Consider the following 72,089-nt stretch of genomic DNA (forward strand, 5'->3'; position numbering starts at 1 on the left):
TCCAGAATCTACAATGAACTCAAACAAATTTACAAGAAGAAAACAAACAACCCCATCAAAAATGTGCAAAGGACGTGAACAGACACTTCTCAAAAGAAGACATTTATGCAGCCAAAAAACACATGAAGAAATGCTCATCATCACTGGCCATCAGAGAAATGCAAATCAAAACCACAGTGAGATACCATCTCACACCAGTTAGAATGGCCATCATTAAAAAATCAGGAAACAACAGGTGCTGGAGAGGATGTGAAGAAATAGGAACACTTTTACTCTGTTGGTGGGACTGTAAACTAATTCAACCATTGTGGAAGTCAGTGTGGCGATTCCTCAGGGATCTCGAACTAGAAATACCATTTGACCCCCCATCCCATTACTGGATATATACCCAAAGGACTATAAATCATGCTGCTATAAAGACACATGCACACGTATGTTTATTGCGGCACTATTCACAATAGCAAAGAGTTGGAACCAACCCAAATGTCCAACAACGATAGACTGGATTAAGAAAATGTGGCACATATACACCATGGAATACTATGCAGCCATAAAAAATCATGAGTTCATGTCCTTTGTAGGGACATGGATGAAATTGGAAAACATCATTCTCAGTAAACTATCGCAAGGACAAAAAACCAAACACTGCATGTTCTCACTCATAGGTGGGAATTGAACAATGAGAACTCATGGACACAGGAAGGGGAACATCACACTCCAGGGACTGTTGTGGGGCTGGGGGAGGGGGGAAGGATAGCATTAGGAGATATACCTAATGCTAAATGACGAGTTAATGGGTGCAGGAAATCAACATGGAACATGGATACATATGTAACAAACCTGCACATTGTGCACATGTACCCTAAAGCCTAAAGTATAATAATAATAAAAAAAAAGAAACAGAAGATGAAAATTATTATAATCATTATCTCAGCCATATTGAATTTACCCCCAGAACTAAATTATATTAAATATATAAGCCAAAACAAAACTGTTAATCTCCTCTTTCTCCAAAATTTGGCCTTACTTCTATCTTCCCCTTAGAAAACAGATCCACCACTTTTATTAAACCAGAAACCTGAGTTGTCCCTGAATCCTTTCATTCACAAAACACCCAAATTCATTTTGTTAGCAAGTTTCACCAGCTCCACTTCCAAAATGTATCCTAAATCAATTCAGTTTACATTCACTTTACTCTGTCTTATTTCTACCACTCTTGTCCAGGCCACCATCTTTTATCACATGGTTTACTCTAATAGCTCTCTCCACCTCTAAATGCCTTCTTTACTCAGGAGCCAAGGTAATCTGGCTAGATATTAATCAGATAACATAACTCTGCTATTTAAAGCTTCCTAGTGTCTTAGAATTAAATCCATACACACTTAAAAAGAATATCATGACCTGGTGTCTGCCTACCTCATAGGACTTCCCTTCCACCACATGCTCCAATCATATTGTTCTTTCTATTACCTACTATGTAGGGTTTGCCTTAAAGTCTTAGTTTCTAATAGATAGAACAGGTCTACTAATTGTTCTCTTTGATTAGAAACTTCTTCTATTTAACATGGGTATCGCTGAAATGTCACCTCCTCCAAGAAGTCTTTTTCTTATTCTCATCTCAAGTGGCCTCCGAATTACTCTCTATTACCCTATTTTAATTTTCTGTATAGTGCTTACAGTTGTGTAGTATTTTTCTTATTTATTTTTATTTTTTCTCTCTATGCATTACATGAGAATTTTGACCTTGACTGTCTTGATTGATGCTTTAACCCCAGAACATAAAACAATGCATGATAGAGTGGTACTCAATAAATATTTATAAAATAAAGGAATTACCATCTGCTCTTTAGAATGACAACATGGGATTCTTGACCTTACAAGATGGTCATCAAAATTCACCCTATAACTTTGTTTCTATAGCTGCTCTTAAGATTCCTGAGATCACTAAAAGAAATGAACAGGACCAATTGTGCATATCTATTTCTTTTTACTCTTCAGTCAATGCTTTGCAACAAAGACAATGACTATGATATCTGACCCTCAGGAGCTCTGATGAGAATCCACTCTTGCCCAATTCACTAACCTAGTCACTAATGACTTTTGGAAGCACAGGCAAGAGCTCTAAAAGAAAACAAAATCAGGAAATTACTCCCAGCACATTTTGAATATTTATGAACTGCTGCTTATGGAAGTAACTATTAGTGGCTCAATGTCATGAAAAAGAACTTTCTGTACAAAACATAGGTAAAAATCAATTCCAAAATGGCATAAAATGCTTTTGCTATCTTGGCTTCTTACAACCATATCTACTAGAAGTTTTTGACTACAGTATAATATTATATTAATAAGTTTGAGTTAGTGAGAGAGAAAAACTCATTGCCTTCTAATTCTATCAAATTCTGCACAGTTGCTTAGATTTACTCCTTTAGAGAATTGTAAGGAATCAACAGATTTTTTTTTTTTTACTTTCCCTGGGGATAAAGTACGACAAACTTCATCAATCTAAGAGAAAATAGTCACCATACCCTCTCCAGTAATCACCAGCTTCTTCTTGGGATATGGCAGAACATAAGGAACACTTTGAGAAGCAGGGAAAAATTGACTTTTAATGTATTTGGGCAACAAGATTTAAGGTCATCTGAATTAGCAGGATATATTGTTCGATGAAGAGCTGGTGGCTTTTAATTAGTGCTTAGTTTAGAAGTACAAAGTTGAATGTGCCTTGGTTTTGTTAGTCCTTTTCCAACTGATAAATCATTTCCTGTCTCCAGTGAGTTGGTTTGTCTTTGTCTTACTATAGGTATAATCATGCATTTTACTCCCAACTGAGCCATGAATCAATAAAAGTTTATAAAAATCTGTTTTTAGGCTTAAAATATGATCTTAAAGACTACACTGTAGACCACTCAGCTTTTATTCGCTGTCCTGCTGACATTTTTAGTAATGAATCCTCATCCATTTTTGGCTTTCCCTTTCTATTCCTTAGTCACATTCCATGTCTCCCTTAAAGTGTTATTTCTTTTTCTAATTCCCCATTCCCCTCACCCACAGTTACGGTCACAGATCTTTTACCAGAAAATGTATGAGCTGAGAAACATTCTGTATTTATCACACAGATGCCAAAAGAATAGATATTCCTTGATAAGAAAAAACATTAAAGTGTCATTTTCTAAGAAGTTCTTGGATTATAAAGCTTAATATATATGTAAGAAAAATAATTTGTCATTAATTATAGTTATTCATTAAAGCTTCCTTAGTCAAACAAGCATCATGAAATTTATAGACAATACTGAGTTATGTTGGTCAGTTATCCAGTTAGAAATTTGCTCCCCAAAGATGACTCTTCAGGTTGCAAATACTAATTGGCTTTCAGTGGGTAACAGTGAGTATGCATAGTTACACATTTAAGGAAAGAAGCCAGGCAGCTGGACTCCCCACTACTTAACAATGGGCTTGTGTCTAATTCAAAAGTACTGCTTGACAGGAAAATCCTTATTGTCACGATTGCTCATGGTTGACCATGTTTTTCTAACAAAGTTAGCTATTCACCTGAGAGCATCTTATTTCACACAAAGAGCAATGACTCACAGGAACTGGGAAGAAAAAGAAAACTGATGAATTCCCTGAATACCTCTGCTACTGCTATATAATTAGCATTTGGCTGTATGTATCATTTTATTTTTAGATGATATTTTAGGGAACACTATTAAATAATAACGGGTAGCTAAAAGGAGGTGGCCCGTAATCATGCTAAGAATAGAAGTGTAATGCAAAGTCAAAGAGTTGAACAATTTGATTTGAAACCTGGCCCTGACATGTATTAACTATATTTCATTTTGAAAACTGTATAATCTGAGTTTTAATTTCCTGATTAGTAGATAGTAAGTATGCTTACTTTACTGAGTTCTTAAAATGATAAATGAAATAAATAAGGAATATATGGCACGTTGCAGAGTTTGTTTCACATTATATAAATAAGAATTTTCTATCATTATCACGTATGTTAACTAACTTGACTAACAGTTCACCAAGCCATTTCATCCTATGAGAAATGAAACAGACATAGAGGATTAAATAATTTGTCCAGATTACAACTAGTTAGTAACAGCCAAAACTAAAAGCCATGTTTCTAAATTTCAGAGCTGTATTCTTTCCATAGCTATCACTCCTTCCTCTGACATTCCTGATATTGCTCCATGGATTTAATCAGACAATTTAACTTTAGAGTTAGAATCATCATTTAACTCACTGACAACCTCATGCATCTGGTGAAGTGGGGGGTCATTCTGAAGAAGAAAGTGTTTATGTATTGAAATAAGGAGACATGGATATACTGTTTTTATGATCAGAAGAACAGACTTCTTCCAGAAAATCAAGATGCTTTTAAATCAAGATGTTTTTAATGGATCCTATTCTTTTTATATTGTTGCCATTTCTAAGAGAGGGTCTGGAAATCAGAAATGGTTGCTGTTGGCAGCTATGAGGATTGGGTGTGTAGCTGCTACTGACATTATAGGAGACAGAATAAGCAGTTTTGTCAGGAAGAATGAATCCAGCTAGCTATCACTATAGCTAGCAATAATTATGTACATGTGGTGATAGTACACACATAACTGAAATGGATGTTTAATGATGTGCTAGCAAGTCAACTAAAGCTTTTAATGGATTTTGTTGTGGGTGAGTTGATATAAATGGGGATATCTTGAAGTAAAAGAAAGTAGAAGCAGCTCATAGAAAGGGATATTAATTATTCCCCTGTAGAGGGACATCTTTTTAATCTTTTTCTCTTACCTTCTCTCCCCCCTCCCCACCGCCCACACACACATAAAAAAAGTATTTCTAAAGGAAAGAAATAATACTTAGATTAGTATAAAAATAGCCCTGATATCACAGGTGAACAGGAAAAATAAATAAGTAAATGACACAAAAAGTAACCAGCAGAAAGCCATCACAAGCAGCACAAAGAAAAACAATGAGTTTAGTGGCACAGAAAGAAAGAAATCCGAGTAGAGAGAAAGAAAGAAAGCCAAAGAGGCACAATAGTATAGTGAAGAACAGAAAGTAAGGACACTGGAGGAAAAAAACAGGTGACAATTAATGCTAGAGAGAGGAGACCGAGTTGAAAGCAGCAGCAGAACACCCAGATGGAAGCCAATCCTGAGCTCATTTTAGAGCATCTTTCTCCTTTGGTCACAGTAACTCTCCTCCTTTATGCACCTTCTCTGCAAATACCTGAAATACGAGGAAGCTATGACCTGCCAGGTCCTCTTGTTAGGAGGTTATCAAAATAGAGATCTCATTTATGAGATAAGCAGATTTCATATAGATGCTGAAGTTCCTAATATCATCAAAATCCCATTATTTTTGGACATAGTTAAAAACAGAGAGGGAGCCCACCTATTTCTGTAATGGTCAGTGAAGCTATTCAGATCTCTCATGCCATGTCACAGAAATGTATAGCCAGACAACATTTTTAATTTTAAAATATTAAATCTTTCATAAAAGCATTATGGAAAGGCAGTAACGAAGAGCCAAGCCAAAAGTGAAGAGAAAACAAGGACCCAGACTGAGAGGCAAACACTGAAGCCACTTTTACCCTGAGAGCATTTGCTGATAATATAAAATTAGACTCCTAGTTTTGTCCATTTTGTGAGGTGAGAGCAATGTAACTTAGAATTCAGAACCAGCATAAAATATATTTTAGCAGATTTAGATTTGAACATCTCTACTCCAAGCTGGGATTCCCTAAAGGTTGTGCCATCAAGGTTAAGGAGAACAGAAAGTGAGGCAGTTATTACATGGGGAATTTGATCCCAGGCTTAACTTTCTTGGATCAGGGAATTTCAAAACCTAAACTTGGTTTAAGTAGTTACTGACTAGTAACGCGCTCTGGTGCTTGACAGAACCAAATGATATCTCCTTTGGAGGAAGCTGTCTACATAATCACAAATCAATCTTGCAATTTTTCACATGCAATATTGAACATATATGCAACGATAATAGGGAACACAGGAAACTGGATTCTGTAAGTTCAAACGAGAACCACAGTGAGATACCATCTCACACCAGTTAGAATGGCCATCATTAAAAAATCAGGAAACAACAGGTGCTGGAGAGGATGTGGAGAAATAGGAACACTTTTACACTGTTGGTGGGACTGTAAACTAGTTCAACCATTGTGGAAGTCAGTGTGGCGATTCCTCAGGGATCTAGAAGTAGAAATACCATTTGACCCAGCCATTCCATTACTGGGTATATACCCAAAGGACTATAAATCATGCTGCTATAAAGACACATGCACACGTATGTTTATTGCGGCACTATTCACAATAGCAAAGAGTTGGAACCAACCCAAATGTCCAACAACAATAGACTGGATTAAGAAAATGTGGCACATATACACCATGGAGTACTGTGCAGCCATAAAAAATGATGAGTTCATGTCCTTTGTAGGGACATGGATGAAACTGGAAAACATCATTCTCAGTAAACTATCACAAGGACAAAAACCCAAACACCGCATGTTCTCACTCATAGGTGGGAATTGAACAATGAGAACTCATGGACACAGGAAGGGGAACATCACACTCCGGGGACTGTTGTGGGGTGGGGAGAGGGGGGAGGGACAGCATTAGGAGATATACCTAATGCTAAATGATGAGTTAATGGGTGCAGGAAATCAACATGGCACATGGATACATATGTAACAAACCTGCACATTGTGTACATGTACCCTAAAACCTAAAGTATAATAAAAAAAAAAAGAAAAAAAAAAGAAAATAAAATAAGTTCTTCCTGGTCTACAAAAAGACTTAGACAACCATGCAATAATAGTGGGGAACTTTAACACCATACTGAAAGCATTAAACAGATCATCAAGGCAGGAAACTAACAAAGAAACTCTGGACTTATACTTGACACTTGACCAATTGGACCTAATAGACATCTACAGAACACTCTACCCAAAAACCACAGAATATATATTCTTATCATCTGGACATAGACCATATTCTAAGACTGACCACAGGCTGGAAATTGAACAACTTGTTTCTGAATAACTTCTGGGTGAACATCAAAATTAAGGCAGAAATTTAAAAAAAATGAAATTAGTGAAAATAGGGACACAAGTTACAAAAATTTCAGGACCAAATGTGTCTATTTCATTTTTATCTTCTGTTTTCTAATAAAAACCTAAGTTGTTTTTGAGCCAGATTATGGGATCAATAAACTAAGCACTTTAAAGTGTATATATTCAATCTGTAACTAATTGCCCATAAAACATCACTGGAAATTAAATGAGGGGAGAAGAATGTATTTATCAGAAATCATCTTGAGAGTGTCCTACATGTTACTGAATTGAATGCTCCTTTATTGCGATGTATGCTGGAAGAAAGGGGTTTTTCGTGAAGCACAACATCCCTCCCTGTACTCTCCCACAAGTACCTCCTCACAAAGGTGTATGAAATGGACCCTAAACTACCTTGTAAGGATGTCATCAAGGTGTCAGCAGTATTGTATTCCTTCTGGAGGCTTTAGGGCAGAATACATTTCCTTAACCTTCCCAGTTCCTAGAGGCCTCCTGCCTTCCTTGGCCTGTGGTCTCTTTCTCAAAACACTCTGACCTCTGCTTCATCATCATGTCTCCTTCTGTCATTCTGACCTTCCTTCCTCCATTTTCTAAGACTCCTTGTAATTATGTTGGACCTACTGAACAGGCCAGGATACTATTCTCATCTCATGATGCTTAACCTAACCATATCTGCAAAGTATCTTTTGCCACTTAAGGTAACACATGCACCAGTTGTAGGGATTAGGCGGCAGACACCCTTGGGGACCTATTATTCTTCTTAGTATACTGCATATATTATTCTGGAATAAAAAGGATGTGAATTTAAACCCTGAATCATTATTTGTTCTACAGGACTTTAAGCAGATTACTGAAGTAGTAACCTCTTTCCAAAGCTATAAATTGGTAATCTTAGTTATATCTGCCTCATAGAGTCATTGTGAGAGTCAAATAGGCCACAAAGCTAGTTGAATAATGCCAACACAGTGACTACATCTTATTCGCTAGACTAATATTTCTCAAATTTCAGTGACTAATGACCCTTTTCAAGAAAAAAGTTCTCTCCAGCATTGATAAAATATATAAATTATTTTGTTACTTAAATAAGTACAGCATAAAACCGAGTTAGCTTTTGTTTACAATTCTTAAACAAATATATGAAGCAAATTTACAAGGCAAATTAATAGACTTAAGCAATGCTTGTAACCTAAATTGCATACTTGCTACTATGCCATTGGACTTTTCCAGTTAGACTTTCTTACTTACTATGTGTGTGTGTGTGTGTGTGTGTGTGTGTGTGTGTGTATAAGTATGTTTTGAGATGAGATGGGGTCTCACTCTGTCACCCAGGCTGGACTGCAGTGGTGTGACCTCAGCTCACTGCAGCCTCCACCTCCTGGGCTCAAGCCATCCTCCCACATCAGCCTCCCAAGTAGCTACGTGCACCACCATGTCTGGGTAATTTTTTGTATTTTTGGTAAATATGGGGTTTTGCCATGTTGTCCAGGCTGGTCTCAAAATCCTGAGCTCAAGCGATCTGCCCACCTCAGCCTCCCAGAGTGCTGGGTTTACAGACATGAGCCACTGTACCAGGCCAGTGTTCATATTTGCTGTAGTTTTATGATACCCAAAAGCTCTCACCATCTTTCAATATTCAAATTATGCATTGGGAAACATTTATAAGTAGGATGGTCAGCCATGTTATCATTGGGCCTCCACACATCGCCAGCCTGGGTATAAACATAAAATCAAACACAAGTGGCTAGTTCACATTGCAGTATCAACTCTAAGAACATCTAGCACTGCATTTGCTAGTACAATAACCACTAGCCATTAAAGAGAAGTTAATATAAAAAATTAATATTTAAGTTAATATTTAATTAATTTACCAGCCTGGCCAATATGGTGAAACCCCTCTCCACTAAAAATACAAAAATCCAGGTGTGGTGGCACAGGCCTGTAGTCCCAGCTACTCAAGAGGCCGAGGCAAAAGAATTGATTAAACCCAGAAGGCAGAGGTTGCAGTGAGCCGAGATGGAGCCATTGCACTCCAGCCTGGGCAACAAAGCGAGACTCCCTCTCAAAAAAAAATTAATTAATTAATTTAATAAAAGTGTGTGTTCAACTACCCTAGTCTCATGTGGCTGTGGTTATCATATTAGACAGCATAAAATACATTTTAATTATTCTGGAAAGTTTTGTTTTAAAATTTTTATAGAGAATTATGTACCTTTAGACAGCGTCTAAAAAAACTGCTGCTTAGGAAACACTATAGTAGATGGTTGGCTATGAGAAAAGGAGTTATTTCTATTGTATTAACTGCTTTTTTCCCTAGTGCTTAGTGCTAAATAAACACTTGTTGAAAGATTGAAATTCCAGTTTCGGTGGCTCAAGCCTGTAATCCCAGCACTTTGGGAGGCCGAGGCGGGCGGATCACGAGGTCAGGAGATCGAGACCATCTTGGCTAACACAGTGAAACCCCGTCTCTACTAAAAATACAAAAAATTAGCCGGGCGTGTTGGCGGGCGCCTGTAGTCCCAGCTACTCGGAGAGGCTGAGGCAGGAGAATGGCGTGAACCCGGGAGGCGGAGCTTGCAGTGAGCCCAGATTGCGCCACTGCACTCCAGCCTGGGCGACAGAGCGAGACTCTGTCTCAAAAAAAAAAAGACAAACTGTGTATATAAATTATGTTTTCAAACTAAGAAGTTCTGTGATGGAATAAAGGTACTAGGGACAGAGATAAAACGTGTAGATCTTTTGTTTATCAAAAGATACATGAACCTATTTAAAATAAATGCTTTTCATATAGCTAATTATTTCACCATGTTTATCATAAATAAACAAATCAAATTTTAATTATTGTTGTTCTATAAATAATGACCATCAATTATTAGGTTAAAATATTTTGATTTATTAATCATGCTAAAGGAACACTGTCAAAATAACAGATTTTATGGAAACTAAGACAACATCAAAGGTACAATATTCATGTTGTTATTGGTACTAATTAATGTCTTTACATATCTACTAACTTCACTGTAGAGAATAAATATGTTTCTGCAAATTTATATACAAATTCTAATTTTAACAATCAAATCTTTCTTTTACTAAACTAGGGCATTTGCTGTGGAAAAGAACCCTTAATCTTTTTGGTGGTGTAGTTCTTGTTTTGTTTTCAAACAATGAAAACATTATGTAATTTGAAAAATTATCCCCATGCTGTTTGTGTTGTAAATCCATGTTTGTTTATTAAAGCTTTTACTCTTGAGACTATATTGATAACAATCTAAATATTTTACCTTTATCTTATATAAGCTTCACATGTTGGTATTAAAAAATCCTCTTGTAATAAACACAACTCTAAGAGATTAATGATTTACATGCTAGACAAATGAAATAAGCTTATCAATGATGAAATAGATGTATGTATCCTACTTTCTGGAAAATAATATATTTCATTACTTGGCTGTTTGATTTACAAAAACCATAGATTGCATTGGAAGTCCCATGAATGTGCCTGGTAAAATATAATGGAATATTTATATTTCTCTTGAGAATACTCTAATATATTTGTATTTCTCTGAATTTGAAGGGAACAGCCTAAAACTGTATGCTCTCAAAATGCAAATGTAACATAATTTTGCCAGGAACCTACTCTCTCCATCAGGAAATATAGACCACAATAATTTAATTCATGTTGGAAAACAATGCTTTCCATTAGCACAGTTTTATTTTCAAAACCAGAATAAAGTGTTGATTTAGAAGTAGTCTCAGTCCTCATCTTTGGAAAGATTCAGTTTTTCTTATTCAGGCTACAAGTACTTGTAAAAGAGTGGATAAAAATATTTCACCTGTGGGGGGAGGTGGGAAGGATAGCATTTGGAGATATACCTAATTTTAAATGACGAGTTACTGTGTGCAGCACACCAACATGGCACATGTATACATATGTAACAAACCTGCACATTGTGCACATGTACCCTAAAACTTAAAGTATAATAAAAAAAATTTCACCTAACCACATTCATTTTGGCTACCTAGTTTAATGTGAATTACCTTGAAAGAGGGGATTAATGGGCATGACTGTGGACCATAAAATATGTAATAGATAAATATTCTTGAAAAACAGTGACTCTTAAAGAGTTAGTATGTTTTTCACTCATCTTGGAACCTGCAGTAATATTGATGTCCTTGAACAAAGTGATGTATTTAGAACAGATGACTGGCTGCTATGGGGATTTAAATAACCTATGATTTTAAAATTGTCTATTTCTCTACTTTTTAATTTTCTTCTGAAAATAAATTTGAATGCACTTCTTCAAATCATTCACATTTTCATACCTCTTTACTTTTTCTTGTGATGATATCTCTACATTTAGATGCTCCCTCCTCCTACCCACATCTCCTTTTTTCTGACATCTAACTAAATTGTATTATTTTAAATTTTAAACCTGAGCATCTTTGTGAAGCTCTCTCTAACACTAGGGATAAAGCATCTGGTTTATGAGTATTTTTTCAGGTATATCAACTTTCTCAGAAATTTGTCAAATTTTTAAATTGTAAATGTTTAAATCTTCTATAGTTAATATATGAATCACCTATTTTATTGAATGACTATGTGTCAATAACAAAGATTCACATGGAGTTTTTTCTTTAATGAAATGCTATAAATTGACTTCCTATAGCAATAAAGTGAACAAAGTTTGGTCTCTCTTTTATATTTGTAGTAATTTATTAGTAAGTCAATATTGCAATGTATCAGAATATTCTTCACTAGCAGGTCAATATAAAATTCAGGAGATCATATAAAGGACCAAAATGTAGTCACAGAGTCCTCTTATACTAGTAGTAATTGGTGCAGTTTGGACTGACAAGTTATTTGGCCTTGGAACAATTGTAGAATCCAGAAAAATTTTCTAAGACACAAATAAAAGATGTGCTACAGTTTACTATTCTTCCAAAATTCCATGTGTCAAATAATTGAAATAGTACCTGCCTGCAATATTGAAAAAGATAAATGGTAGCAGTTCCAAGGAGACTGATTTTATAACAACTTTAACTCCTCTGGATATAAACTTCTGTATTAATTCAAATACCTGGTGAATTGAAATTGCTAAAAGAGAAAAGCAGAGGTATTAATGCCTATGCTATTAATGCTCTCATTTTCACGAGTCTGTTTCAGATTTATCCTTACACATTAATAATACTAAGATCTCCCAAAGCAGAGATTAAATTAAATTTTCCAAATAAGGCAATACATTTGTGAGCATATTTAGAACCATCATAAATAAAGCTAAAATGTATTCTTTAAATAAATGAACCAAGTAAATTTGTGTTGCTGTGACCTTGATTTAATAACATGGAATTTTTACATTACTCACGTGCTAATCAAAGAAACGTTATACTCTTTGATGAAGTATCCCTAGGTTCTGATTTATTTCTTTATTTTAATAAGTCAGGATATATTTTTTATGAAATGTTATTTTAAATGGCATTATGATCAACAGATATTTATTACATATTTACTAGGAGCATGTCAAGCAAAAGACTCATTACTCAAGCTCCACCAAACTGTTTTCTAGACTAAATTAATTACAGATTCTTAGGCAAACGACAATGCACAGGGTTGCGCTAATGGCTTCACGATGTTCCTAGTTTCCTAAGACCCAATCTATTCCCATCTCCTCAAGTAGCCCTCAATGACTTTAACTACTTTCCTTCTTCCCAAACTTAGGTGACATTATATCCTGGGACAGTTTTCAGTTCTTTTATTTATTCAAGTGTTATCAATGAGTAATGAATAGTTCAGTAGTTATTAAAGACTACTGAATCAAAATTCTGAATCAAAAATACTGTGTTAAGCACTGAGTATGTTACTTGCTATCAAGTGTCTACGTGGCAAATAATGTTAGCAATATAATAAATGCACTATATTAAGTGGCTTTACAGTAGCAACAACATCAAACATATATTTCTCATTCATAGTACTGTAGGCATCTGTGGGTTGGCTGCTATGATTCTGAATTTCCATCTCAGAACAAAGGCTAAAGATACAGTCCCTATTTAGTACCTGACATTCTTATGGCAGAGGAAAAAGTGCAGGAGTTAATTGTTTAATGGCTTTTTACATTTCTGCTTGAATGTAATACACAGTTGATTTCTACTGTTTGAGGTAGTAATGTTCCATAAAGAATATTATTTATTAATTGTGTATTAAAATATATTATTTGAAATATATTAATATAATTAATTATATATTATTTATATAGTGAAAGATAATTAATAGTGGTGTTATGAATAATCAAGTTAAAAAATGAATAGCCTTCCACAGAAATTCTTATATTTGCAGCTTTTTGCCTAGGTCGGTGGCATTGAACATAAGGTGATTACAAAGTGCATAAGCATTTGACCCAAATGCATTTGTGATAATTACTTATTTTCCATTAATGAAAGCATGTAATATTTTCAGTAAAGCTGTTATATTTTATATTACATTGAGAAATAAGAGGTTTATGAGTAGGTAAGTTGAATAAAAATATTTTGATTAGCCATTTAACACATTAATTAATTTGATTCAACTATTTGTATCTGGCTAGTTAGGATTTAAAGAAAATCTATCTGCAAGACTTTCACTTATACCCATGAGGGATTATGCATAGAACCATACACTTAAAACATGTGAATTTTACTGTGCATAAATTATATCTCAATAAAAATAATTTTCAAATTAAAAACCTGTATCTGTATAGACATTTTAAATTGTAGTAAATAATATATGTTTTATTAAACAAGTTTTTGATTGCCGGTATTACTGCTGTTTTTTTTTTTTTTTTTTTTTTTGAGATGGAGTCTTGCTTTGGCTTTGTCGCCCAGGCTGGAGTGCAGTGGCTCAATCTCGGCTCACTGCAAGCTCTGCCTCCAGGGTTCATGCCATTCTCCTGCCTCAGCCTCCGGAGTAGCTGGGACTACAGGCGCCCGCCACTGCGCCCGGCTAATTTTTTGTATTTTTTTAGTAGAGAGGGGGTTTCACCGTGTTGTCGATCTCCTGACCTCGTGATCCACCCGCCTCGGCCTCCCAAAGTGCTGGGATTACAGGCGTGAGCCACTGCACCCGGCCATTACTGCTGTTTAAGTTAAGGAAATAGTTGGGAATGGTATAACAGGATTCATGGCAGTAGAAAGCCAAAAGTATAGATTTAATTTCTCTCAACTTCAAACAAAAAAAAAAAGAGAGAGAGAGACAGAGAAATAAAAAAGTCTCAGTTCAAGAGCTGATTACAAGGTTTGCCATTTGTAGTGTAAGACTATCATCACATCTGCTTAGAAATGAAACATACGGCTGGGCGCGGTGGCTCACGCTTGTAATCCCAGCACTTTGGGAGGCCAAGGCGGGCGGATCACAAGGTCAGGAGATCGAGACCATGGTGAAACCCCGTCTCTACTAAAAAAATACAAAAAATTAGCCGGGCATGGTGGCGCGCGCCTGTAGTCCCAGCTACTCGGAGAGCCTGAGGCAGGAGAATGGCGTGAACCCGGGAGCCGGAGCTTGCAGTGAGCTGAGATTGAGCCACTGCACTCCAGCCTGGGTGACAGAGCAAGACTCCGTCTCAAAAAAAAAAAAAAAAGAAAGGGCTAAGTTTAGGTTGAGTGTTGAGCATTCTACTAAATGATGTTGGCCAAACAAAAACACTATGTTAAATATTTATTATATTAAATGTTTAAGTTACCGGTTCAAAAATATCACCTTACACATCTTCTGGACATAGTACAAAGTTGCTTATTTTATTTTACTTTTTAAGTTAAATTTTCATTTGTTACAAGGTAATAGAACATTTCTCAAACTACACAGGGTAAATAACTAGTTTTATTCTAAATTTCCAACCTATCGTGGATTAATAATTCTATGAAATATAACAAAAATGAATTGTTAGAAAAGTGATAGAAAAAACAGACATAAAAATATAAGCTCTTTTTAGTATTAATTCTACAAAAATAAAATTACTCTGCCACACTGCTATAAAAATTTCTAAAAGCTCATTCTTAATTTCTGTACTTATATGTTCAAAAATAGTAATACAGGGATCTGAACAGGCACCAGTCCACAAAACACACTTTTAAATGAACATCTGTGTTTCTTCCAAAGGTAAAGTAAGTGCAATAAGCTTATAATTGTTCTAAATAAAGGTCACTATCTTTGCCAAACTCTGATTTGTTTTCCCAAGATTTAACTATTTTCAATAGTTTGACAGTTACCTTGGTAAATTGAAATAACAAGCCTATGTTGCAATTTCTGTACTTTTTATTTTTATTTATTATTATTTTAACTTTTATTTTAGGTTTGGGAGTACATGTGAAGGTTTTTTACATAGGTAATCACATGTCATGGGGATTGGTTGTGATGGACTTCTTGATGAAAAACTGGACAATTGACTTGAATTAAACTTTTATAAATGAGAATATTCAAATGACCAATAAACATAAGAAAAAAGCTTATTTTCATTCGTCATTAGGTAAATACAAATTAAAACTACAATGAGATGCCATAACATATGCACCAGAATGGGTAACAAAAAACTAACAATACTAGGTGTTGATAAAGATATGAAAGAATAAAAACGCTCATATACTGCTTGAAGTATAAATTGGTACAACCACTTTGGAAGACCCACTGTTAATATTTAACCTAGAAAATGCACCGTTTCATGAGACACTCATTACAATCCTAAGTATATACTCTACAAAATGTGTGCTTAGGTAATATAATCAAGACACACACACACACACACACACACACACACACACACTTCAAATTCTAGTAGAGATCTGTTTTTATCTTGTGCTAAGTGCTGAGCCCTGAATGTCAAAAGTCTTCCTCTCAGTATTCCTGCTCCATCCTCAACTTTCAGCACTCTTTGCAAGCCTGCACCTCAGAGGGATTTTTCTCCCCACGCTTTGTCCTATTCCCCAACAGAGCAGTTGACTTCTTGTCACTCAGGGCCAGCCAGGTTCATAGCGGGAGGTGAGGAGGTAGGTTCAGTGCTCCTGGCCCCTCTTCAGTGGTAGACATATCCTGCTTGACGCCCTACCTGAGTGGGGGAATGGAGGGCTTTCAAGTTGTTCCTGTTCCTCCTCACTATAGGAGCCAAACTGTGCCTTGCATGTGTGGCAGTTTTACAGCCAGGGAGTGTTCACGGCCTCTCCAGTAGGAGCACCATACCTCTGCTTTGAATTACTGAAGGATGGAGGCCGGAGACCTTCCTGCCACTCCATTGAGGGCAAAACATTTTTACTTCTCTCCCTCCTCCAGGATCTTTGGCTGCTTCCTGGGGTGGAAGTATCTTACCTTCCTCAGAGAACTAAGGCTTTTTCTTCACATGATTGAAGGGCCCAGATAAGTGTACAGTGTGTTGTTCATTCCCCAGAGGCAGCCAATCACGCCATGTGTGCCTGTATCTCCATCAGAGTCTGGTTTCTCACCTGCTTCCAATATTTTTTTGCATGATGACATCACTATTGTAAGACACTTTCACTACCAAAAATAATAGTAATGAATTATTAATATTGTAAATAATGAACTTTAAAAAATTACATAGTCATCCTGAGTGGCAGTCGCATTGGGCAGATATTTGAGTGCTGATCAGTAAACAATACTGCAATCAGTAAACATAAACTAAAACATAACTGGAATCAGTAAACAAACTAAAACCTAACTGGTAGCAAAAGTAACAAATTGGTCCTGATTCTGTTGAAGTTGTCAGCACCCTCTAGTGGAAATATGTGTTTTTAAAAAGCACGTTTTTAAATGCAGAGACCTTTCTCACACATTTTTGCATTCATTGAAATTTGGCAGTTACAGAAACTAACATTTGGAGGCAGTAAAAAACAGTGTAGTGTTTCATTTATTATAGTAAATAAATGTAAATCATTTAATACAGTTTGTTGCTTCATTCAGAAAACCAACCCAAAATGAAGCAAGAACAAAAGGAAATCTAGAAAGAACAGGAACCACAGGAGATCAGAAACTACTGATTCAATGTTTCTGCTTTGTCTGGTGAAAATAAAATCTCTATGAGGGTTTCTGTATTTAAATTTAATTAATGAAAAATCATTTGATCTCCATTCTCACTAAATTGAGAACATGCACGTTTAAAGAGTAATATTTTGAATGTATGCCAAACTTTTAGCCAGTGCAGGGTACCTAATGCTCAGCCTAAGGGTGCCCACTTGTTTTACTCTGCTTCTAAAGCCAAAAGGGAATTAATCAGAAACCCTCCTCAATATTTCACAAAAACTCTCTTTTCATTAATAACAATTGTATCATAAATCTCACTCTAACGTCTGAAATTTTAAAATTAGTAAGATCATATTACTGTGTCTCTTAAACTGTAAAATTATTTAAGAATTAAAATTAATTCAATGTCTTCTAACTTTTTACTTTGGTTGATTTAATAGTACTGTAATTTCATCAGTATAATAGTGCAATTCATTTAATAATCCATTTATGATTCTCTTAAATTTAATGCAGTTTAAAGGAAAAGGAATTCAAGAAGTTTCTTTTCCTGGAATGTTTCTTATCTAACTGGCAGCAATAGCTGTAGGACTATGGTGTTTCAGCTACTTATTTTAGCAAAAAAGCACAGTTCCCCTTGACATAGTTTTTTGAAAGAAAAGACATCTGTCTCAATATAAATATGTGTAACTAAATTGTAAGTATTTAAGTTCCTCTTCTTCAGCTGCTGAGGAGGAACATGGCCTACATGTTCCTTGGCAATGAACTTTGTTTCTTGGTAGGGCAAAGCCTGGAGATGAAGAATCGGAGAAGCCAGCGGACAAAGCAGCATGAGTGATCAGAAAAGCAAGGGAAATGTAGAGGACAGCAGTATTCTCAAACTTTCATGTCCATCAGGTCCACCTGGGAATCTAAGGGAATCATAATTAACAAAATGAATGTTAAAACATGTATTACTTGGCTCCATCTGCTATCAGAATTTGTTTTCCGGTAGGTCTAAGGCAAGACTTAATTATTTGCACTTCTAACAGGTTCCCAGGTGATATTAATGCTGTGGTACAGGGATCACACTTTAAGAACCACTGTTACAAAAAAACATTTAGGAAGTTTTGCTTTGGGTTGTATGGTATATCTTTCTAAATGACCAAGTGTATCAGTCCTTTTTCACACTGCTATGAAGAACTGCTGAAGACTGGGTAATTTATAAAGGAAACAGTTTTAACTGACTCACAGTTCAGCATGGCTGCAGAGCCCTAGGAAACTTACAGCCATGGTGGAAGGCGAAAGGGAAGCCAGGCACCGTCTTTACAAGATGGTAGGAAGGAGAATGAATGCAGGAGGAACTATCAAACACTTATAATACCATCAGATGAGAACTCAATCACTATCATGAGAACAGCATAGGGGAAACTGCCCCAAGAATTCAATTTTCTCCATCTGGTCTCTCCGTTGACACGTGGGGATCATGGAGATTATGGGGATTATAATTCAAGGTGAGATTTCGGGTGGGGACACAGCCAAACCATATCACCAACCATCTCTCTTTGTCTGAGACTACAGAATTTACCTGGCCTGAGACTTTCAAGAGTAAAACTGGAAAGTCTGCCACAAACCAGAAAGATTTGTTCTATGAAAGTTATCAGAATCAAAATGGGGCCACTTGCATAAAAATCCTGAAAAATGGAGCTAAGGAAGACCAGAAAGGGGGGGGTTTATATGCATGTATGCCTGACAACAAAAGACTGAACAAACCACAACTTTGCACAAAGGCCACCACAATCTCACAAAAAATTACTTCTGTGAGGACATTTGCCCAGCAACTGCCTGTCCAACCTCAAACTGGTGCCACCCTTTTTACCAGTCCTTATAGCCAAGGATAATTGTCTCAAAGCAGTTTATGTAACCCTCTTCATTTTTCTTTTAAAATCCCTTGTCTTCTTTTACTTCCCTGACTATGTTCATTGTATTCTCACTGTAACACTCAATCCCAAATAAATATTATTGTTTTTTAGAAGAGTCTCTCCGTGTGTGTCTTACTTAGGTTTAACCAGTCCCCTGCACAATATCTTCAAGACATTTTCAGTAGAGCTAAAATACTTGCTAATGCTTTTGTAATAAAATGTTGTGTGTGTTTTTTGATTCATTAATTTTAAAATTTAGATTTTAAATCGATATGTTAAGATTGACCTCAAGGGTGGAGTTGCGTTTTAGAGGTTATCATCTGTGATTTTTGGCCCAGGGTGCAGTACTCTGCTGTAGCTAGAACGAATTGTCACCTAGAAATGAGTAAACCGTCACTATGATTAGCAAGTGGCCAATGTTTTCATTCAGCAACAAGTGAAAAGGGGTGCAATAAGAGGCAGGATGTTTCTTGGACTAATACTTCAAAGTTATTACAGTTACAGCCTTTGGAGAAATTCACTGTTCAGATATGGCTGTTTCAAACAGTTAAAGTATATGCAATGTTATCTGAGTTCATCAAATTAGGAATGTCTTAATTGATCAAAGTAAGCTAGGTTATACAGGAGAAATAAAGTCAAAATCTTAATGGCTTATAAACCAAAAAAGATTTATTTCTTGCTAAAACAACCTATCCTTAGAACCCCAACAGAAATTGCCCATTTTTCTGCCAAAACTTATTTATCATAATTCAAGTAGCACAAATAAATAGTTGATGTGCAATGATAATGGGATTGCTCATCCTAATGACTCTTTTTCACAAACATCTATGGAAAATGGCAGTTGGAATTCTGAATGGAAAATCTAAGTTGAAATTAATGCTGATCTAGTTTTAAATGAGAGGTCTAATAAAATGTAATCTATTTCATTAAAACCCCAGAGGTAGCTATTTTAATAGGTCTTGATTTAGGAGCAGAGCTTTGGAAAGCATTTCAAGATTATCAAAGATGTTGTAATCTAAGAGTAGAAAAGTGACAACAGCTTCACTGATTTGCAGATAGTAAAAGTAACTCACTAACAAATGAGTGAAGTACTCTATGAAGAACTCTACTGGGCCCATGGAGCTTCTTAGCATTCTTAGGTAATATGTTTTACATCAATCGTTTCCGAATATGAAGATTATTATTCAGTGATTTGAGATGGCTCTCTAGAATCTAGTTTTTCACAATGATCCCCCAGCAGATTTTGATGTAATTAGTCTGTAAGATGAACATTTATTTAAAAGATGAAACTTGTATTTCAAATTGGTGTATGGAAACAGAGAGTGGAATGTAAATATAAAGTTATTGGGACTAGTGAAACATTCAATTCAGTATACATTGTAGATTATTTTAACCTATAAAGCTATGAAGTTATTTTATTACTCTTTCCTACACTTGGTTCTGACACTAATTTTTAATGTAATTTTAGGTAAATTATTCATTTTTTAAAAACCAGCTTCTTTTATAAAATGAAGTAGATTATTAATAAAGATCCCTAGCCATTCTAAAACCCCATATTTCCTTGAAACTTTCCATTTTATGTAAAGGGATGTGTGCAGCATGTATAGGAGTCAAATGTTTAACATAAACTATTGGTGGCAATTGTTATGAAGAAAAATGGGTAGCATAAATGTCTACTCTTGTTCTACTCGCTTTAAAAACGACGCACTATTTCTAGGGTGGGTCAGTAAGCTGCAGAGTATATATAACACGATTTAGCAGGTCAATAGGTCAGGGGCTAATTACTCGTAGATCACATCAACCTCTTGAAGACTGAATCATCTGGAGACGTGTTACAAGTGACTTAAACAGATAAGTACAGCAGGGACTCAATAATAAAACGGGAGATAATGGTTAAAACAAAGCTAAGCATCACATCAGAGTAGGATCCTGACATGATTTTATTCCAGTAATGTAAATATTCCCATCCCAGCCGTCATTCACCACTACCTCCTCTTATCATTGAGGAAACAGGCAGAGACAGAATGGAAAGGCAGTCAGCTTGATTTAAGAAACTTTCTTAAGTTCAGAAATACTGAATTAGTTTAACCCAGAAAAAGAGCTCAATTGAGAACTCTGAGGTTTGCAACCTTAAATCCCGACTCAATTCTGATATATGCCTGCCAAAGGCAACCTGACTGAGGTTACCTGAGAGATACTTTTTCTAAAAAAACATGGCCAACCATGCTCAAGACAAAAAAATTACAACACATAATTTATCTTCGGCATTCTTCAAATTATTTACCTCATCTCCTGCCCCCAACACCTAATCCCAGAATATAGGAATTTGATGATGTCTACACAGCCTATAAAAGTCCACAAATTTAAGTGCCTACTGTGTGAAAGCCATTTGGGGGACTACAGACATAAAGGATGTATAATGCCACCCACTAAGATGTTCACGCTTATGATTTAGTAGGAAAAACAGGAGGCTGCCTTATAGATATTAACAATCACATTTACAGGCACACCTAAAACATCCCAAATTCTAAAATATATATTTTTTTCCAAATCCTACAGGGTAATATGGCTATGAGAGTGCACTAGGAGTGTCAATTTTACTAAATCCTCTGACAGCATCCACATTTTGAAACAGTTCTCTTTTAACCTAAACAAACAAACAAACGAACAAACACTCCTCTCACTGAAGTTCGTTGGGCATTGACGGGTCTCTGGTTCTTCAAGTTTTCATCAGAAAGTCTGTCTTTGCTATCACAACCAACGCCCCCTTCCTACACTCCAAAGTTGATGGAATGAAATGTCTTGGAATTGAGGGTTTAATTAATTCGGATCACCGGAGAGAAAGAACAGAAATAACGGCGGAAAAAAAATGTGTTAATTTTAGGGCTTGGCATTGGAAACGTGGGGAAACGTCGCCACCTTCTGGTAAGTGATGGAAATGAGCAGGAAAAAAAATCCAAGCTAAGAAGAGGCTTTTTTTTTTTTCCAAAGCAGCAAGCCACGCACCTCCCGCGCTGGCGAAATCCGAGACCCGCCCTTTCCGGAAGTTTTGACACTGTGCGCCCCGGGTAATGTGATGGAGAGGGTAGTCATCCGGTCCGTTATCTAAACCCGTCACTCCGGGAAACAGCGCCGATCTTTCCGGATCCGCGCTCTCCCAGCATCCTTTGCCTTCCGGTATGTGGCCCCCTCTGGCTAGTCCCGTCTAGCGCGCCCATTTCGAGCCCAAGGTTCCAGCTCAGGTTTCTGGGCTCAGAATTTTCCAGGAGTGGGTTCTTGGGCAGTGGCTGTGGGAGCAGGAATGGCGCAGCTAGAGGGTTACTATTTCTCGGCCGCCTTGAGCTGTACCTTTTTAGTGTCCTGCCTCCTCTTCTCCGCCTTCAGCCGGGCGCTGCGAGAGCCCTACATGGACGAGATCTTCCACTTGCCTCAGGCGCAGCGCTACTGTGAGGGCCATTTCTCCCTTTCCCAGGTGGGGTGCCCGACCTGTCCCCACCCCAGGAGGTGCCTGAGAGGTCCCAGCGTCCCCAGCTCCTTCTCCCATTCTTAGACTTAACTCGTACCGTTCCACCCCACCCCACCTCAGAACATGAAAGAAACTGGGTATGGTGTTTTGTTCCTGTCTCTGAGATCTGTGAAATATTTATTAAATGAATGAATAAACAGCAGATCTGTCCCCCAGGAAGGAGTGATCTGGGAGAATACTTAATGGGGAATTGAGCGCTCCTCTTGGCAGCTGAGGATATCGATCCCACTTTGTCTTTCCTTGTCTCAGGATTAAAGGCATTCGGGTGCTCCTTGGAAATACCAGAAAACTTCCCTTTAGCTCACCTGTCAAGCGCCTCACTGTGCATTTTAGGGGTGGGATAGGGTGGACTGGAGGGATCTTCAGCTACCAAAAATGACAATTTATAATCACAAATTTCTTCCCTGGGTATTTTTAGTGAACTATCTGTTAACTGGATAAACTGGCAACCAGTCAAGTCACATCATTTTTGAATATATATTTGACTGTGCAAGTATGTACATATAAATATCAAAATAAACATCCCCTGCTTTTCTGGTGAAACAATATAGGGTACTGGCTAGAAATATAAAGTCTGTTTTAGAGAAAGATCTGATCTTAAATCTTGGTGCTGTGATTTACTAGTTTTGTGATCCTGGAGATGTTCTGAGTTTCAGAAATTCAGGTTACTCATCTGCAAAATGACAATAATCTTTACTATAGGGCATATACAATACAGAGGGTTTGGCACAATTTCTGTCTCAGTTTATGTTAGCTGTCATCATGGAGCCTGTGGTCCAAATGTTTTCCTAAACTTAGAGTCCCGAACAATGTTTCCATGCTTTTACAAACTGGAACATTTGCAGTTTATTTATCAAAATAAAGGCTTTTAAAGAACATTTCTTGGAAAATAGAAATAGATTTTAAGTTGTTGTTGTTTATTGGTTGCTGCTACCTGAACCATCACTAAGCTGGTCCCGGGGGCAAAAAATAAGAAAAACTAATCCTGTTCTGCCAGGGACTTACTTAATCTTGTCATAGAATAACTTCTCAAAATTTCTGATTGTTGCTGGAGATGAGACTTGGGCTTGACATATTTGTGTCTGTCTTGTTCGTATTACCTCTTGCTTTTACTTCATTTTCTTTCTTTTTGAAGTGGGATCCCATGATTACTACATTACCTGGCTTGTACCTGGTGTCAGTTGGAGTGGTCAAACCTGCCATTTGGATCTTTGGATGGTCTGAACATGTTGTCTGCTCCATTGGGATGCTCAGATTTGTTAATCTTCTCTTCAGTGTTGGCAACTTCTATTTACTATATTTGCTTTTCTGCAAGGTACAACCCAGAAACAAGGTATGTTTCAAAATACTTAATTCCAAGTTTATGTGTGTAGTCAGGTCCACAATTACAATGAATTAGTTTTATGAGATTTGGTGAAAAATGTCTTTAACACTTTGTAACTTTGTATTTTCGTATATTATGTAAAGGTAAATTTAAATCCTCCATCCCTATTTTAGAATAAATTTGTATTTAAATACTTGAATAACTTATTTGTAAAATCTAAAGTAAATATTTGTTAAGTGAGTCAAACCAGTTCAATAAATACTTACTGAGCTTATTCCATGTGCTAGGGACTGGGACTACAGAGATAAATGAGGCAGTCTTTTTCTTGTAAAACGTATATATTCATTAGGGAAAACAGACTTCACCTGAGGACTTTTGAGGTGTTAACCGTGCAGGCTCCGGAGGTCAATTGCCTGGGTTAGAATTCTCTCCCTGCCACTTAACCAGTTTTGTTACCATGGGCAGGTTAACCCTTAGTGGCTCCATGTCTTCATCTATTAAATAAGAATAACAATAGAATCTGCCTTATAGAACTGTTGCAAAGGAACAAGGAAACAATAAATGGAAGATGCTTCGAATAGTGCCGGATATATAGTAAGGGCTCAGTAAATGTTAACTCTAATAATCATTTTTAACCTTAAGAGATGATTTCAGTAGTGTCAATTATGATAGAGTGGTAGACATAAGATGCTATGAGGATACAGAGAAGGAGCAGGGGAACACTTACTGCTTTTCTGGGAGGGAGGGGAGTATGTGGCATTCAGTAAGTCCTCACAGAGAAGATGGTACCAGAGCTGAGTCTTGATGAACAGATAGGGCTGTGTAGAGTGGGGAGTTAATCCTGGGGAGACAAACAGCATAAGCAAAGGAAGAAAGGCATTGAACAACGAGGTGCAGGGAATTGGTCTTGGAATTACAGGATTAGAAAGTAGAGGGATGTAAGGCTAGAGAAGTAGGTCATGAATGCCCTTATATGTCACAGAGAGGACTTTGAACTTTAGCATGTAATGGAGAGACCTTAATTTTAATCAAGGAAATGACATGGTCTGATTTAGTGCTTTAGATTAAGTGGAGTATACAATTCAAGAACATAAATAACACTTTCAAATTCTGAAATAGCATGTCAGAAAGGCCAAAAGAAGATATATAAGTTTAGACTGGCTCACTTTTCAGAAAAATACCGTTATTTCATCATGAAAATTTCATCTTGAAAAAGTAAGTCTGGATATGGTAACATAAATACCATATGCATGTTTACATTCTCCCTTGTGTAGTGTTATGAAGGATTTCCTTAAAAGAAAGTGGTGATTATGGCTAAGTGAATCCTTATTGAAGGCACTAAAACATAAGCTCAGGGAAATGGAGCCAGCATTGTGTCCTATTTGTCTCCATAGTCCCCACAGAACTTAGTCGGTATCTTGCACTCAGTAACTCCTTAACTAATCATAGCCTGATTCAAATTGTGTTAAGCTATATAGAAGCTTTGGCATACACATGGTCTCCAAACTGATAGGTATAAATAAAAAGTACCAGGAAGTGTTCTTATAAATGTATATTGTGTTTTTGCAAAGCCAGAGATGATTAATATTGATTAATTTTATTTAAATAAGGTTTGAGTAGTTGAGTAGTTTTTAAATAAATCTCTTCAGTAGGTAAGCAGAAATAGCAATTTTTATCATGAAAATAATTTTATCTGTTTTTTCTTCCTCCAAGGCTGCCTCAAGTATCCAGAGAGTCTTGTCAACATTAACACTAGCAGTATTTCCAACACTTTATTTTTTTAACTTCCTTTATTATACAGAAGCAGGATCTATGTTTTTTATTCTTTTTGCATATTTGATGTGTCTTTATGGAAATCATAAAACTTCAGGCTTCCTTGGATTTTGTGGCTTCATGTTTCGGCAAACAAATATCATCTGGGCTGTCTTCTGTGCAGGAAATGTCATTGCACAAAAGTTAACTGAGGCTTGGAAAACTGAGCTACAAAAGAAGGAAGACAGACTTCCACCTATTAAAGGACCATTTGCAGAATTCAGAAAAATTCTTCAGTTTCTTTTGGCTTATTCCATGTCCTTTAAAAACTGGAGTATGCTTTTCCGTTTGACTTGGCCCTACATCCTTCTGGGATTTCTGTTTTGTGCTTTTGTAGTAGTTAATGGTGGAATTGTTATTGGCGATCGGAGTAGTCATGAAGCCTGTCTTCATTTTCCTCAACTATTCTACTTTTTTTCATTTACTCTCTTTTTTTCCTTTCCTCATCTCCTGTCTCCTAGCAAAATTAAGACTTTTCTTTCCTTTGTTTGGAAACGTAGAATTCTGTTTTTGGTGGTTACCTTAGTCTCTGTGTTTTTAGTTTGGAAATTCACTTATGCTCATAAATACTTGCTAGCAGACAATAAACATTATACTTTCTATGTGTGGAAAAGAGTTCTTCAAAGATATGAAATTGTGAAATATTTGTTAGTTCCAGCCTATATATTTGCTGGTTGGAGTATAGCTAACTCATTGAAATCAAAGTCAATTTTTTGGAATTTACTGTTTTTCATATGCTTATTCATTGTTATAGTTCCTCAGAAACTGCTGGAATTTCGTTACTTCATTTTACCTTATGTCATTTATAGGCTTAACATAACTCTGCCTCCCACATCCAGACTTGTTTGTGAACTGAGTTGCTATGCAATTGTTAATTTCATAACTTTTTACATCTTTCTGAACAAGACTTTTCAGTGGCCAAATAGTCAGGACATTCAAAGGTTTATGTGGTAATATCAGTGATATTTTGAACTGTAAAAATGGACTTAATAATTAGACCATTTCTACAAAGAACAACTGAATAGGTGGAAAACATGGAATTTCTTTTAGGTGCAGTGGTGGTCCTCAAATTACATTAGTTTCTTTATATATATATTTTAAACATATGTAAAAAATTAAGTGGCAAAGAACTGAGAAAGCTAAAGACCTGCTTCAAAGGCCTGAATAAAGGGAAAATAAAATTGTTTTCAGATCTCTCATATCGCTGTCATAATGTTGGCCCCTCAAAAAGCTTGGGAATGTTTTGTATGTATAAGTTTATTAATACTGGGTATGCCTCGTATTACTGGAACTAATTTATTCTCTTCAGAGAGAACTATTAGGTTAGTGCAAAAGTAATTGTGGTTTTTGCCATTGAAAGTAATGGCAAAAACCACAATTATTTTTGTACCAACCTAATAACAATGTATTAGCAAATATTTACAAATGGTCAGGTGATATTCTTGACTGAAAAGTTGCTTAACATTTCAGTAAATATAATTTTAATTCTAAGTCAAAATAGAAATGCATAGATAGTAAATGATAAAGTAGAGACTCATATATGTCTGTCTAGGCATCAAGTTGTTGGTTATTGTTTACAATCCAGAAATGATGAAGCTCTTTCACTAATTCCTAATATGAAATGTATGATGGCCAAAGACAAATTGTGTTGATTATAATCCTTTAAAAGGGGGATTTCCTTTCTGAAATACATATTGTATTAGCTTCCTAGGGCTGCCATAACAAATGACCACAAACTTGGGTGCTTACAACAATTTTCCTCACAGTCTGGAGGCCAGAAGTCTAAAATCAAAGTGTCAACAGAGTTGGTTCCTTCTGTGGGCTCTAAGAAAGAATCCATTCTATGTCTGTTTCCTAGTATCTTGTGGCTGTCTGCAGTTCTTGGAGTTCTTTGGCTTACGGACAAATCTTGTCCAAGTATTGCAGACAGCAGTCTTCACTCCAGTCTCTGCCTCTGCGTTCACACCGCCTTTCCCTCTGTCTTCTCTTCATTACCTTTTAAGGACAGTGTCTTTGAATGTAGGGCCCTCCCTGATCTAGGGTGATTGTGTCTGGAGACCCTTAATTATGTTTACAAAGACCCAAGTTCCAAGTAAGTTTGAATACAAACTTATGTTCCAAGTAAGTTTGTATTCACATGTTCTGAGTAGACATTGTCTCTTCGTGGGATACTTTTCAGTCCATGACAGTTACTAAAGGACATTTTAGGATAATCCTCATATGATTGTTAGGAGACTACCTTTAAAATTTTTTTTATTATATATCAAATTATAGTTGTATATACTTATGAGGTAAAAAGTGGCATTATGATTTTTGAATATAATGTGGGATGATTAAATAAAGCTAATCTATCCATCACCTCAAATATTTGACATACTTTGTGATGAAAACATTTGAAATTTACTCTCAACAGTATTGAAATGTACAGTGCTTAATTATTAGCTGTATTCACCATGTTGTGTAGTAGATCTAAAAAAAGTCAAACATATTCCTTCTATCTAATTGAGGCTTTGTCTCTTTTGATTATCATCTCCCTATTCCCACATCCCCGGCTTCTAGCAACCATCATTCTTCTCTCTACTTCTGTGAGTTTAATTGTTTTAGATTACACAAATAAGTGAGATCATGTGGTATTTGTCTTTCTGTGCTTGGCTTATTTCACTTACCATAATGTCCTCCAGGTTCATCCATATTGTTGCAAATGACACAATTTCTACCTTTTTAAAGGCTGAATAGTATTTTATTGTGTATATATGCCACATTTTCTTTATCCATTCATCCATTGATGGACACTTAGGTTGATCGAATCACTTGGTTATTGTGACTTGTCTGCAATGAACATAGAGTGCAGACTTCTCCCTGACATACGGATTTCAAGTCTTCTGGATAAATGCCCAGAAGTGGGATTGTTGGATCAGGAGATAATATCTTAGCTGATACCTTTTAAATAACTCTCAGTATCTTTACTGAGAGGTTAAAAAATAAGTGACCTCTTAGGTAATATAAAGCTAAAGGTGACTAGTGTTTGATTCCATTATCTATAACAAAAAGTCAGAATTGAAAGAAAGTTGAGAAATCATTTGGTCTGACTTTGTTTTGTAGATTAGGGAACAACTGCTAGGGTAGGATTATTTTGTGTTACTTTTTGAATTTTGTGTTTATTATTTTGAGTGTATTTTTTGGGTTGTCATTCCATTACAGGAAAGTATTATTTGGGCATGTTAACTTTGACATGTAAACTTAGAATTGTGAATAGAACTCATCTTTTAACATAATTTTATGTTTCTAAACTTTAAAAGTAGCTATAAGTAAACAAATTACTTTCCCCTCAATGTCAAATTTTGCTTCTCTGAGTTTTAAGTGATGAGTCTACATTTACAAATATAAAATTGTGTGCAGGTGAAAATTACAAGTATAATTTGAGTAATAAATGCAGACCATTTTTTGGTTGTACTCTAGTACTCAGAAAATAGACTGGCATTAGTTATAACAGTGATTGTAGAAAAACGTGTTTTACCCAGACTTCTTAAAAATTAGATGAGAGAGGACACTCAAAGAAATTATACTTTTGTCCTTAATTTACTATAATGGAGAACTAAATCCGGGAAGTCAAAATTGAAAAAAGAATGTGTAATTTAGGGAAAATAACTTTTTGTCTGATAATATTAATGCAAGGAGTTTGTATTTAGGAATACTTCTGAGAGGAGAAGCTTCCACTCTGATCTAGTCTGGCAAAATTGAGGAAAATATTTTACTCTGTAATTAAAGAAGACTGCTCTTTGGAGGGATCCCTGTTCTATATCTTTTTTTTTTTTTTTTTTTTTTTTTTTTGAAGAGAAGTCTCACTCTTGTCCCTCAGGCTGGAATGCAATGGCACGATCTTGGCTCACTGAAACCTCCACCTCCTGGGTTCAAGCAGTTCTCCTGCCTCAGCCTCCCGAGTGGCTGGGATTATAGGTGCCCGCCACCACGCCCGGCTAATATTTTCTATTTTTAGTATAGCCGGGGTTTCACCATGTTGGCCAGGCTGGTCTTGAACTCCTGACCTCAGCCACCTGCCTCGGCCTCCCAAAGTGGTGGGATTACAGGTGTGAGCCACTGTGCCCAGCTCTTCTAGTTCATTTTTAAGTGTTGAGTCCCTGCTGTTTTAAGAGATGTTTTGGTGAAAATCTACATTCAGAGAGAAACAGATTAATCTTCCACATTTTTTATAAAATACATAAAATATAGTACTTGGCATTTTAAGAAAAGAATGCCATGTATTAAAAGGTGCTATTTTCAACTATTTATTATTTTAAAACAGGAATGCTTATCAATACTTCTGAATTTAAGATAAATGTCTTGGTTAAATTTTCTAGGCAATTCAAAGATAGCCATTTGCTGGTGAATTTTCCAAAATAGATAACAGATAAAATGATTATGTAAGAACTTGGCACAACAGATCATTTTGCCTTTAGTTGTTCAAGAAATGATACTAAACTCAAAGTCATTCACTTGAAACAACTGAGAAGACCATTCTTAGGTGTTTAGATCCTTGCTTTCAGAAACATTCTTAGTTATATTTGTGTTTTCGAAAGTTATTGAGTAGATATTTTTTCATGAATTTTTAAACATTAGACTTAGCTGAATTGATTAAAATAAGGTGATTATGAAAAAAAAATTGCCCTGCTTGAGGGCATGTGGAGCCCTACATTTACCATTACTAAAGTCTGTGAGTATGTCTATTTTGAAAAGTGTCATAAAACTATCTAGTCCATAAATCATTATAGGTTCAGTAATACATCATTTTGAACTGATTCTATCTTCTGTGAAATTCTAGAGATATGTTATCTTTAGGTAGCATGAGTAAGATTCAGGTATGCTGTGAATTTTGTTACATTTATGTTTTCCATTAATGGACAGTCAGGAATCTTTGGAACTGCGTCTGACTATGTATTTAAATGATTTGGAAAGATAGTATCTCTTAGTTTAAACATAGCATCTCATTTTGGCAAGATAAATTATTTTGGCTGTCTGGCCTTTTCTTTGTCTTCTTAGAGTTATTTCTGAAATGTGCATAGCCAGTCATAAAATAACTTGTATAAATAGCCTAATGTAATTTATTTCTAATAAATACATAGCTTAATGAAATGTATTTCTAGTTTGAACTTAATTGCCACTTGCCTTGGTATTGTTTTCCTTAGAATTGTTGGAAGAGAGGAGAGAGGAAGGGATCTACAATTTTTATTTATACCACCTAAATAGTGGACTGTTATTTTGGACTCACTTTTAAATAAAATATTTATTCATATGAAGAAATAAATTTTGTGTTTATTAGGTTAGCAAGCATTTATTATCTTTGAAGTAATTGGAATTTCATTAAAAAGTGAAGCAAGTAAGAATTGTGATATAAATTTGAAAATTTTTAAATGGAAATTGAAATATGACTTAGGAACCATGGGCTTGTAGAAAAAAACACTTAACATGGGAGTTAAGATTTTTATATTTGGTTGTGGCTCTGGGATCAATAAGGCAAGTGGTTTAGTCTTTAGTCCTCATTTCAGATGAGAATAGTATTTGTCCTAACTCTAGTCAGTGTCTGATTGGTATGTGTATAACCTTACTTTAAAAAGGATTCATTCCTGCCATATACTCATAATATTTATAAGTATGTCATATGATACATATTGAGTAAATATATACTGAATGAAGTTTTTAGTATAGAGTGAAGTGAATAGAAAAAATATCCTATATAACCGTGGCTAATTTTAGGAAGTAAATCGTGTTTCATAATAAGAGTCATCCTAAACATTTTTCTGTGTAATTTTCTGACCCAGTGTTAACAATTTTTATTTGCTTTAGTGCAAGCTTGTTCAACCCACAGGCCACATGCAGTCCAGGACAGCTTTGAATGCGGCCCCAACACAAATTTGTAAACTTTCTTAAAACATGAGATTTTTTGTGATTTTATTTTATTTTGTTTTATTTTTTAGCTCATCAGCTATCATTAGTGTTCGTGTATTTTATGTGTGGCCCAAGACGGTTCTTCCAGTGTGGCCCAGGGAAGCCAAAAGATTGGAGACCCCTGCTAGCATTTAATGCTTATACATGTATTTACTTGTAAATATGTTGTTTCTTTGATAGGATATGATTTCAACATAATTACTGTTTATTTAAAATAAGAAAAACAAATAACTTTCAACCATTAAGAGGTTATAACACTTTAAAGGGAAAGTTTCTTTAATAGGGTATAATTTCAAAATAATTGCTTTTTATTTAAAATAAGAAAAATCAGTAACCTTCAATGAATAACAGGTTAAAGAATTTAAAGGTAAAAGACATTTCAACTAATTACAAATACTTTTTTTTTTAGTTGGGCTACATTTTACCACTCTAGGAATAGCTGTTAATTATTTTTTATATAGGGCATTTTTATGTATTTAATGTTGACAACTGACGTTTCCAATATACAAAAACTTGTGTAACTGAGAAAATTATAATAAAAATAGAGATTGAGGACATATTTTTAACATATATCCATGAGTCAACATTAATATTTAATATTTGAGATTTGAAAAATTATTTCTAGGGTAAGAAATTTTGTCACAATATAATATCTGTATATTGTGCTTTTTTAAGAGATAAATTTTTGATGAATTTAATGTTAATTAAATTTTATCTCAGCCTATCACCATCAGACCAAAAAACAATACAGTATTTTTCTAACAAGGAAAAGAAAATACATATATTTATATATACAAATATATATGTATTTATATATACAAATATATGTATATATACAAATTTGTATATATGTATTTATATATACAAATATATGTATATATACAAATTTGTATATATGTATTTATATATACAAATTTGTATATATGTAATGTGTGTGTGTGTGTGTGTGTACATATATAATTTCTCCTTTTTTTTTTTTGTAAGAATTAAGACAGGGTGTCACTATGTTGTGTGGGCTGGTCTCAAAACACCTGCCTCAAGTGATCCTCCCACCTTGGCCTCTCAAAGTGCTGGGATTTACAATGAGCCACTGTGCCAGCTTCCAACAAGAAAAATATTAAATGTATTGGTTTTTCACAGTGAAACTTAATTCAGTTAAGTTGAACCATATATGTGTGTGTATGGCATATACAAGATGAAAAAGAAAGGGAGAAAAAGTAACAGTAATGATGGTTGCCATCATTCATTGAACACCTATAATGTTTTAGGCATTATACTAGCTGATTTACAAATACTGTCTCATTTGATGCTACATTTATATTTCTATGAGGTAGATGTTGATTTCTATTTGACTGCTGAAGAAACTGAAGGTCAGGCAGGTCAGGTGATTTGCCCAAAGTCCACACTGTCACTAAATGAACATAGGTTGGTATGACTCCCAAGCCTGTGAGTTTTTGACCATCATATTCTGCCTCACTATGAAAAGTTTGTTTTCAATTTTTTTTTAATCAAAAGAAGTAGTATATGGAGAGAGAGGTGAAAATCCATGTTTGCTCTCTGCAGTTTCCAGACCATTCATGGCATGTTACTTTTGTACTGGATATAGTCATTTTTTAAAATGCTACAAACTGTTCAAAAGAGCATGAACAACATGATAACTCCTTATAATTTTGTTGTAAGATAAATGACGAAAATTATGTGGGATGTTAATTTGGATAAGTGGAAATTCTATCACTTGATAAGCTCTCTTGAGGAATAATTATTTGAAAGGTTGGACTTAATTCTGTATTGCCTGAAGTGTAAATCAGAGGTCAACAATTAGATTGCAAATCATGAAAAGCATAACTTCTAATTGTTTAGTCTTTTTAGGGAAACAGGCCCAGAAAAAAAGTAAGATTCTCATTCATTGGAGATAAGATTTCTATTTATCAAAGATACTATACAAGAGTTAGATAGCAAATAGGTAAAATGTCTTTTAAAGGTATCTGACATCTTTAAAGCTCTGTGATTTTTAAATTCTTAATTTTGTTACAGCTAATTTTTAAAAATTAATTACTGAGTCATGGTCAAGTATTTCTGATGACTTACATGCTGTCTTTGGTATATTTTAAGTTTCTAAACCAAAACTACTATTTGACTCTATTACACCCTGTTTTAGAAAAACATTTGAGTTATACAACTTAATAAAAGGTATTTTAGCGATGATGTTTTGGAGCACTGGTAATATAGTGTTTAACTTATTTTCTATTTTTTATCCCTCTATATTAGTGAAATTACTTCTATTTGAAAAGTTTTCTGCCAGTGATAAAAGGCTGAGCACTATCTGTAAAAATTTTTAAGGTGGTGTCCACTAGGTGGAGATATTGTGCAACATTTCCAAGTGTTGTAGTTAAACTTTTATTAGTCAGAATTAAACTCTTTTATAGCGTTTTATTGTTTTTAACCACAAAGATTTATAATCATTTATATCTATTTATCATAATGTTATTCACATGTTTCCTGAGTTTTATGAAGCTAAGATAAATGTAAAAAAAACAAACAAAAAACTCACTTTGAGTTTTGTAATCATTAGATGATTTAACCTAATATATCTTCCCATATGATATGATCTTTTCATATGGCATATTTCATTCATATGACATAGTTAGAATCTTTTCCCACAAACAATGAGTGATGATATCTCATTTGAAAACTCGTGTAACATTGTATCAGCCACTGTTATAAAGTGATTTACCCATGTTAGTCTCATAACAACTCTATGAGATCAGTACTGTACACATGGGGAAACTTAGTATAGAGAGGTGAAGTATTTTTTCCAGGATTACAAAATAGCTGTCTGAGCTGGGATTTGTAACCAGGTAGCCTGACTCCAAAATCAATATTCTTAACTCTATTGATATGATGGAGAAAGGCATGAAATCTACCTTCAAATTCATGGTGTTTTAGAAGGAAAAATTGTCCCAAATAATGTGATTATACTTCCTAGTTTTATAGGTCAGAAAAATAAAGTCCACACTAATTTTGCCTCTTCCACAGGGAGATAGATTCTCATCTACCATTGAGTCTTTTGTTTCTGTTTTTGTCATTGTGTCTCAAATTGATATATGTTGTAAATATGAATTTAAGGAAGTAAAAAACAAAATAACTCAGGGCTGGAGCCTTCAGCCATATTAACATACATTGACATAAAGACCTTTGTTTTAATATGAATGATTCCAGTTACCAAATGGAGAAATCTTTGTTTGAAAATTAATATTTAGCTTCTCAAAAGATACTCCTGTTTGGAAGCAAATTGTTGGTTAAACAGGACATACTTTAGATTTTTGAAAAATTCTCTGTGGAATCACAATCTCTTATTTTTAAGAATGTAGGAATATGTGTTCTATATGCTTTTAGGTTATGTATTACATACTGTTCTCTAAAATGGAAATGTTTATTTGGCTTCTAAAAGTCATTTGTGAGTTGATGCTATTTAAAACTGCTTTTCTGTCAACTTATTCTTTATAAAAAAGTTTGTTCAAATAGCATGTTTTTATTTCATTTCTAAATAAATTCATGTTTGATAATATTTTATAATGTATTGTGTCTATTTAACACATTTTCTTATCCTAAACCAAGTATTAGAAGCTTTGTATTTCCCTCACACTGTCCTGTTGCCATTTTCCCCTGTCTACCACCTACCTAATGCTAAGCTTTATTAGTCATTTTAAAATAGAACCAAATCTTCTTAAATACCTGTGATGTGTGCTCATAACTAGCCTGGGTGTCTGTATAATCTTCCTTTTATTCTCATAATAATAGAAAGCAGTTAAATTACTGGCTTACCACCTTGAACTTGTTGGGGCTTGGGTTTCTTTTTTAGGCTAGGTCTGTAGGAAGCTCAGAGTATTTACCAAACACATCTAACTTGTTAGGGTTCAATCCCCAGTCTTTGGGTCTTGTGGTGAAAAAAAGAAAGTGGTCCCTACTCTGTGTTTGCAGACTTCCAGCTCTTACTTTCCACTGGGTGTCTTCGAGTTTCTCCCATCATATGCAGCTCAGAGCTCAGCCCAGGACTTATGCACAGATTTTGGGATTCCCTTCTTCTGTGACTCCCTCTTTTCTGAGATTTCTCCTAATTTACAGCTACTCTAGCAGTCCTGGTTCCGTCCTTTCACACCTCAAACCAATCATGTTGCACCTAACTAGGGTGTGCCCTCTGGGGGAAAAGCCATATAAACATGGATCTCACCCAGTGAGATCTTTCAACTGAGTCCATCCAGTTCCTGCCTTCTTTTGTTTACTCTTCAGTGTTTCCAAAAAGATTTTTTTTCTCTTTTTAAATGAGTCAATCTACTGGAAAGCTAATATAATAAAAGCTCCTCTGCCATGACCTGCCTAGGAACCTTGTCTTGATTGTAGTTAACATGTGTTATGCGTAGTCTTTCTGTTTATTAGATAAGGAAGTTGTGGGTGTTACTTTTGGTTTTGTGAAACTAAAAGGGAGAATTCCTGAAAATAGTTTAGGTGGCAAGAGTAAGTTTTTGGAATATTAGCCCCTTCTCATGCTGCCAATAAAGACATACCCGAGACTGGGTAATTTATAAAGGAAAGAGGTTTAATCAACTCATAGTTCCACATGGCTGGGGAGGCCTCACAATCATGGCGGAAGGTGAAGGAGGAGCAAAGTCACATTTTACATGGTGGCAGGCAAAGAATGCTTATGCAGGACAACTCAACTCCCATTTATAAAACAATCGACTCTCATGAGACTTACTACTAGGAGAACAGTATGGGAAAGACCCGCCCCCATGATTTAGGTACCTCCCACTGGGTCCCTCCCATGACACCTGGGAATTATAGGAGCTAAAATTCAAGATGAGATTTGGTTGAGGACACAGCCAAACCATATCAACTTCTAATATGGTCCTCTAAGAAAGTTTGTCATAGTATTTGTTACTAAATGCAATGACAACTTGAGGGTGCCTTGTGTGAAAAAAACGGTATCAAGAAACACAAAAGTGACCTACTGCAGACAAGATGAACTCACCTAATGGGGGCTAACTAATGCAAAGTACAATATGATTATCACTGAGGAGGAATATAAGAGCTAGGGTGTTTACATGAGAATAGAAATCACATCATCTGGCTGAAGGGACAAAGACATACTTCATGGAGAAATTCACATTGGAGATATTTGTATGGAAACCTGTGGAGACACTGCAGAAAGCATTTCAGGCAGAATAACGTGATGCAAACAAATTACACAATAAACTACCATATGACTGAGAAGCAGGTGGTGACAGTGGCCAACACTTATGAAGTGCTATGTTACAGGCACCAGTCTAAATATTGAACATGAATTTATTTAAGCCTCATAGAGATGCCCTAAGGCAAATGCTATTATGATCCCCATTTTTACTGACAAGGAAAATAAGTCATAGGGAATTGAAACAGTTTACAAACTGGAAATGCGGCTCCAGAACATGCCCTCTTAAACAGGGCGCTATACTGATTCCTGCTAAACTTGCATCATCTGATGGCCTGTTCATCCAAAGAACTGGGGTTATTTTTAGGAAGAAAGTAAGAACAGTGCTCTGCTGTATACAGTGAGGAGCAAGGAAAGCATATGTCCCACACACAGACCCACAGATAAATGGGTGTGGAGAGAAAAATAGTTATTTAGATTCGATAGCCAGGTTTCAGTTAGCACAAGAAGAATTGCTCTGTGAGACAGGCCCTCCACTCTCCTGTAGATCCTGTTGTAAGTGATGCAGAAGCCAGAGAGAAGATTGCTCTCCATCAGAAACATGAGGAGTTTCGGAGCCCTCCCTAAAACACTTGGCCTGAAAAGGTTTGAAGCCAGGAGGAGAGATGCAGTCTTAGGAGAAATGTTTCATAAGCTGTAACAGGTACCCTATCAGTCTTTCTCAGTAAGCACTGCTCTTTGTAATTTTTATATTTTCCTTGCAACCCTATCACTCTCTAAAGGTCTAGTGAAGAAATCAAATTTAGATGAAGAAAACTAGCTTGACCTAGAATCTTCACTGTGTGTGTGTGTGTGTGTGTGTGTTTGTGTGTATGTGTGTGTGTGTGTGTAATGTATACATTGGGTCTTTGGGCCAAATGCATTGTAAGGTTTCAGAGGTATAAACAGGCCCTGGGCTGTGGAGAACCATGGGAGGGGATGATCTTGATCTAAGTCAGTAGTTTTTACTTAGACAAATCTAGAAATCTATGTCTTGGTCATAAATTTTGTTCTTTGAAATGCAGAGAAATGTATCATAAAATGCAGGAAATGCAAGGAAAAGTAACACATTAAAGCTAATTGGTTATTAATATTATAAAAGCATATGAGAATGTCTTATTCTATTCCCTCCCGCTCTCCAACCATATCCCCCACACATACCCACACACTGCCTGCCCACACATAAGCACAAGTATTTCTGGGGATCATGAGCATGAGAACTTAAAGGGTATTGCTAGGAAAAGAAGGAAGAGAGTAGGAAGACTGAAGACAGAGAAAGGAACCACCAGAAAGGGTAGAAAAAAAGAGGAATCCTTTCTTCACATACCAATGACTCTAAGAATACCTTTCTCCATTAAAATAATACCTCATCCAGGAGGCACATTGGAATGAAATACATGTGGAATACTGATAAGAAAAGACAGAAGAATATAATAGGATCTGAGTTGAAAGACCATGCTTATCTCTTCACTTGTACTATAAAAATTTACAGTGATGTTCTTTAGTTGGGGTAACTGTGATGAGCAACGTTGAAACCCTTTATGCCAATTTTGTTTTCAAAATGCATTGTCTTAAATTTTCTCTCAAGGTGGCACTCCTGGACATCTTTTCCAGTTATTAGTCTGACAGGAACTTGGTACCATTTTACTTACCTTCATAATGTCACAGATGCCAGTGATTTTTACATTTTCTTTTTTTAAATGCATTCTTTGAACATTTTTAGCTTTAAGCAAATATATTTGCTTATTTTTGTCATTGAGCATTTTGAAAACGTGGTTAGAAGCTTGAAGCAGATAATCACAGCTGCATTCTATTCCCCATAATTAAGAATATATAAGGCCTGGTGCCGTGGCTCACGCCTGTAATCCCAGCACTTTGGGAGGCCAAGGCGGATGGATCACCTGAGATCAGGAGTTCGAGATCAGCCTGATCAACATGGAGAAACCCTGTCTCTACTAAAAATATAAAATTAGCCGGGCATGGTGGCGCATGCCTGTAATCCCAGCTACTCTGGAGCCTGAGACAGGAGAATCGCTTGAACCCGGGAGGCGGAGGTTGCGGTGAGCTGAGATCATGCCATTGCACTCCAGCCTGGGCAACAGAACAAGACTCCATCTTAAAAAAAAAAAAAAAAAAAGAGAGAATATGTAGGGCCGGGCGCGGTGGCTCACGCCTGTAATCCCAGCACTTTGGGAGGCCGAGGCGGGCAGATCACGAGGTCAGGAGATCAAGACCATCCTGGCTAACACTGTGAAACCTCGTCTCTACTAAAAATACAAAAAATTAGCCGGCGTGGTGGCGGGCGCCTGTAGTCCCAGCTACTCGGGAGATTGAGGCAGGAGAAAGGCGTGAACCCGGGAGGCGGAGCTTGCAGTGAGCGGAGATGGCGCCACTGCACTCCAGCCTGGGTGACAGACAGAGACTCCATCTCAAAAAAAAAAAAAAAGAATGTCTAGAAACCTTGATATTTTCTCTTTCTTTCCAATTGGAATACCAGTCAAACCTGGAATTTATAAATAGTTTTAATAAATGTGGAATTTGTTTTATATATAGTAATATAGAGAGAGTAATAAAAATATAGTAATGTATATATAGTAATAAAAGGCTTCCAAAAGCTTCTGTATGGGAAATTCTTGTTTCCCTTAATCAGGCCATTAGAAAAGCAGCCTGCCATTCTCTGATAGCTGTGCTATAGAGCAGGTTACTTGATAAAGACTGAAAGCAAAGTGATTCTATTTGTTATGTAATGTGAGTGACATGGAAGGTAAATTTTTTTAAATAGTCATGGATTTTAGCTTTCTGAAAGGAATGCAATTTGGAAGTTTCTCCAAATCTCCAAATGGTTTTGAGTTACATATAATGCAACCTGACACCCAGCTTGATGTTTGAATTCTGTGTAGCTAGAAAGTTGATAGACTATGGATCTTTTCTGTTTTATAATGTTTGGTATTATACTGGACCTTTCCTTGTGTTAATTTTTTCTCTTTATTAACATATGAAAAATTCTGTGAACTATTGATCATCCAATGAGATTTTCTCAACCTTGAAAGACAAATAATGCAATTTGGAAGACTGTAAACTTGTTTGCATGTAATCTGAATCTCTAGATATGCTCTAATTTTTTTTTTTCAGTAAATTCTGAGTTAAATGTTTATCATTACAATGTCAGAGGATTAACTTAATTTTTCTATCTTCCAAATCCAGTTTTCCTCCATCAGGAACAAATTTTCATCAAACTGAAATAATGGTGTAGGTTTTGGAAGAAAACTGCTTATTATGAGAAATAATCAGCAGGCATCTAAGAAAAAAATTCTAATTGAATTTGGAGTTCATATTTTTTAAGGGTTTTGTAATTTAGGCTTAATATTTGATAAGGGTAAATTAACCAAGATCAAAACCTTTAAAATATTCGAATTGATAACTATTTTGTAATTATTTAAATGACTTTTCTCTAATAAATAAAGGAGAAATACATTGAACAAAATAAAAACCAACCAACTTTCCGCTAGACACTAAATTTTGATAGATTGTCTTTGTCTAAAATAGTAAGGCAGCTATAAATACAGAACACTTGAGCTAGAGTCAGAATACCTGGATTCAAGTCCTGGCTCTGCCATTAACGTGCTGTGTGAACCTATTAGATCAAATGAGAAAGGAAAATACATACAAAAATTATTAAATGGCTGTTAATTGCACACAGTGTAAGGATTATGCATGATTTATTTAATATGACTGAGGCAATACACCAAATAGTTTTATCAACTTTTATCATAATTTTTGTATGATGTTAAATAGTGTTAGATAATTGAATCATTCATTGTTGCTGTCTTCAGGAACATTTTAAAATGGCTTTTTACATCATTTAAAACGTCAGTTCCTTCTTTAACTTGAAAAGACACAGATTTTGGTCACTTTTTTGTATACTTGCTAATTATTACAGTTAATGACCTTGTCCTCCCAAAACAGTGATGTTCTAAAATGTTCTAAATGTTCCATTTGATGTTCTAAAATAAATGTTACATTTGGTACATTATTTAGAATTACATTAGTTGGGCATTTTACCGATGCAAGGAAGAAATAAGGAAAGTCGTTGAGAGTAGAGAAACATGAGTTAGGAGAGGATATTTTGCTTCCATCTACATAGTCTCTCCCTGGTGGGCCCCAGAACTTTTAGCATTGGAATGTATATCAAAGCCTCATCAAGAAGTGAGACTTGGGATAAAACTTGAGTTCAAAATATCTACCTTCTTTTTCATCTTCTGTCTCCTTCCCCACACTGAAACCCACAGAGATTCTAATCGGTCTACTCTGGTTCCCACTCACAACACACACAACAGGCTTCCATCTGAGCCATACTAGGACTCACTCAATATAACCCATGAATATTTTCCTTTGACTCAGATGCCAGTTGATGGTCCTTAGTTATGGCCAGCATAGCAGAATAGGTTACATTAAAAATGTAATTCTCATGTTGCTTCAGCTTTATTTAGAAACAATTCTAGCTGCTCTCATGATAAGGAGGTATGAACAAGAACAATATCTGTTGATTCAGCCAATATAGCAATATGCCATTTTTATAACAACCAGAAACATTTTAATGTAATAAATACAAGTATATACGTGTGGTTTTATTTTCCCTGTTTTTTCTTATGGCTCCCATAAAAATATAATAACTGGACCAATCAATGGTTATTTGCCAAGTACCCGAAGCTCTTCGTTTGCAGTTTGCTGTAGCAGTATGCATAACTTAATATGCAATGAAAAGATAAGATATAAAAGGATATATAATGTCAGGAAGCTTTTCATGACATTGCTCTCCTCCTCATGACTATGTTTTTCTGTACTTATAGCCATCATCACACCATTGAAGTTGCTAACTTATTTATCTGTATTTCTTACTAGACTATAAGCTTCATGAATCCAAAGACTTTGTCTGTCACATTCACAAATAGCCAGCATATAAACATAGCAAATGTTCAAGAAAGAGCTTTTGACTGACTTAATGAATATGAATAACTAGATGCCCAAAGAGACCAAACTAGAATAATTTTATATTATTTAAATACAAAACTCTGGTTAAATTTAAGTCTACTAAATTTTAGTCTAGCAACACTGTATGGAGTACTTATTTTCTATTCTTTTATCTAAGACGCAACTACCTTAATGCTCAAAGGCCAATATATTTTTCCACTAGAATGCCTTCCTAAAAGAAAAACAGCGGGGAGGCTATGGATTAGAAGAGAGTCAGGATCTAGATCAACCAATCAATGTGTAGGCTTTCTTTTCTTTTTTTTTTTTTTTTTGAGACGGAGTCTCGCTATGTCTCCTAGGCTGGAGTGCTGTGGCGCAATCTTGGCTCACCAATGTGTAGACTTTCTATGGTCACTAACATGACCAAACCATATCAATTTATTCAATTTTTGCAATATTTGTATTATTAATGCTTTTTTTGCATTTATTTATTCATATTATTAATATACTTATTAATGTTTGTATTATTGATTTTAATATGTAACATATATTCCTTTTATAGAAATATGTCAGAATATTTATTTAGAAATTTATATATATTTATTATTTAGAAACATTTAACATTTAAAAATAAGTAATGTCCTAAATAAACAATGTAAAGTTCTAAATAAACATTTCTTAGAAATATATTTGTATGCGCATGCCCATGTGTGTACGTGTGTGTGTTTATGTCAGATGTAAAAAGAAAATTCTCTACTTCATATTTTTGATAATTAGAATTATAGTGGTGGTGATTTGCTTTGATATAAAACATGACAAACATCACCAGTGAATGTCTGTCTGATGCTATTTAAAATTAAAATATTATCACGTATTTATATGTATAGAAAAATAAAGACATGAAAAGAAATCAAGGCTAAAGATAAAAAGGCATTTCTCTTTGCAACATCAGCAGTTGTAGTTGCAGCTTGTTTCTCTTTTGCCATTTACCCTGTTCAAAACAATATCCTTTGTCTTGCAGTTAAATAGATAAATTCTTCAGGCAGTCAGTTCCAAAGCTGCTCTCTGAAGATGTTGGAGCTCTGAGTCACTGAGGTTTAGTTTGAATTTAATGTTTGATGTCATATTGATTCTTTTTAAATTGTGGACCGTCATACCTAAATTTTTACCTAGATCTTTCCAAATCTAGCACAAATAATATTAAAAAGCTAGCATTTATTTTGTTCTCATTTGTTTTCATTAATTATATTGCTTGGTATGATTGTGATTTTTTGCTGGGTTTTTTTTTGGCTGATATCAAGGAAGGGATGCTTTTTTATCCACATAAATAAGCAAGACCATTATTGGATGCCATCTACCCACAGTACTGTCTGACCCTGAAGACAAATACAGTCAACTCACTTATCTGTGGCTGACAGTGTTCATTTATGTTATCTACCTTGCCAATTAAAAATAGACAAATCTTATACATAATGAAATAGTTCTTGTGCTTCTCAAAAACATGATTTAATTTTCACTGATTTACTCATATATGATTTGGTATAGCAGTTTATTATCCTTACTAAGCAATTCTATAGAATTTTACATTCAAAATCAGTATCTTGTTTTTGCTCTTATAGAACACAACATAAAGTGAATATCAACAAATTTATAATTACAAACCGAATAGCAATAATCATTATAGTTTAAACAACTATTTACAACTAGTACAATATGTACACAAATATTGTATTATATAACAACTATTTATTTAGCTCATAGCTCTGTTGGTCAGAAATTTGGACTGGGCTGAACTGCGTGATTTTCTGCTGGTCTCAGTTACATCTACGAGTTCAGCTAAACCATTTTGCATGTCAAAACAAAGGAGCGTGACCACCTATCAACTGGAGTTGTTGGGAAGCCTGGACTATATGTGTCCACCTTGCTAGCCTGGAAATTTTAACATGGTGGCCTTGTCAGGGGTCCCAAGAGGATCAAGACAGGGCAAACCACAATATACAAGTAGTTTTCAAGTTGCTGCTTGTTTTATGTTTGCCACTGTTTTGTTGGACAAAGTAAATCACATAGCCAAATCCAGTCACCATGGAAGGGTACCACCAAAGGGCTTGGATGAAGAGGGAAGAATTTGTAGTTGCTTTTTAAGTCAGCCACAGATGGACTTTGGGGAAACTGATTCATGGATTCCTACTTTGCTGTCTTTTTAAAAATATTCATTTATTGTAATTAGAATTGATATTAGACAGCAGTTGGTAGCTTAGACAGCAGGCAGTTCTGCTCTCTTATGCTGCCATGTTGTGAGAACTGGACATTTAGCTCACCTTCATGATGTTATATACTTTATAATATGTGAATTTACTCATTCTCAACTTTTCCTTATTAGTTCATGTACTATTTTTTTGGTTCATCAGTTGAGAACTCTGATACTTTTAGGCATTGGCCTCAGATGTGCTATGTATCATTAAATTATGTGATTCAAAGTCCTGCAAGAATAAAAGAATAATCTCAGCCATAAGCCTTGAACTTTGTTACAAAAGAGTAGATTGCAGCTGTCACCAGAAACTTAAATTTTCCTCTTAGGGCAGTTTAAATGATTAACATGCCAAACTTCTTAGTAAATAGTTGGTTTTATGTATAAGTAAGAATCCAAAATAGTCCCTGTATGGGTCTACCTTTATTTAAACAATTTTTCTGTGTTCTGAATACTGTGGAGTCTCCTATTTGGAATTACTGTTAGAATTCTGAAGTTCCACTTTGGGGAAAAAGTTATTCATCCCAGAGCCATAGACAACCTGTTTCTTTTTCTATGATTTCTTCCCTTCCTACTTCACTTTCCTGAGTTCGTCCTATGCCATCTTTCTGTCCCTCCCAGTGTCAAAGGTCCCGAGGAAAGGGCCTGGTGAAATGGACTCTGGAGTTAGACTGAGGCCCAACAGCCTGACAAACCTTAAGTAAGCGTGTGATCTTTCTGCCTGTTTCATCCAGGTGTCAGTAACTTAGTCCCATGTTCCAGTGATGACCTGTTACTTCTAAGTAACAGAAAAACAACCCCAACTTCAGTACAAACAAAATAAAATGAAAAGGAATTTATTGGGGAATCAGAGAAACAGCTATAAAGTTCTAAGCCCTTCCTAGAGCCTCAGGGCTAGAACTGGCCCTCAGAATGTTTTTCCTTGTCTTTATTTCTCTTTGCCTGTTGGCTTTTCCTCTCCTACTACAGGCAGATTCTTCCATTCAGTCAGGAATAATGACCAGCAGGATCCCTATGCTCATATCAGCTTAGCAGTCATTGAGGAAAGAAGGATTAGGACTGAGTTTCTTTCTTTCATTACCTTTGATTACTCTGGTTTCAGAGCCAAAAAAGCCTTTGTTATCATTAAATACAAGTGAAATACTACTGAATTTTACTACATGGCAGATGCTGTCCTGTGAGGTTTCCATGATTAAGTAATTTAATCCTCACAGGAACTATTACAGATAATCATATAAAGTAGGTATAATTCCACATTATACCCATTTTACAGATGAAGATATTGAAGAACTAAATAATGAAATAACTTTTCCAGTCACACAGCTAGTAAATGGCAGAGCCAGGATTCAGTATAAGGAAATCTATGCCAGGGACAATGCACTTGTGAACCTGCCATAGTTTGGAGGTTTCCTAAGTTTCTACATAGGCCCCTCCCAGGAAATGGCAATTCATGTTCTAAAACAGTTTTTAAAAACTAAAACCTAATCCACTTTGAAAAGATAGTAAATTTGAAATGCATTTATAGGTCCATTTTTGACAGTGTGCAATTCAGGACTCAGAGTTGGAAAACAATTAACCTCAGGTTTATTTGGATAGCTGGAAAAATTAAAGGACTAAATGTAATTTTGGCTGGAGAGTAAATGATCATGTAAACCAAAGACCTGTCCAAAAAGTTTTATATTGGATTCATTCCACCTTCATTATGATTAGCCATGTTTGAAGTTTGCATTATTTCTTGTTCTTTATGTGGGCATTAGTTATCTACTTTATAAAGAATATTTTATTGTAATTTTTCAAAGAAATACCATAAATACTTTGTACTATTGGATGTAAATAAAACACTTATATGCAGTGAAATGACTTATAGTAATTTATAAATTAAAGTTTCTTACTGTAGGACAAATTGAATTGTGGAGCAACAGGATTCTGTATCTTTTGAAATCTGGTGTTGTGGAATAAGCTACATTTTCATAAATGAGAGTTTATTTTCCTGTCAACTCCCAATTATTTTTTACTCTTTGTCAACTGATGTTCAGCTTCTTAATTTTATTTGAGCTGCACAGAATATACAAGTTTCTTGTTCTGAAATCTCTTGTTATCTGTGAAGAGGCTGGAAAGAGGCTGTGCAGGTTAACGACTATCTCTCTCACCTCTGGGGCTGTTTCTTCAAGTCCAAGATCAATTCCTTTTTTTCTGACTACTGCCCGTCGCAAAAAGTAAAATAAAAGTCTTTTTGAAACTAGTCATCACTCATAAGACATGATAAACAAAGACAAAGAAGAAAACTAACCATTCTGAAGTGAATTTTTGGCTGAAGACGTTACTTATCTTAAACCTCCAGGGACTTTGTTATCCAATTTTATACAGAGTTGGTGGTTGGAAGTGCCATATGGATTCACATTCAGATGAGAACATATTTTGCAAGCAAAAATAGCCACATGTATAGGTTTGTGAAAATCAAAGTAAATATGCTAAAGGACATGTTTTCAGGACTGAATCTAGAAGTTCTTGCAGTATAAAATTTTTTCCTATGTTTTTCCATTATCAATAAGTTTCAATAATCAATGATCAATATCAATAAATATTGATCACTTGCAGTATGTTCTGAACTATTTTAAATATTGGCCATGCCCTAGGAAAATAGGGTAAATTGACATGTATTGAATAATACTTGTGAGCTAGAAATTGTTATTCATTCATACAGCACATTTACTTTTCAAGGCTGGATATGAAGCAGTGAACTAGGTAGACAAGGTTCCTCGTTCCAAAGAGGTTACATTCTAGTAAAAGAGACAGATCATAATCAAAGAAACAGCATTCAGTCATGTGTCACTTAACAACAGGGATACATTTCGAGAAATACATTGTTAGGTGATTTCATCTGTTTGTGAACATCATAGTGTACTTACACAAAGCTAGAGGGTGTATCCTACTACACACATATGCTATATGGTATAGCCTATGGCTCCTAGGCTATAAGCCTTTACAGCATGTTACTGTACCAAATATTGTAGGCAACTGTAACACACTGGTAAGTATTTATGTATTTAAACATAGAAAATGTACAGTAAAAATACTGTATTATAATCTTATGGGACCACCATCATACATGATTCCCATTGATGACCCCAACATCATTATGTGGCACCTGACCGTAATTTCAGATACTAGTAAGTGCTATGAAGAAAATGTTAAAAGGGTGATATAATAGAGATAAGTCAAGAGGGGGACCCTGAGAGATAGGTGAAGGTATCTCTTAGAAGGAAATATTTGTGTCAAAACCTGAAGGAAACAGCTGCTTCACCAAAGTTCATCATGGCAGACAGGAGGCAGGACTAGATTGCAGCTCTGACTCAGATAGACGGAGCAGCGTGCGGAGGCTCTTATCATGGAATTTTAGCTCCGGAATGACTGCAAGAACAAATGACTGCAGGAATCCCAAGAGGACCCACAGACCCTCTGAAGGAAGTGGACTGTTCCTGCAGAACCTGGGAGACACCTCAAATACTGTGAGTGCCCAAACTGCAGAAGTGGGAAAGGGAGATCCTCCACTCCCAAACATACACCCCCATGGGGAAACTGAAGGTCTAGTTTGCAGGAGAAGTTCCTGACCTTACTTGGAGCCGAGTCAATTTAGAGAGCTAAGCAAAATACAGGTGTAGAGGAAGCAGCAGGAAAGGCCCTGGGAGCCCACTGGGTCCCCAAGCAGGCCATTCCTTCCTGGAACCACAGGGATCCTTCAGGAGGGCAGCCAGAGGTGCAGGAAAAATGCCACAGAGAAGTCTCCAGCTGAACTTTGTAACAATTTGAACCAGGTGAGATGCCTCCCGGCCAGAATTCAGGGGATGTTGGTAGAAGGGCTGAGGCAGGGCTTGCTTGTCTGACATAATGTAAAAGAATCTTGGAACATGTCCTGGGTCCAGGGTCTAACACCCCTCATGGCCTATGGAACACCAAGCTCTGTGCCAAAGGGTGGAAGGCTGCCCTGCTGCACCACAACCTAAGCTCAGGTCATAATACCCCTTGTGGCTTGGAGAGAATCCAGGGCTCAGGGCATAAAACCCCTCGTGGCCTCTGGAATGTGTCCAGACTTGCTGGCTTCTTGCTCCTTGCTCTGCCAGGATCAATTGTATCTTGAGTTAAAAGAACCTGCTCTCCATTATCTCAAGTAGCAGAGCATATGCTAAACCATCACAGCTACACTTGATGTATCACTACCTTTCTACCCCCACAACCTCATGTCCTCATCTGCCTACCCCTATGTCTGCACATTCTCACCACCTGCTTCTTTGTTTGATTACCAATAAATAGTGTGGGCTCCCAGAACTCGGGGGCTTTGCAGCCTCCATACTAGCATTAGCCCCCTGGACCCACCCTATGTACTCGTAACTTGTCTCGTCTCATTCCTCTGACTCTGCCGGACTTCGTAGCCCCCATGGCCTGGTGTTGGGTCTGATCACCCTGCAACAGGGGAGGGCATGAATCTGGCATACAGACTCCACAGGCAAGGGGAAGAACCAAAGTCCTTTCTTTCACAGCTGGGAGGTGGGTAGCCTGGGGCAAGTTCTCAAGCCCTGCTTGCTCACTGCCTGGAAACAGACTCAGTGCTGTTAGGTGGAGGCACAGTGGGAGTGAGACCAGCCCTTCGGATTGCTTGGGAGCTGTGTGAGGCCTGTGACTGCCAGCTTACCCCCACTTCCCTGACAACCTGCATGACTCAGCAGAGGCAGCCATAATCCTCCTAGGTACACAACTGCTTTGACCTGGGAACCTCACCCCCTTCCCCTACAGCAGCCACAGCAAGACCCACCCATGGAGAGTCTGAGCTCAGATATGCCTAGTCCTGCCCCCAACTGATGGGCCTTCCCTTCCGTCCCTGGTAGCTGAAGACAAAAAGCATATACTCTTGGGAGTTCTAGGGCCCTGCCCACCACTGGTTCCTCTCCATACTACTACAGCTAATGCTTTCTGGAAAATGCCACCTCCTGGCAGGAGGCCAACCAACACAAAAATAAATCATTAATCCACCAAAGCTAAGAACTCCTCATAGAGTCCATTTCATCCCCCACCACCTCCACCAGAACAGGTGCTGGTATTAATGGCTGAGAGACCCATAGATGGTTCATGTCACAGGACTCTGTGCAGACAACCCCTAGTACTACCCCGGAGCCTGGTAGACTTGCTGGGTGGCTAGATCCAGAAGAGAGATAACAATCACTGTTGCTTGGCTCTCAGGAAGCCACATCCATTGGAAAAGGGGGAGAGTACTACATCAAGGAAAAACCCCATGGGACAAAAGAATCTGAACAGTCTTCAGCTCTAGAACTTCCCTCTGACAGAGCATACCCAAATGAGAAGGAACCAGAAAACCAGCTCTAGTAATATGACAAAACAAGGTTCTTTAATATCCCCAAAAAATCACACTAGCTCACCAACAATGGATCAAACCAAGAAGAAATCCCTGAAATACCTGAAAAAGAATTCAGGAGGTTAGTTATGAAGCTAACCAAGGAGGCACCAGAGTAAGATGAAGCCCAATGCAAGGAAATCCAACACCAATACAAGAATTGAAGGGAGACATATTCAAGGAAATAGCATAAAGAAAAAAAAATCAAAACTTCAGGAAACAGACAAACTAATAGAAATGCAAAATGCTCTCTGAAAAGTCTCAGCAATAGAAATGAAGAAGTAGAAGAAAGAAATTCAGAGCTCAAACACAAGGTCTTCAAATTAACCCATCCAAAAAAGACAAAGAAAAAAGAATAAGAAAATATGAAAAAGCCTCCAAGAAGTCTGGGATTATGCTAAATGACCAAACCTAAAAATAATCAGTATTCCTGAGGAAGAAGAGAAATCTAAAAGTTTGGAAAACATATTTGGGGGAATAATGGAGGAAAACACCCCCAGCCTTACTAGAGACCTAGACGTGCAAATACAAGAAGCACAAGGAACACCTGGGAAATTCATCACAAAAAGTTCTTCACTGAGGCACATTGTCATCAGGTTACCCAAAGTTAAGATGAGTGAAAGAATTTTAAGAGCTGTGAGACAGAAGCACCAGGTAACCTATAAAGGAAAACCTATGAGATTAACAGCAGATTTTTCAGCAGAAACACTACAAGCTAGAGAGCATTGGGGCCCTATCTTCAGCCTTGTCAAACAAAACAATTATCAGTGAGGAATTTTGCATTCAGCAAAACTAAGCATCACATGAAGGAAAGTTACAGTCTTTTTCAGACAAACAAATGCTGAGAGAATTCACCACTACCAAGCCACCACTACAAGAACTGCTACAAGGAGCTCTAAATCTTGAAACAAATCATGGAAACACATCAAAAGGGAACTCTTTAAAGCATAAATCACACAGGACCTATAAAACAAAAATACAAGTTAGAAAGCAAAAACAAAAGACAAAACACCCAAGATACACAGGCAACAAATAACACAATGAATAACAAAGATCAAAGCAGAACTACAAGAAATTGAAACATAAAAAAAAGATAAATGAAACAAAAAGCTGGTTCCTTGAAAAGGTAAATAAAATTGATAGATCATTAGCAAGATTAACCAAGAAAAGAAGAGAGAAAATCCAAATAACCTCATTAGGAAAGGAAACAACTATTACAACTGACACCACGGGATTAAAAATGATCATTCAAGGCTGCTATGAACACTTTTATGCACATAAACTAGAAAAACTAGGAGATGGATAAATTCCTGGAAAAACAACCCTTCCAGCTTAAGTCAGGAAGAATTAGATACCCTGAACAGACCAATAACAAGGAGTGAGATTGAAATGGTAATTTAAAAAATAGCAACAAAAAAAAGTCCAGGACCAGATGGATTCACAGCAGAATTCTACCAGACATTGAAAGAAGTGGCAAAAATCCTTTTGACACTATTCCACAAGATAAAGAGGGAACCTTCCCTAATTCATTCTATGAAGCCAGCATCACCCTAATACCAAAACCAGGAAATGACATAACCGAAAAAGAAAACTACGGACCAATATCCCCGATGAAGGCAGATGCTAAAATCCTTAACAAAATACTAGCTAACTGAATCCAGCAGCATATCAAAAAGAGAATCCACCATGATCAAGTGTATTTCATACCAGGGATGCAGGGATGATTTAACATACTCAAGTCAATAAATGTGATACACCACAGAAACAGAATTTAAAACAAAAATCATATGGTCATCTCAATAGATGCAGAAAAAGCATTTGACAAAATGCAGCATCGCTTTATGGTTAAAACTCTCAGCAAAATCGGCATACGAGGGACATACCCCAATGTAATTAAAGCCATCTATGACAAACCAACAGCTAACATAATAATGAATGGGGAAAAGTTGAAAACATTCCCTCTGAGCAATGAAACAAGACAAGGATGCCTACTTTCAGACCACTTCTCATCAGCATAGTACCAGAAGTCCTAACCACAGCAATCAGACAAGAGAAAGAAATAAAGGGCATCAAAATCAGTAAAGAGGAAGTCAAACTGTCACTGTCTGCTGATGATACGATTGTTTACCTCAAAAACCCTAAAGACTCCTCCAAAAAGCTCCTAGAACTGATGAAAGAATTCAGCAAAGTTTCTGGATACAAGATTATTGTACACAAATCAGTAGCTCTTCTATATACCATCAGTGACCAAGTAGGAATCAAATCAAGAACTCAACTCCTTTTAAAATAGCTGCAAAAATAAAAATAAAAATACTTAGAAATATACCTAACAAAGGAGGTGAAAGGCCTCTACAAGGAAAACTACAAAACACTGCTGAAAGAAATCATAGATGACACAAACAAATGAAAACACACCCCATACTCATGGATTGGTAGAATCAATATTGTGAAAATGACCATACTGCCAAAAGCAATCTACAGATTCAATGCTATCCCCATCAAAATACCACCATCATTCTTCATAGAGTTAGAAAAAACAATTCTAAAATTCACATGGAACCAAAAGGAGCCCACATAGCCAAAGCAAGACTAAGCAAAAAGAACAAATCTGGATGCATCACACTACCTGATTTTAAACTATACTACAAGGCCATAGTCACCAAAACAGCATGGTACTGGTACAAAAATAGGCACATAGACCAATGGACTAGAATAGTGAACCAAGAAATAAACCCAAATACTTACAGCCAGCTGATCTTCAGCAAACCAAACCAAAACAGTAAATGGGGAAAGGACACCATTTTCAACAAATGGTGCTGGGATAATTGGCTAGCTACAAGTAGGAGAATGAAACTGGATCCTCAGCTCTCATCTTATACAAAAAGCAACTCAAGATGGATTAAGGGCTTAAATTTAAGACCTGAAACTATAAAAATTCTAGAAGATAACATTGGAAAAACCCTTTTAGACATTGGCTTAGGCAAGGATTTCATGAGCAAGAACCCAAAAGCAAATGCAATAAAAACAAAGATAAATAGCTGGGACTTAATTAAACTAAAGAGCCTTTTGCACAGCAAAAGGAACAGTCAGCAGAGTAAACAGGCAATCCACAAAGTGGGAGAAAATCTTCACAATTTATACATCTGACAAAGGACTAATATCCAGAATCTACAATGAACTCAAACAAATTAGTAAGAAAAAAACAAACAATCCCATCAAAAAGTGGGCTAAGGACCTGAATAGACAATTCTCAAAGAAGATATACAAATGGCCAAAAAACATGAAAAACTCCTCTGCATCACGAATTATCAGGGGAATGCAAATCAAAACCACAATACAATACCTCCTTACTCCTGCAAGAATGGACATAATAGAAAAATCAAAAAAACAGTAGCTGTTGGTGTGGATGGGGTGATCAGGGAAGACTTCTACACTACTGGTGGGAATGTAAACTAGTACAGCCACTATGGAAAAAGAAGAATGAATTAACAGCATTTGCAGCAACTGGGGTGAGACTGTAGACTATTATTCTAAGTGAAGTGACTCAGGAATGGAAAACCAAATATTATGTGTTCTCACTGATATGTGGGAGCTAAGCTATGAGGATGCAAAGGCATAAGAATGATACAATGGACTTTGGGGACTTGGGGGGAAGAGTGGTAGAGGGGCGGGGGATAAAAGGCTACAAATAGGGTGCAATGTATACTGTTTGGATGATGGGTGCACTAAAATCTCACAAATCACCATTAAAGAACATACTCATGTAACCAAATACCACCTGTATCCCAATAACGTATGGAAAAAATATGAAAAGAAGGAAATAGATAAGCAATGTGTTGAGAAAAGAGTATTTCAATGAGAGAGAACCTAAATGAAAAGACCATGAGATCTGTACAGGTGTTACCTCCTTTATCCTCACTATGCTTCTGTAAGGGAGGTAGTGTTAGGCTAATTTTATAGATAGCAACATGGAACCACAGAACTAACACACATCAGATCGTTTTGCCAGCTAGCAAACAGGATGCCATGATATGAGCTCAGGAGTCTCTGACCACCACCAGCCTTCTCTTTCTGCACCCCCATGCTGCTTCATGGGATCTAAAGCACAACTTAAATGCATGTCCCTGCAAGGAATTCCAGAGGAAGAGAGGTTCCTATCCCAAATATAGGTAAATCTCCTAGATGGTCCTGGTTCGTTGTTTTCTTTCTACTAATAAATATGCAAGAAAGACTTATTTGGATCTATTTGTTTATTAATTCATTCAATAGATTTTTTGAGTGTCTATTGCATAACCATACTATTTGCATTTAAAGTTCAGAATGCAGCCGTGGTAAATAGTATGAACTATTTTCTTTCAAGGAATTGAGAGTGGTTTTGTTTTTAGTATATTGTCTGGAAATCCTAGCAGTATAATCCACTTTACCGAAAGTTACACGGAAGGATATAAAACTATTATAGTTTAAAAGTCTTCTTGTCAGTTGGCTGAAAATTATCTGTAATATTTAATATCTGACTCTGTTTGGAAACAAATATAGCCAACCACCTTTTTAATCCTCTTTTTGGTGTTTTGGGAAACATAAAGTTGGGATCTTTTCATTCATTTGCAAAATAAAACAGTATTTTTTAAGGCATTGATTTATATTTGATTTAAGGCATTGAATTGTTTTCTTATTGAGCCTGTCTCTGAACTCTGAGAAATTCCAAGGGAAAGAATTAAAGATCTTCAATTCAGTCTTGCCTAAATCTACTATTTTCAACCAATTTTTTTTTCTGCTGTGCTTTCTTGAGTATTTGCTTAATGGATAGATAGGACAATGGTACAGCAGAAATAATGAATGTTTATCTACCACTTCCATTAAATATGTCAATGTTTTTATGAAAGGAAATCTATGGTTACTTAAGCCAATGCCTGCACTTAGTGCTCAGTCATAACCATTCTCATACCTGGAATCTCAAGAGGTAGAATCAGTAATCAGTACACACTAAGTACCTAATATTGCTGAGTGGAAAGAGAAATGCTGTTATATATTACTCTACATTTTTCATAGTCTTTATAACGTTTTATATCTAAATGTATCATTATGTAGTTTCACTGATCAGTAAGAGAGCTAGATCGTGTAGGCCTTATAAGAACGTTGGCTTTTACTCAAAGGGGATGAGAAACTATCAGGGGATTTTGAGTAGGGATGCCATCATCTGGCCTTTGTTTTTTAACAGAACAAGTCTGACTGCTGTTATGAGTGCAGACCAAAGGATGGATGGATAGAAATGAGGAAATGAGATAGGAGGCAGAGCAGTAATTTTGGTGGCAGATCATAGTGCCTTTGTACAGGGTAATAGAATATGCTAGAGCCTAGAATACAGGCATCAAGCTGTTATGAGCTTGGCATTTTTACCACTGTATCCCCAGAGTGTGGAATCATTTCTGGAGTATAGCAGGAGCTCAGTAATTCTTGCTGCATGCATGAATGGATGGATAGACTGACAGTTTTTCACACTTATGTCTTCTCCCCATCTGTTTATTACTTAAGTTTTAACATCTAAGCTACTTTCCTCATCCTCACAGTTTTTAAACTGAATCAAAAGTGAAACAAAAGCAAAACAGCCAAGTTTCTTCTAAATTTAATTGAATTCAACAAGTCTTTTTTTAAAAGCACTTTTATGTGGTTTCTTTGGGCTATTAAGGACATCAAATGCCAGCAGAATGTTCTAAGACTGTTAGATGAGATTGTTGCTTAGGGTCACAGCTATGCCACAGCACCACAATTTACTTTAAAATTAGAATTGCTACATAGTTTTAATTTCTTCCTCAGAAGGGCAATAACCTTTCAATGAATCAGACTCGGCTTTTTCTGCTTACTATAAATGGAACCATGTGACCGTTACATTATAAAGTGCATAAATGGCAGGCTATATTAGAAAAGTTTGGGGACAAGGAGCACAAGAACGTATTTGGCACACAACTTTTTTGTGTGATAAAGAAGAGAAATAAGAAGACATGCAAACAGTTGTGTTGATATACATAAACACTGAATAGATATAGAAGCAACTAAAAAGGCTGATTGCAAGGCTCAGGAGATAAATTGGATACACAGGGCAAACTTTTTTTCAATTTTTTTTTATACTTTAAGTTCTAGGGTACATGTGCACAACATGCAGGTTTGTTACATATGTATACATGTGCCATGTTGGTGTGCTGCACCCATTAACTCATCATTTACATTAGGTATATCTCCTAATGCTTTCCCTCCCTACTCCCCCAACCCCATGACAGGCCCCACTGTGTGATGTTCCCCTTCCTGTGTCTAAGTGTTCTCATTGTTCAATTCCCACCTATGAGTGAGAACATGCAGTGTTTGATTTTTTGTTCTTGGGATAGTTTGCTGAGAATGATGGTTTCCAGCTTCATCCATGTCCCCACAAAGGACATGAACTCATCCTTTTTTATGGCTGTATAGTATTCCATGGTGTATATATGTCACATTTTCTTAATCCAGTCTATCATTGATGGACATTTGGGTTGGTTCCAAGTCTTTGCTATTGTGAATAGTGCCACAATAAACATATGTGTGCATGTGCCTTTATAATCCTTTGGGTATATACCCAGTAATGGGATGACTGGGTCAAATGGTATTTCTAGTTCTAGATCCTTGAGGAATTGCCACACTGTCTTCCACAATGGTTGAACTAGTTTACAGTCCCACCAACAGTGTAAAAGTGTCCCTATTTCTCCACATCCTCTCCAGCACCTGTTGTTTCCTAACTTTTTAATGATTGCCATTCTAACTGGTGTGAGATGGTATCTCATTGTGGTTTTGATTTGCATTTCTCTGATGGCCAGTGATGATGAGCATTTTTTCATGTGTCTGTTGGCTGCATAAATATCTTCTTTTCAGAAGTGTCTGTTCATATCCTTCATCCACTTTGTGATGAGGTTGTTTTTTTCTTGTAAATTTGTTTGAGTTCATTGTAGATTCTGGACATTAGCCCTTTGTCAGATGAGTAGACTGCAAAAATTTTCTCCCATTCTGTAGGTTGCCTGTTCACTCTGACAGTAGTTTCTTTTGCTGTGCAGAAGCTCTTTAGTTTAATTAGATCCCATTTGTCAACTTTGGCTTTTGATGCCATTGCTTTTGCTGTTTTAGACATGAAGTCCTTGCCCATGCCTATGTCCTGAATGGTATTGCCTAGGTTTTCTTCTAGCATTTTTATGGTTTTAGGTCTAACATTTGAGTCTTCAATCCATCTTGAATTAATTTTTGTATAAGGTGTAAGGAAGGGAATCCAGTTTCAGCTTTCTACATATGGCTAGCCAGTTTTCCCAGCACCATTTATTAAATAGGGAATCCTTTCCCCATTGCTTGTTTTTGCCAGGTTTGTCAAAGATCAGATTGTTGTAGATGTGTGGTGTTATTTCTGAGGGCTCTGTTCTGTTCCATTGGTCTGTATCTCTGTTTTGGTACCAGTACCATGCTGTTTTGGTTACTGTAGCCTTGTAGTATAGTTTGAAGTCAGGTAGCACGATGCCTCCAGCTTTGTCCTTTTTGCTTAGAATTGTCTTGGCAATGTAGGCTCTTTTTTGGTTCTATATGAACTTTAAAGTAGTTTTTTCCAATTCTGTGAAGAAAGTCCTTGCTAGCTTGATGGGGATGGCATTGAATCTATAAATTACCTTGGGCAGTATGGCCATTTTCATGATATTTATTCTTCCTACCCATGTGTATGGAATGTTCTTCCATTTGTTTGTATCCTCTTTTATTTCATTGAGCAGTGGTTTGTCGTTCTCCTTGAAGAGGTCGTTCACATCCCTTGTAAGTTGGATTCCTAGGTATTTGATTCTCTTTGAAGCAATTGTGAATGGGAGTTCACTCATGATTTGGCTGTTTGTCTGTTATTGGTGTATAAGAATGCTTGTGATTTTTGCACATTGATTTTGTATCCTGAGACTTTGCTGAAGTTGCTTATCAGCTTAAGGAGATTTTGGGCTGCGACGATGGGGTTTTCTAAATATACAATCATGTCATCTGCAAACAGGGACAATTTGACTTCCTCTTTTCTTAACTGAATACCCTTTATTTCCTTCTCCTGTCTGATTCCTCTGGCCAGAACTTCCAACACTATGTTGAATAGGAGTGGTGAGAGAGGACATCCAACAGGGCAAACTTTTTAATAGATTTTTTTATAGCATTTTGATGATCATGTAAATTATTACCTGTTTAATGAGTACATAAATAAATAAAAATGGCATCTTTTAAATAGCTGTGGGGGGCAAGGGGGTGGGGACAGTAGGAAAGAAGGGCCTAGGGAAACTTGAAGTGAAACAAGTGTTCATTTTGTCACTTTTCCAGCCCTCATCAACTGCATTTGGAGCTGAGACTTCTCAGATGAGGTGTATGTGTGTAAACATTAGTAAATAATAACCAATCACATTTTGTTTATCTTTTTTTCTAAGGAATAAAGAAGCCTATGTTCATGAGAATGCTGATTCTTAAAGGGCTAGAGAGGCCAGTTGAAGAAGGCCAATCTGTAGAGATGCCTGGGAATTCTTTGATCTTTTTGGATGCTAAAAGAAGTAAAATTCTGCTATGGAAATTGTCCTATTATATTTCTGCTTTCAAGAAGGGGCTACAAGATTATGAGGTTTTGCAACGTTGCCCTCTTAGTCCTGTGTACATTGCTGTAAAGACTCCCAGGCATGGAAGCCATCACTGGCACTGTTCCTCTTAGCAGTTATTTGGGTGTGAAGTTCCTCACTCCTGCAAGGCTCAGCCTGAAGCAGCATGTCTACATGACCCACCTGCAGAATCTCCCCACTTGTCAGTAACAGCTGTGAAATCTGCCCCTGTTGTCTTTAGGTAAGAAATTTCACCAATGACAGTAACATCTTGCTCTTGTGTAGAGTTTTATATTTTTCAAAATGTTTTCACCTGTGTTATTTCTTCTTTCTCTATTCAGAGAAACTGAAAGATGGAAAAGATCTCAGATGCTGTGACCCCCATGTAACATGGAGAAATTGAATCCAAGAGATGAAGTGACCACTTTGCCTAAAATCAGATAGCCATGTAGCAGCTGAGCTAAAACAAACATTCAGTCCTCCTGAATCCTAACTCAGTGATTTCTCTTACTATTATATAATAACATCCATTGTTTTCCTGAGTCTCCCCTATCATTTTATTATTCTTCTTGACCCATTCATATTAGTTTTTTTCTTTTATGGATTAAAGGTGACCTTAATCAAAATTTGATACTTACATAAGTATGATATAAAATAACTTATATCTATATTTAATAATTTCTTATTTTAGTTGATGCTTTCAAAAATTGCCAGAAAACAGATTATTTCTGCCACCAAGCAGTTAGTTTCATCTTCATGTTCCCCCTCTTAACATGCTGAAAAATTAAGCATAAATAGAAATGCTAATTACAGTTGTCTTCCTTGTCAATGCTATGATTTATATTTGACCTGTTTCCTATCATATTTACCACAAGCTAGAATCTTCTGAGCATTTCTCCCTCATATATATTCTCTACCAGTCAGCAGACACTAATGAATGGTATCAAAATCCTGGCAAGAAAATGTTTCTTAAAGTCATAGCTGATGCTAGACACTAAGTAAGTCAAGTTTCCTATTCCATAGTGAAAGGGAAAAAAAGCTTTTATGTCTAAATTCAGTTTTAGTAAAAGGGAAAGCCTTATATCCAGGTCAAGGTCCAATCCACTAAGATTTGAATCTATTGAGGTATTGTATCTTAGAATTCAGAGCTTGGCATGCTTAATATTTAGAAACACGTTAAAAAGTTAAAAGCATTGCATAGTTAGAATGACATCACTGCAAAGGTGAATATTTTCAAAGGATTCTGATTTCATTTTGACAGCTTTCTTTACTTGACATTCGTAGGCTCCACACTTACTAAGGGCTGAGTTGGTACCACAGCACTAAAAGGTACATCCTCTGGTTATTAAAAGGAGTATGATGAAAAGTGTTACTTGGGAACATGTGGACTTCCTCTTGATTGATAAAAAAACTACTGTTTTCCTCCCTCACTGATAATCTCACTCCATGTTGCCAATATTATAGCAGTTTTCTGTATGATTTCTTACTTCAAAATGCTATGGTAGAAGTGAGAGTCTGAGGTTTTTTCCTGGCTCACTCTTAAATGTATCCCCAATATCTCTTTCATTTTCTAAATTGGAGAGGAAATTAGGATCCCAGCTTCCAACTATCTTAACTGTATTCAGTAAAACTTTTTTTCTACTTAAAAAATTGTGTAAGTTAACTGGAATTGGAAATGCTTAAAAAAATTGAAAATAGAGTCCTAAATAAATCTGGAAATATCTCACTTTATCATTAAGAATACGAACTATAAATGTGATCAATGAACTTTTTTTATTAAACCCCAAATAATTATAAACATTGGTTTATAATTTTACATGGCTCAAGGAAAATGAAAATTTCTAAATAAGATATAGAATATTTCAAATTTTCTATTTCATTTTCTGCAAGGTTTCTAGTCTTAGTTTGAGAAAGCCAGAAACTTTATGTAAAGTTATAGAGAAACTTTTTAAATGTCCAGTGCCTCTAAATTTTAGCATAGACATGCGCACTGAAAAAAATTTAGAGTTATACCGAAAAAAATGTTTTTGTCCTTAAGTTTAAATTACAGTAAATTACAGAGAGTAGAACTCTACATCTGAGCTTTTTCACTGCTTAAAGATATTGAGAAGGATCCAATGCTGCCACGTGAGCCAGCCACACAAGCAAACACTCCTACAACAAATATGTACAGGCCTTTCACAAAAATTAATGTAAAATGGATCAGAGTCTGCTATAGTTTGAATGCTTTTGTCAAAATTTATGTTGAAACTTAATTCCTAATGCAACAGTAGTAAGAAGTGTGGCCTTTAAGAGGTAACTGAGTCATGAAGTCCTTGCCCTCATAAACGGGATAAGGTGCCCTTATAAAAGGGCTAGACAGAAGGAGTTTGCTACTTTCTAGCCCTGCCATTCCTGCCACCCATTGAGGACACAGCATTTCACCCCTCCAGAGGATGCAGCAGTAAGGCAACTTCTTAGAAGCCAAGATGGAGCCCTTACCAGACATCAAACCTTCTGATGCCTTGATCTTGGACTTCACCTCCAGAACTGTGTGAAATAAATTTGTCTTCTTTCTCAATTACCCTGCCTCAAGTATTTTGTTATAGCAGCACAGATGGACTAAGAGAGAGACCTAAATTTAGAATGCAAAACAATAAATTTTCTGGAGGATGAAACATGTGAGAAAATCTAATTGACCTTGGGTTTGTTGATGAGTTTTTAGATACAGCGCCAAAGCATGATCCATGAAATAAAAATCTAAAAAACCTTATTAAAATTAAAAATTTCTGCTCTGCAAAAGACACTCTTAAAATGATAATACAATTCATAGACTGGGAGAAAATATGTACAACACAAATATATGATAAAAGACTTATATCCAAAATATACCAGAAAAACCTTTTAAAACTCAGCAACAAAAACAAAGCCCAATTAAAAAGTGAGCAAAAGTTCTGAACAAACATGTCATCAAAGATGATATGCAGATAGGAAGTAAGCATACAAATAGACATTTAACATCGTGTGTCAGTAGGAAAATGCAAATTAAAGCAACAATGAGATACCACTATACACCTATTAGACTGTTCAGCACACAAAAAAAGCTGACAATACCAAGTGATGACAAGTATGCAGAGCAACTCAAGCTCTCATTAATTCCTGGTGGGAATAAAAAACGGTGGAGCCATTTTGGAAGACTGGTGGTTTCTTGCAAAGCTAAACACAGTCTTGCCATATAATCTGGCAACTGCACTCTTAGATATCTGCCCAAGTGCTTTGAAAACTTATGTTCATACAAAACCTATATACAAATGTTTGTAGCAGCTTTATTCATAATGGCCTCAAACTGAAAACAACCAAGATGTCTTTACATAGGTAAATAGACAAATTCAAGTACATTCATATAATGTAATGCTATTCAGCACTAAAACAGGAATGAGCTATCAAAGTATAAACAGATACAGATGCATCTTAAATGCATGCTGCCAAATGAAAAAAAGTCAGTCTGAAAAGGCTATGTGCTATAGGATGCCAATTACGTTACATTTTGAAAAAGGCAAAATTTGGACTTGGAAAACCAATCAGTCTTTGCCAAGGATTTGGAAGGAGGAGAGTTGAATAGTGAAACGTAGGGATTGCTTTTAGGGTGTTGAAAAACATTTTGTATGATACTATAATGGTGACTGCCTGACACTATGCATTTGTCAAAACCCATAGAATTTTACAGTACAAATACTTAACTCTATTGTATGAAAATGTTTAAAAGTCATTCAAGAGGTCAAGGAATCTTAGAATGGAACTCTGAACGCAACAAAAGAATCTAACTGTATTACTACAGTGGGGGAAAATTGTTCTGAATTTGGATATGAATATGGTCTGTAGGAATAAAGACAAAACATAAGCATTATACTCTAGTAGATAAGGTTGTTTCTCACAGAGCTATAGGTTAACAATACTGAAACCACTAAATATGTATACTGGAATTGAGAAATTAAGTAAATACACAGGGGATGTATTTACTTAATTGGGAGCAATGTTTCTCACTCTTGGTATGGAAGATTAGAAATAAGCAAAGAAAGAAGGCTAGAATGATGCATGTCATAAAGGATTAAACTTGGAAATATACTGAAGATATCAAATGTGAACTCATGTTTAGCTTAAGGTAACCCACATGTGACATATAAAATGTAACTTGCATAAATAGATTAGTATGCACATATTTCCTTTCCCATCAGCTGAGAAAGCCTGGAAGCAATGATGCCGCAGAAGCAACAGTTATGCCCCATGCCCAAATCTTGATTTCTAATGCCATTCTCCAATAAGGGAACAAAGACTCCTTACAGAAATGGCTGGTCTTTAGACTAGGATGGAAAATATACAAAATGTCCTTGGAGCATATGCTAGTGCCAGAAAGTAAGAAAATGGTAAAAGAAAAAAATCTCACAATGATGGATATTGTGTCTCCATGTAAAAGAGTCACAGGGGCCAACAGAAAGAGTTCCCAGTGACCAAAGCTAGAATCATTAGAACAACAAAATAAAGTAACATTAAAGTACAAACAAAAATGAAAAGTAAATATCCATTAATCCATAATGACATAAATGACTGAATATATACATAAATGGAGAAGAATAGATAAATCTCCTGTCCAGAAGAATTCCAAATAATTTATGTAGGTATCTACCCTCAAGGAAGTGAATGGTAACCCTCAGCCTCTTAAGTGTGGGCTGAACAATATTAGCTCCCTTCTAAAAAGAAACAGTACAGAAAGGGGGAAAAATGGAATAAACTTGGAGTGGAGAAATTTGACAAACACTAGCTCAGCTAAGTGATCAAGGCAATCACCAACAGTGATTCGTCATGTTGATGGTATGTATTCTTGATTCACTGTAATGAGGACTTTATTCTGTGGTCTTCCTCTTCCAAATCCATAACCCCAATCTAATCATGAGAAAAGTATCAAATCCCAAATGAGGGGCTGTTTTAGTCCATTCAGATTGATATCACAAAATACCTTAGATTTGGTGGTTTATATGTAACAGAAATTTATTTCTAACAATGTTGGAGGCTAAGAATTCCAAGACCAAGGCAGCAGTAGATCTGGTGTCTGGTGAGGGCTTGCTTTGCTTCACAGATGGAGCCTTCTTGCTTCATCTTCACATGGCAAAGGCACAAGCATGCTTCCTGAGGCCTCTTTTACAAGGGCACTAATCCCATTTATGGGGTGGAGCCCTCATGACCTAATTACCTCCTGGAGACGCCACTGCTTAATATTATTGCACTAAGGATTTGGGCTCAACATTTGAATTGCAGGAGGAGAAACATCAGACCATAGCAGGGCCATTCTAAAATTATTTCCCCAACACTTCTCAGAATTATCAAGTTCACCCAAAACAAGAAATATCTGTGAAACTGTCACATCCAAGAGTAGTTTGAGGAGTTATAACAACTAAATGTAATTTGTATTCTGGGTGAGATTCTGGAAAATAAAAAGGATATTATGTAAAAAGGAAATCTGAATGAAGTAAGAACTTAATAAAAAATGAATCAATATTGATTCATTAATTGTAACAAATGTATCACACTAATAATAGAAAAAAATGAATATGGGTGTATGGGAACTCTTTATACTATTTTCATAATTTTTCTATAAATTAAAACTATTCTAAAAAGTTTATTTAAAAATTATGTACCCCACATCCCTTGTAAGTTGGATTCCTAAGTATTTTATTCTCTTTGAAGCAATTGTGAATGGGAGTTCACTCATGATTTGGGTCTCTGTTTGTCTGTGATTGGTGTACAAGAATGCTTGTGATTTTTGTACATTGATTTTGTATCCTGAGACTTTGCTGAAGTTGCTAATCAGCTTAAGGAGATTTTGGGCTGAGACAATGGGGTTCTTTAGATATACAATCATGTCATCTGCAAACAGGGACAATTTGACTTCCTCTTTTCCTAATTGAATACCCTTTATTTCCTTTTCCTGCCTGATTGCCCTGGCCAGAACGTCCAGCACTATGTTGAATAGGAGTGGTGAGAGAAGGCATCCCTGCCTTGTGCCAGTTTTCAAAGGGAATGCTTCCAGTTTTTGCCCATTCAGTATGATATTGACTGTGGGTTTGTCGTAGATAGCTCTTATTATTTTGAGATACGTCCCATCAATACCTAATTTATTGAGAGTTTTTAGCATGAAGTGTTGTTGAATTTTGTCAAAGGTCTTTTCTGCATCTATTGAGATAATCATGTGGTTTTTGTCTTTTGTTCTGTTTATATGCTGGATTACATTTATTGATTTGCGTATGTTGAACCAGCCTTGCATCCCAGGGATGAAGCCCACTTGATCATGGACCTCTTCAAGGAGAACTACAAACCACTGCTCAATGAAATAAAAGAGGATACAAACAAATGGAAGAACATTCCATGCTCATGGGTTGGAATAATCAATATCGTGAAAAGGCCATACTGCCCAGGGTAATTTATAGATTCAATGCCATCCCCATCAAGCTACCAATGACATTCTTCACAGAATTGGAAAAAACTACTTTAAAGTTCTTGTGGAACCAAAAAAGATCCCACATCACCAAGTCAATCTTAACCCAAAGGAACAAAGCTGGAGGCATCATGCTACCTGACTTCAAACTATACTACAAGGCTACAGTAACCAAAACAACACGGTACTGGTACCAAAACAGAGATATAGATCAATGGAACAGAACAGAGCCCTCAGAAATAATTGGTAAATACTTTTTTTTTTTTTTTGAGACGGAGTCTCGCTCTGTTGCCCAGGCTGGAGTGCAGTGGTGCAATCTCGGCTCACTGCAAGCTCCGCCTCCCGGGTTCATGCCATTCTCCTGCCTCAGCCTCTCCGGGTAGCTGGGACTACAGGCGCATGCCACTACGCCCGGCTAATTTTTTTGTATTTTTAGTAGAGACGGGGTTTCACTGTGGTCTCGATCTCCTGACCTCGTGATCCACCCGCCTCGGCCTCCCAAAGTGCTGGGATTACAAGCGTGAGCCACCGTGCCCAGCCAATAATTGGTAAATACTTTAGAAAAAACTGTCATTATTTACTGAAGCTGCATATGTACATGATCCATTGATTCCATCCTGAGGTATATATCCAACAGAAATTTTAGATATGTTCACCAAAATGCATGAACACAAAAGCTCATAGCAGCATTGTATGTTATTACTGCAAACTGGAAACTACTCTAATGCCCACAAACATTTGAATGGGTTAATTAATTATTGTTTGCCTACATAGTATAATACTGCACAGCAATGAGACTGCCAACACACAAAAATGTGCATAAATATTCACAAGGATGATAATGAGTGAAAGAAGACAGACATAATGGATAATTTTACTTATATAAAGTATCAAAGCAATTGAAAATAGTCTATGCTGTTAAAAGTCAGTATAATCGGTGGAAGCAGTAATAGAAGCAGGAGTCTTTTGGGGCTACTAGTAATATTCGTTTCCTTGATCTGGGTGTTAGTTTTTGAAAATTAAGTGAGTTTATGTATACTTCAGAGTAAACTTAAGATATGGGCTCTTAGGGGCATGCATATTATACTTCAGAATTATTGAAAGTTCTGTAAATTTTGCCTCTTCAATAGTTCTCATCTTTGTTACCTCTTAACACTCCAGTGTACACGTTTATCTCAGACCCTTATTACTTTAAGCTAAACAACTGTTATTTTTCCACACTTTTCTCCCTTTCAATTACTTCTAATTGCAATTGACAGATTGGTTTTTGTAAGCAGAGCCTCAATCATGCAACTACTTATTGGTTATGAAATTAACTTAAAATTTTTAATATGGCTTTAGAGGCCTCCATACTTTACTTCCAAGAAATATTCTCACCCAATCTTGCCTTAAACTGAACAAAAGTACAGTTCATTATTAGTCTAAACATGACTTTGTCTACTTCTAGTCTTACGCTACTCTTCTTGGAAGAGTTTCTACCACTCTGTTGAAATTGTACTTCCTTCCAGTCCCAATTCAAATGTCTCAGTCTCCATCAGACTGTCCTGGGCCACTGTCTCCCACTCTGTTTCAGAATACGGTCTCTCCCTTTTTTAAGAGTTGCTTTACAGTTATTGCATGCCTCCTTTTTATGGATTGCATTATCTTCTGCCATATGTACAATGTACTATATATTTTATCCTATCCTCTCTTTTCTGATTCTAACGTTCAATGGGAGAAATTTTGTTTAACTGTTTTTTTCATCACCTGCCTTACTTAATTTTGCACATCATGAGTGATCAGTAAACATTTTAAAGCCCCATGGAATCAGAATAACCTGAAAACTGTTTGCTGCTTTAAAATTTTAAATTAAGTTCTCCTGACACCTTACAATTATAGTATCTGCTACTTTATGCTTAACAACCTTGTGATTATCTCTGACCAAATGATTGAGTTTAACTGTGTATTCTGCCATATATAAAATGTGTTCCTTTCCACTTTTACACTGTTGGAGGAACTGTAAACTAGTTCAACCATTGTGGAAGACAGTGTGGCGATTCCTCAAGGATCTAGAACTAGAAATACCATTTGACCCAGCCATCCCATTACTGGGTATATACCCAAAGGATTATAAATCATGCCGCTATAAAGACACATGCACACGTATGTTTATTGAGGCACTATTCACAATAGCAAAGACTTGGAACCAGCCCAAATGTCCATCAATGACAGACTGGATAAAGAAAATGTGGCAGGCTGGGCGCGGTGGCTCACGCTTGTAATCCCAGCACTTTGGGAGGCCGAGGTGGGTGGATCACGAGGTCAGGAGATTGAGACCACGGTGAAACCCCGTCTCTACTAAAAATACAAAAAAATTAGCCGGGTGTGGTGGCGGGCGCCTGTAGTCCCAGCTACTAGGAGAGGCTGAGGCAGGAGAATGGCGTGAACCCGGGAGGCGGAGCTTGCAGTGAGCCGAGATTGCGCCACTGCACTCCAGCCTGGGCGACAGAGTGAGACTCTGTCTCGAAAAAAAAAAAAAAGAAAAGAAAATGTGGCACATATACACCATGGAATACTATGCAGCCATAAAAAAGGATGAGTTCATGTCCTTTGTAGGGACATGGATGAAGCTGGAAACCATCATTCTCAGGAAACCATCACAAGGACAAAAAACCAAACACCACATGTTCTCACTCATAGGTGGGAATTGAACACTGAGAGCACTTGGACACAGGAAGGGGAATATCACACACCAGGGCCTGTTGCGGGGTGGGGAGAGCAGGGAGGGATAGCATTAGGAGATATACCTAATGTAAATGATGAGTTAATGGGTGCAGTACACCAACATGGCACATGTATACATATGTAATCAACCTGCACATTGTGCACATGTACCCTAGCGCTTAAAGTATAATAATAAAAAAAGAGAAAAAAGCACAATAAGTAAAAAATTATTCCAGTAAAGGTAGAAAAAGTAGAACAGGAAAACAAAATGATGCTGAATTAAAAAATATAAAAGTGCAGAAAAAATTTGAAACATTATCACTTCCCATAATAAATGTTTGGCAAGTTAAAATAAATAAATAAATAAATAAATAAATAAAATGCGTTCCTCTCAACATTCTTTCAGAAAATGAAATTGCAGGGAAATTTATCATGACTCTCAATGTTGAAGAAAACAATGAAACTTAAAAAAAAATTTGTACAAGGTGAGAATACAATTGTATATTTTCCTTTTTATTTTTCAAATCATATAAAGACATTGAAGTAAAGGTAACTTTAAAATAGCATAACCAGACCTGCCATTTTTCATATTACTATGAATTTTAGACAATTATTAGCTAGTTAGATTATACCACTGAGTTTTTTTTTGTCTTATCATATTAAGTTGGTACTTTTGGTAATATTGAGTTGATATTTTTCACAAATGTTCTGTATGAAATTTGGACTACTATTGAAAATGAGCTACATTTAACTGGTTTAACCATAAGAAAGTAAAAAGAAAGGAAAAGTTGATGTTTTAATGTAGCTTGTCCTTTGGGGATTGAAATGAAATGGGTGCAGTGGCTCACACCTGTATTCGCAGCACTTTGAGAGGCCGAGGTGGGCAGATCATGAGTTCGGGAGTTCGAGACCAGCCTGGCCAATATGATGAAACCCCATCTGCACTAAAAATGCAAAAATTAGCCAGGCATGGTGGTGCGTGCCTGTAGTCTCAGCTACTTGGGAGGCTGAGGCAGAAGAATCCCTTGAACCTGGGAGGTAGAGGTTGCAGTGAGCCGAGATCATGCCACTGTGCTCTAGCCTGGGCAACAGAGCATGACTCCATCTCCAAAAAAAAAAAAAACAAAAAAAAAATGAGAGTGGATGGACATGTATTGACAGGTTGGGATGGGATGACTGGAGAAAGAAAAGAAAGAAGGTGAAGATGATATTGATAGCTAATACCTTATGCTGTTATATTATATCCTTACAAATATCCAGCAAGATAATACTATTATCAATACCATCCATGACTTGCCCAAGACCATACAATTTACAAGTGACAAGGCTGCGATTCAGCTAAGCAAAACGTTTTTTAAAAAGCAGCTTCCTTTCAGAACAGTAGTGGGCAACAGGAGATTGTCAATAGGAATTACCTTTCAAGTCTTGTGGCTTGTTAGTGCTTACAGCCTACTGAGTCCTCTATCAAATTAGAAAACTTTAAGAAACTTTAAGAAAAAGCACAAGCTAAACACACACACACACACACACAAAAAAAAAAACAGAAAAACTCTGTACTTCTCTCTATTTGCACAAGAGTTTTGGAGTCTATAGGAGGTGGAGCCAAGATGGCCGAATAGGAACAGCTCCGTTCTCCAGCTCCCAGCCCCAGCGACACAGAAGACTGATGATTTCTGCATTTCTGCTTGAGGTACCGGTTTCATCTCACTAGGGAGTGCCTAACAGTGGGTACAGGACAGTCAGTGAAGCGCACTGTGTGCGAGCCAAAGCAGGGCGAGGCATTGCCTCACTCGGGAAGCGCAAGGGGTCAGGGAGTTCCCTTTCCTAGTCAAAGAAAGGGGAAACAGACGGCACCTGGAATATCGGGTCAGTCCCATCCTAATACTGCGCTTTTCCAATGGGCCTGGAAAACAGCACACTAGGAGATTGTGTCCCGCACCTGGCTCGGAGCATCCTATGCCCACGGAGTCTCGCTGATTGCTAGCACAGCAGTCTGAGATCAAGCTGCAAGGCGGCAGCGAGGCTGGGGGAGGGGCGCCCGCCATTGCCCAGGCTTGCTTAGGTAAACAAAGCAGCCAGGAAGCTCGAACTGGGTGGAGCCCACCACAGCTCAAGGAGGCCTGCCTGCCTCTGTAGGCTCCACCTCTGGGGGCAGGGCACAGACAAACAAAACTCAGCAAGAAACTCCACAGACTTAAATGTCCCTGTCTGACTGACAGCTTTGAAGAGAGTAGTGGTTCTCCCAGCACGCAGCTGGAGATCTGAGAATGGACAGACTGCCTCCTAAAGTGGGTCCCTCACCCCTGAGCAGCCTAACTGGGAGGCACCGCCCCAGTAGGGACAGACTGACACCTCATTCAGCCGGGTACTCCTCTGAGACAAAACTTTCAGAGGAACTATCAGACAGCTGAATCTGTGGTCTCACGAAAATCTGCTGTTCTGCAGCCACCGCTGCTGACACCCAGCCAAACAGGGTCTGGAGTGCACCTCTAGTAAACTCCAACAGACCTGCAGCTGAGGGTCCTGTCTGGTAGAAGGAAAACTAACAAACAGAAAGGACATCCACACCAAAAACCCATCTGTACATCACCATCATCAAAGACAAAAAGTAGATAAAACCACAAAGATGGGGAAAAAACAGAACACAAAAACTGGAAACTCTAAAAAACAGAGCACCTCTCCTCCTCCAAAGGAACGCAGTTCCTCACCAGCAACGGAACAAAGCTGGATGGAGAATGACTTTGACGAGTTGAGAGAAGAAGGCTTCAGACGATCAAACTACTCTGAGCTACAGGAGGAAATTCAAAACAATAGCAAAGAAGTTAAAAACTTTGAAAAAAAATTAGAAGAATGGATAACTAGAATAACCAATGGAGAGAAGGGCTTAAAGGAGCTGATGGAGCTGAAAGCCAAGTTTCGAGAACTACGCGAAGATTGCAGAAGCCTCAGTAGCAGATGCGATCAACTGGAAGAAAGGGTATCGCTGATGGAAGATGAAATGAATGAAATGAAGGGAGAAGGGAAGTTTAGAGAAAAAAGAATAAAAAGAAATGAACAAAGCCTCCAAGAAATTTGGGACTATGTGAAAAGACCAAACCTACGTCGGATTGGTGTACCTGAAAATGATGGGGAGAATGGAACCAAGTTGGAAAACACTCTGCAAGATATTATCCAGGAGAACTTCCCCAATCTAGCAAAGCAGGCCAGCATTCAGATTCAGGAAATACAGAGAACGCCACAAAGATACTCCTCGAGAAGAGCAACTCCAAGACACATAATTGTCAGATTCACCAAAGTTGAAATGAAGGAAAAAATGTTAAGGGCAGCCAGAGAGAAAGGTTGGGTTACCCACAAAGGGAAGCCCATCAGACTAACAGCTGATCTCTCAGCAGAAACTCTACAAGCCAGAAGAGAGTGGGGGCCGATATTCAACATTCTTAAAGAGAAGAATTTTCAACCCAGAATTTCCTATCCCGCCAAACTAAGCTTCATAAGTGAAGGAGAAATAAAATACTTTACAGACAAGCAAATGCTGAGTGATTTTGTCACAACCAGGCCTGCCCTAAAAGAGCTCCTGAAGGAAGCACTAAACATGGAAAGGAACAACCGGTACCAGCCACTGCAAAAACACGCCAAATTGTAAAGACCATCGAGGCTAGGAAGAAACTATAGCAACTAACGAGCAAAATAACCAACTAACATCATAATCACAGGATCAGATTCACACATAACAATATTAACGTTTAATGTAAATGGGCTAAATGCTCCAATCAAAAGACACAGACTGGCAAACTGGATAAGGAGTCAGGACCCATCAGTGTGCTGTATTCAGGAAACCCATCTCACGTGCAGAGACACACATAGACTCAAAATAAAGGGATGGAGGAAGATCTATCAAGCAACTGGAAAACAAAAAACGGCGGGGGTTGCAATCCTAGTCTCTGATAAAATAGACTTTAAACCAACAAAGATCAAAAGAGACAAAGAAGGCCATTACATAATGGTAAAGGGATCAATTCAACAAGAAGAGCTAACTATCCTAAATATATATGCACCCAACACAGGAGCACCCAGATTCATAAAGCAAGTCCTCAGTGACCTACAAAGGGACTTAAACTCCCACACAATAATAATGGGAGATTTTAACACCCCACTGTCAACATTAGACAGATCAATGAGACAGAAAGTTAACAAGGATATCCAGGAACTGAACTCAGCTCTACATAAAGTGGACCTAATAGACATCTACAGAACTCTCCACCCCAAGTCAAAAGAATATACATTTTTTTCAGCACCACACCACACCTATTCCAAAATTGACCACATAGTTGGAAGTAAAGCTCTCCTCAGCAAATGTAAAAGAACAGAAATTATAACAAACTGTCTTTCAGACCACAGTGCAATCAAACTAGAACTCAGGATTAAGAAACTCACTCAAAACCGCTCAACTACATGGAAACTGAACAACCTGCTCCTGAATGACTACTGGGTACATAATGAAATGAAGGCAGAAATAAAGATGTTCTTTGAAACCAACGAGAACAAAGACACAACATACCAGAATCTCTGGGACACATTCAAAGCAGTGTGTAGAGGGAAATTTATAGCACTAAATGCCCACAAGAGAAAGCAGGAAGGATCCAAAATTGACACCCTAACATCACAATTAAAAGAACTAGAAAAGCAAGAGCAAACACATTCAAAAGCTAGCAGAAGGCAAGAAATAACTAAAATCAGAGCAGAACTGAAGGAAATAGAGACACAAAAAACCCTTCAAAAAATTAATGAATCCAGGAGCTGGTTTTTTGAAAGGATCAACAAAATTGATGGACCGCTAGCAAGACTAATACAGAAGAAAAGAGAGAAGA

The 72,089-nt window shown here is 36.6% G+C and overlaps 1 protein-coding gene across 3 annotated transcripts; it reads left to right on the top strand.

The window, feature by feature from the left end:
- Positions 1 to 21,964: 21,964 nt before the first annotated feature.
- LOC100591198 (dol-P-Glc:Glc(2)Man(9)GlcNAc(2)-PP-Dol alpha-1,2-glucosyltransferase-like) lies at positions 21,965 to 57,934 on the top strand. 3 transcript variants are annotated; one of them, XM_003282474.4, is made up of 3 exons: positions 21,965 to 22,448; positions 23,638 to 23,835; positions 25,540 to 28,185. In XM_003282474.4, exons 1-3 carry the CDS (start codon positions 22,278 to 22,280, stop codon positions 26,590 to 26,592), a joined length of 1,422 nt encoding a protein of 473 aa, XP_003282522.1. In that variant the 5' UTR covers positions 21,965 to 22,277; the 3' UTR covers positions 26,593 to 28,185. The 3 variants fall into 3 exon arrangements, with proteins under 3 accessions (XP_003282522.1, XP_030678478.1, XP_030678479.1); XM_030822618.1 differs by having other exon boundaries at positions 22,120 to 22,153; positions 25,540 to 26,852; XM_030822619.1 differs by lacking the exon at positions 25,540 to 28,185 and adding an exon at positions 57,888 to 57,934 and having other exon boundaries at positions 22,139 to 22,448.
- Positions 57,935 to 72,089: the final 14,155 nt, after the last annotated feature.

The sequence above is a fragment of the Nomascus leucogenys genome, chromosome 11 (genome assembly GCF_006542625.1).
Source record: "Nomascus leucogenys isolate Asia chromosome 11, Asia_NLE_v1, whole genome shotgun sequence".
Lineage (NCBI taxonomy): Eukaryota > Metazoa > Chordata > Mammalia > Primates > Hylobatidae > Nomascus > Nomascus leucogenys.

Coding starts and splice junctions, on each gene's coding strand:
- LOC100591198 (XM_003282474.4), top strand. CDS start 22,278: ATGGCGCAGCTAGAGGGTTACTATTTCTCGGCCGCCTTGAGCTGTACC. Junction 22,449..23,637: donor GCCATTTCTCCCTTTCCCAG/GTGGGGTGCCCG, acceptor TTCTTTTTGAAG/TGGGATCCCATGATTACTAC. Junction 23,836..25,539: donor AGGTACAACCCAGAAACAAG/GTATGTTTCAAA, acceptor TCTTCCTCCAAG/GCTGCCTCAAGTATCCAGAG.